The sequence below is a fragment of the Enhydra lutris genome, unplaced genomic scaffold (assembly GCF_002288905.1).
Source record: "Enhydra lutris kenyoni isolate GAN:26980312 unplaced genomic scaffold, ASM228890v2 scaffoldscaffold32, whole genome shotgun sequence".
NCBI lineage: Eukaryota > Metazoa > Chordata > Mammalia > Carnivora > Mustelidae > Enhydra > Enhydra lutris.
The window spans coordinates 281,352-349,677 of NW_019154116.1; the positions used below are offsets into that span (position 1 = coordinate 281,352).

A 68,326-nucleotide genomic window follows, 5' to 3' on the forward strand; every position below is an offset into this window, starting at 1 on the left:
CCTGGAGTGCATTTAGGACTTGTTTTAAAGTCTTCATCCAGTAGAGGGCGCCTGTGGTTCAAGTTGTGATCCCAGGGTCCTCGGATCGAGCCATGTGTCAGGCTCCTTGCTCAGTGAGGAACTCACTTCTCCCTCTGCTGCTCCCCTGCTTGTGCCCACTTATGCGCACGCACTCTCTCTCTCTTTCTGACAAATAAGTAAATAAAATCTTTAAATAAAAGTAAAGTCTTCGGGGCGCCTGGGTGGCTCAGTGGGTTAAGCCGCTGCCTTCGGCTCAGGTCATGATCTCAGGGTCCTGGGATCGAGCCCCGCATCGGGCTCTCTGCTCAGCAGGGAGCCTGCTTCCTCCTCTCTCTCTACCTGCTTCTCTGCCTGCTTGTGATCTCTCTCTGTCAAATAAATAAATAAAATCTTTAAAAAAAAAAAAAAAGTAAAGTCTTCATCCAGTAGATCGACCACCTAGTGTCTCTCAGGAATGGTTATCTTTTCCCCTTGACTCTCCTACCTTTCTGCGTCTTTTTATGTCTTGTGATTTTTGTTGTTGAGTGTTGGACATGTGAATCTGGTAACATAGGAACTGAAAATCAGATTCTCCTCTTCTGCAGGGCGTGCTGATTCTTGTTTGTTGTTCGGTAGGCTGTCTCTGTGCTGAGGGTCAGACTACGATGTAAATGAAGGTCTTCCCAGGTCTTTTCTGAGCCGGACCTTTCCCTGGGCGTGTGCAGGCGCTTTTTAATTCTCCCACATGAGATTGTGCTTGAACGTCATAGTCTTTAATGTCTGGAAGGGGACGGGAGTGAAAATGGAGGGGGAAAGGGGGCACTGGCTCTTTAAATCATCCGGAAGTCACCTGACTCTAGGGCAAGGGGTCTGCACCCGTGGTGGCCTGAGTGCAGTAACTGGGTTCCAGCCACTGTGTGTGCCTGTCCCTGGTTGGAGGCAGCGACCAGCAGCTGGAGCACAGATCCCGGGTTGTGGAGGACGTGGTCCTTTCTGCTCAGCCTGGTTCCCTAAAGCTCTGTGCAGGCTGCTTTGGGAATGCGTGTCAGGCTGGGCTGGGGCTGGGAAGGTGCTCCTGTGCTAAGAGCTGAGGTGGACCAAAATGAACCACAGTTCACTGCCAGGCCATCTGCTGGAAGGTGCCAGCCTTCCTCAGACCCAACACTTCCAAAATAGTTACTCAGGTTCTGCCAGTGCAGTTGCTGTCTGGGTGCGGAGACAGATTCCTGGCGCTCCCTCCTCTGCCATCGTCCCAGGCTCCTCCACAACCTTTTATGTGGTTTTTCACACTTTCATCTTGTGCCTTCTTCCCTAGTGCCCGAAATTGTGCGGGAGACCCAGGACCTCATAGAACAAGGGGCGCTTCTCCAGGCCCACCGGAAGCTGATGGACCTGGAGTGCTCCCGGGACGGGCTGATGTATGAGCAGTACCGCATGGACAGTGGGAATACTCGTGACATGACCCTCATCCACAGCTACTTCGGGAGCACGCAGGGGCTCTCAGACGAGCTGGCCAAGCAGCTGTGGATGGTGCTGCAGAGGTCACTGGTTACTGTTCGCCGTGACCCCACCTTGCTGGTCTCAGTTGTTAGAATTATCGAAAGGGAAGAAAAAATTGACAGGCGCATACTTGACCGAAAGAAACAAACTAGTTTTGTTCCTCCTGGGAGACCCAAGAACTGGAAGGAGAAAATGTTTGAGATCTTGGACAGAACCGTGACTACTAGAATTGAGGGCACACAGGCAGACACCAGGGAGTCCGACAAGATGTGGCTCGTCCGCCACCTGGAAATCATAAGGAAGTACGTCCTGGATGACCTCATTGTTGCCAAAAACCTGATGGTTCAATGCTTCCCTCCGCATTACGAGATCTTCAGGAACCTCCTGAGCATGTACCACCAGGCCCTGAGCACGCGGATGCAGGAGCTCGCGGCCGAAGACCTGGAAGCCAATGAGATCGTGAGCCTGTTGACGTGGGTCCTAAACACCTACACGAGGTAACTCCGAAGTCACTCCTGTATTTTCTTTTACATATAGTTGAGTTGCTTTGCTGCATGTGCTCAGCTCCCTCAGACTTCGTTTTCTGCTGATGAAAGTCTCCCCTCGGGTCCGTCTGCGGGCTTAGCCTTGAGGTCAGGGCCCAGCCTCTGGCTGTGTGAACGCTCTTGTGTTTGGGTGGTGCTTCCGCCCTTGACTTCCCATCCCTAGTGAGCAGTTCAGCCTTGGGCTTTTCTGTGACACTGAGTGCCCACTGTGCACTGGGCCCCTCCCGCCTCGCGGTGGCCTCCTGAGCGTCTGGTTCCACCCAGCAGATATGTGAGGACACGTGAGCACAGGAGGTCCCGGGACCGGCACGGATCACGGGAGGCACCAGCTCCCTCCTCCTGGCTGCCGGTGCCCCCCAGTTTGGTCTCTTCTCACCAGTATCCTGGAAAAATCCGTTCTTTTTGTGTTTCAGCCTTAAGGTTTTGTCATTTCGCAAAAGGTACATGAGCCGTTTGGTGCTTGTACTCGTCTGACGCACAGTTGGGAATTGTGGCCGCGGTGCGGCATGCTGACGTTCTTTAAGATTAGCTAGCTGAGGGGAAGATACATTTTTGGATTTTGCTGGGTTTTGTGAATCGAGAACAGTATAAAATTCTGTGCTGTAATTATTTTTAGTCTTTTTGCTCGTGTGCAGGAATTTGTTAGACCTCTTGCTTATCAGGAAGGGTTCGGGTGTTTTGTGTGTATGTTGGTAACCGCTTGTAGTAGAGAATGCGTACGTCTTCGTGTAAAAACATAGGAGAGACGCTCTCTCACCCACGATGACGATGGCCACTCTGGCGTGTCTGTGGCTTCGTTGTGCCAGGCCTGGGTACTGTCCCCCGGACGCTGCCCTCTCCCAGCCCACAGGTCCGGGCGATCACCATTCTCCCCAGCCTGTGGCCTTCTCTGTTCAGGCCTTGAGTTCTCGTTACCCCACGAGGAAAGCATTGTGAGGATCCTCTTCATTTTGTGCGTGAGGAGACTGAGGCACGGGGCTCCCGTGCCCAGCATGGACGTGGCCAGCCCGCGGAGAGCAGTAGAACCTGGGCCCTGCGCCCTCGTCGCTGCTCCGGCTGCCAGGCTGGGCACTCATTTGCTCACGTGCAGTTGTGTGTCTTGGTTTCGCGCGTTTCTGTGTGTGTGCAGCCGCGTACCGGCCGCCTTCTCAGCATTTGGGCTTCCGGTGGGACAAACGGAGCTGCTTTCACGCTAGAAACGTTTCACACTGCAGAGAGGCTCTTGCGTGAAGGTCTCGGCTGAGCGAACCGTCTCTGGACGCTCGCAGGGTTTCCCGAAGCGCCTTTCGCTGGGGAAGAGCTCGTGTCTCTGACGGAGAGCCGGTGCTTCTGCTCGCGCTCCGCGTTTGCCTGTAAACGTGTATTGCGGGAATTCGGCACAGGGCGTGTGATTTTATTTGAACGTCGAGACCTTGGACTTCTAAGAACCCAACTGCACAAGGATGAGAACTGTCGCCTAACGGGAACTTTTCTGAAATTCCGTCCACGTCCTGCCTCTTTACGCCCGGTCGTCGGAACGCGCTGGTCCGCCCTGCCGACGCGTCTCTCGTCAGGAAGCGCAGGGACCGGCACCGCTGACTTGAGCGCTTAGGCTTCTGCGTCCCTGTGCTTGCTTGTCCTTCCGTGGGTGACAGGACCTGCCCGCCCAGCAGCTCCGCTTCGCCGGGCCCTGGCCTCCCCCGGGGCAGGCGCTGGGCGTCAGCCACACATATCCGCTCCCGGGCTTGCTTTCCTGCGTGACGCGGGGGCCGCGGGCTGAGGCCAGGGACAGAGGGGCCTCGTGTGACCACTCCCGGCCCAGCGCTCGCCCAGGGCCTGCCCCTCGTCCCCGACACGGTCTCGGGGATGCTCGGGCGTTTGCGTGTCAGAAGCAAGAGCGACACTTAGCTGAGCGCCCTGTCTCCCCGCTAACTCTTCTTTCTCACACCCGGCTTTGCCGCAGTGCGGAGATGATGGGGAACGTGGAGCTGGCCCCAGAAGTGGACGTCAGCATCCTGGAGCCTTTGCTCTCTCCAGACGTGGTCTCTGAGCTGCTGGACACGTACATGTCAACCCTCACTGTGAGTAGAGCGGAGCCTCCGAGCCAGGCCGTGTGGCGCGCTCGGTCACGCTCTGAGGCCGCGGGTGGAAGGAGGCGGGGAGCGACCTGTTTGGGTGTCGGCTTCCGAAGGGCTGTGGGCTGGTTCTGGGACGGTGCCTCTTCTAGCGTGTGTTGCCCAGGTAGGTGAGGAGGGCGGCGCGTGTGTCCCACAGGACAGAAACCTCCTCTGGCTGGAGCAGTGAGCCTGTCTGGCCCCGGGAGCGGGATGGGCAGTGGTGACTGCCAGCCTCTTCGAGCTGAGCCTGGGAGGGGAGGGTGGCATTTGGTACCCAGGTGCCCCCCCCACACACACACACTCGCGTGACCCCAGGTGGTCTGCGAGGAGCATGGGAAGGTCAGGGCCTGCTTCCCTGGCCGAGGGGAGCCCGAGCAGCTGACAGCATCCTGACTGAGAGGCTGAGCCCCACCCAGGGAAGCAGGGAGGGCTCTGCGCTCCCAACGTGGTGGCGCTGGTGTGTGGTCTTTTGGGGACAAGCCTGCTGGGGGCACGTCCGCCTCGTGCTTCCGTGTGCAGCTGACCGGCCTGCCCTGGCCTGCAGCGTGGTGCCCGTCCAGACGGTGGCTGGTGGAGGCAGCACCTGGCACAGAGGTGGCTTGTGGAGTGGCTTCTCTGGTGTCCCCTTGTTTGGGCATAGTGACTCCCAGGGCCCTGAGTTTGGTTTTTGCCGCTGCGTGGCTGAGGAAAGGCCATGTGCGTTGCCTTAGAGGGGCACGTTCTGTTCTTCCTTTTCTGTGATGCCAAATTTCTTTAGTCGAACATCATTGCCTGGCTGCGGAAAGCACTGGAAACGGACAAGAAGGACTGGATAAAAGAGACCGAGCCCGAAGCCGACCAGGATGGGTACTACCAGACGACGCTCCCTGCCATCGTCTTCCAGGTACCATCGTGCGCTTCGAGGTTCACTGCTGGACCGCCCCTGGGGTCTGTGGGGTCTACAAATGCACGTAAAGGGCCTCCCTCCCTAAAGACAGAGGGAGCCCTGCCCGGTGCCTCAGGCCCCTCTCTCTCCGGAGCAGAAGGCGCCAAGGGTCACCCGTCCCAACAGTTTTGCCCAGAGTTACTCTAGTTTTCCTGAAGCGTTTGAGTTTGCGCTGGAACCGAACTGCATGTCACTTGCATGTGACGCTCAGATTTGAGTTTGCTGGTTTGATGTTCTCTGATGTTGAAATGGCTGAGATTCGTCTTCTAAAATGCCACCTGACTGAGTACGACCCCGTGGGTTTGGGGAAGTGTCCTTTATGTTATAACCACGATTGCGCCATCTTCTTGTGGTTCCTTTGCTTTTTGATGCCCAGCACCTGCCGGCGTCCCCCAGCTTCCCTACTGTCCTTTTCTTCTGGCCTCTCAGTGTTTCTTCCTGGAGGAAGGTTTCTGGCAGGAGGAGGGCTGAGTCATGTTCTAACCCTTGTGTGGGACCACATCGGTGGCACGTGCTTGGATGCCAGCCGGGCGCAATGGGCACTGCGGGCATCTGTCTCTGGATGGCACCGTGAGCCGCACAGGGGTCTCCCCATCTCCTTTATTTTGGAAACCGGTGTCATGACAGACTGTATGCACCGCAGGCCTGGGGTGAGCTTGGCCTCCCCGCCCTCTCCACCTCTCCACGTGTAGCTCCCCTCAGCTCCAGGGTGTACCCTCCCGGTTCTTCGTAAGGAATTCACATCACAAGTCGCAGCCCAGCCCCTGGCACCCATGTGACCCCGGCTGCCCCCGACCCCCTTAGGCCCCCCATCTCCCCGTCAGCTCACTGAGAACACGTATTTCCCTCCGTGTGGAGATCAGCCTGTCTGCAGATAATTAGGAAGTGATTCACTTGGTGTTTGTTTTTTTCGTCTGATGAGAAAGTTGTTCATTTAACTGACTTACTATTTTTTGAGTGGTTCCCCCCTACCTCTGATTTAGACTAGAACTACCAGTTGGCAGATAGGGGTTTATATAATGGGAAATTGCACCCTTGTGAGTTATATTAGAATTCATAAACTCTCCAATTTTTAGATGTTCGAACAGAATCTTCAAGTTGCTGCTCAGATAAGTGAAGATTTGAAAACAAAGGTACTTGTTTTGTGTCTTCAGCAAATGAACTCTTTCCTGAGTAGGTATGTATTTTGCCAGTGCGCTCATTTAGAAAAAGTGTATGTTTTTAAAACTTAAAAGCAAAATTTTGATCTTAATATGCCTGATATTAAAAAGTACTTTAGGCCTGGATTTGTTGTCGTGACCTTTGTTATTTTGAAACAAGCCTTTGGAATAGATGACACTGTTTTCCCGAGAGCCCAGATGGGCCTGATTCTCCTCCAAATGCTTCCTTTCACTTGTCTGCACTGCCCAGGGCCTGGGAGGGACTCCCGTCAGGTGGGGCTCCAGTTCCGGTCACTGGGAGTCGCCACCCCTCCCCCCTCAACGGGGCTGGGGAATGTGTCTCCAGGACTCCTCTTTTTGACTCCCTCGGGAAGATTTTCAAACCTATTCGGAAGCAGAAAGAATGGTGTAAAAAAAACTTGACCCATCGTCCACCTTCAAAAGCTGCCCCTTTAAAGCCCCTCTCCCCCAAGCATTTTAAAGCAAGTCCCATTTTGGCATTTCGTCCTGTGTACCCTCACTCTGGCTGAGGGCCAGCTCACACCAAGTTTGTATTTGGGTTTCCCCAGTGGTTTCAGACGTGCCTCATTCTAGTTGTGTATGGAGACTGAGCTAGTAGCCGGTCTGGGCTCCCGGGTCTTGGGGAGAGTAGCGTGGCCTTGCCCCTCTGTGAGCCACTGGCCTGTGGACACGTGCAGGTTATGTCCTGGATCCCAGCACCTTCTTATCCGGCCCTGACTGCGGCCTTGGGAGCCACATGTTGGCTCTAAAGGCTTGTGAGATTCCTCTTTATTTTCTTGCTGTTTCGCAAGAACCCGGTGTAGCTGGGGTATGCTCCACTTTGTGGCACACCGCGGTGTGGGGTCTGCCTGTCCTGCCCTACAGACTGAGAGTCCCTGTCAGCCGTACCCATGACCCTCATGGCCCCAGTTGTTTTGTTAGCAGAAAGAGGAAATTTTCCTCATCAGCCTCAGAAGTTTGCTTACCTGAACCACACGTTAGACAGAAAGGTGGATAAATGCATAATTATTTCTCTTTAATTACCAACTTTGCTCCTTTTTTAAGGTCTTTTAAACATATGTACAGTGTGTTGTAGTGTTGTGTTCTGGTGTGTGAGCCTAACAATTTCAGAAATAAAATATGTAGTGATCTCAGTTGCTTGTTTTCTTGACCTCAAATGAGTAAGTTATTTATTTTTGAGTAATTTCTTAATTTGACTTTTTCAGGGAAATTTTCAGAAAGTGACATTTTATCTAATATTTGATAATGCTCCCAACACTATAGTATGAATTTCTAGGCAAATTGTGTGTTAGATAAAATAATTTTCCCCTCACAAATACTTGTATACTCAGAATACTGAATCATATTTCAGAGCCTGACACAAAGTATATTTTTAGTAATCCATTTAAAAGGATCAGCTTCCTTGATTTTTCATTAGTACATAGATCATCCAGAAATTTATTTTGTTTTTCAAGACTTACCTGGTCAGGTGTTAACGAAGCCAGATGTGTTCATCAGGTGCGATTTCCTTGTGAAGTCCGGCACCCCCCCCAAGCCCCCCCTTACCAGTGGTTCTGCTGGGGGCTGTGTGTTCGCAGATACAAAGAGGAGGCCCAGTCGTATAAAGAGGAGCACCTCCGGGACCGGCAGCACCCGCACTGCTACGTGCAGTACGTGATCGCCACCATCAACAACTGTCAGACCTTTAAGTGAGTGACCGTGCGGCACAGGGCGACGCCCACGCGGAAGGGCAGAAGGGAGTGTTCTCAGTTGCCTCACTGAGCCTGTTTCCTTACAGAGAATCCATCGTCAGTTTGAAAAAGAAGTACTTGAGAAGTGGAACGGAAGAGGGCGTGTCTCTGAGCCAGCCCAGCGTGGATGGGATCCTGGACGCCATTGCCCAGGAAGGCTGCGGCAGCCTGCTGGAGGAGGTCTTCCTGGACCTGGAGGTGGGAGCCGGTTCTTTGCTGCTTGTTCCCAGGCTGAAAATCTCGTTTCTGTCCAGTGTGGGTCTGTGACCCACCCTGCGACCGCACCCTGTGACCCGGATGGAGCTGACATTCCGGTTCACCTTTCTCCCTGTGAAAGGGCCTTTGCTTTGCTGTGAGGTGCGCCTCGTATGACGTGGGTGCAGTAGAGGTCCTTCCGGTGTACAGTTGAACAGAATACCATTAGATAATAAAGAGACTGATTTCAGCGGATTATAAAGTGGAACCAAGGACGTAGAAGGAAGACGGACTATGTTCATCAGCAAATTCTTGATACCAGAACCAAATTGAGAATTCGTCCATGTTTGCACACCCACCACGTGGACCAGTCTCAGCTTTGAATAAAAGTACGACACGGAGTTGTTGACCAAATGCACTTAGCATCATGTCAGAGGCATAAATCACCAAGAACAAGTAGGGATTATTTCAAAAACACAGGCGTTACATGGATGTGTAGGCAGAAACCAGAGTATATTTAAAAAATAAAACTCTGATCATCTCGGGTCCTCCTGGGAAAGAAGGAGCTGGCGAGGATCTTCTGGGGCAATTGGTGGGATCATTTTGTGATGTCGTATGCTTTCTCGAAAATGGTTTAGTACATGGATAGATGATTATGGATTATAATCTAAATGGATTAGATGAGATGGATACATTTGAAATTATTTCCAAATAAAAAAACTGACAAAAAATGAGATAAAGGACACAAGTAAACCCTTTTACAGAAAAGGTGTTACGGATGTCCGAAATGTGAAAACAAAATGCCCGGTCTTCCCAGTCTTCAGAGATGCACACACTCAAACCGAGTGTTCTCTGTGGCGTAGCGGGCTGGCAGGTAGCGCCGTAGGCACGGGAGAGGGCGTGCTCTCATGTGTTCTCTGCAGGACCAGTGCTGTAGCTTTTGGAAGGCCCTGTGGAAAGTTTCCGGGGTTTAGTTTGCACACTTGTTGGCCGAACAGTTCTGCTTTTGGGGTTTCACCTGCAGAAAAGCACAGGTTCATTGCACTGTTCTTTGTAACTGCAAAATGTAAGCAGTTTTAAATGTCCATTGGGGACGGGTAAGTGCGGAATAGCCATATGACATGCGTGAACAGTAGAGGCGGCCTGTGTGTGGACAGACCTCCACGTCCCCAAAGTCGTGTAGCCAGTGTCTCACATGGTTACGGGATGTGTCTGCAGATCCCGTGGCAGTAGGGTTTTTACGTGTGTATTTCTGTCACAGAACATCACCGAGGCTCTACAGCACCTTCCTCTGGATACGTGTGACTCGGGGACAGTGTCCAGGTGACATTTTCTCTGCTCTTTTCAGCAACATCTCAGTGAGCTGATGACAAGGAAGTGGCTGTTAGGCTCCAATGCCGTGGACATCATTTGTGTTACTGTGGAAGATTATTTCAGTGATTTTGCCAAAATTAAAAAGCCGTACAAAAAGGTAAGAGTGTGGACACAGTGACATGGTGTGAGCTCACCTACAGGCCGGAGCCAACCTGCCGTCTTGTGTGGAACTCCGTGTCCACTTGGTTCTGTGAATGCACGTTCACGGGTGGTTTCATGAACCTGAGGCAGGAGACGTCCATGTCTGGAGACAGGCCAGGTGGAGGTAATGGTGCTTCTGTTCATTTAACCTTCCTGCCTCCTGACACCCCACCAAACCCTCCTTGACACAACAGCTACAGACGCCGGCCGTGCTCGTGATAGGGACCTCCTCAGCAGCCCCAAAAGCCCTGGAAGGGGGTGGGGGGGCAGCAGCTGTGGATCGGGGCTAAGCGGCAGCTTCCTCTGCAGGAGCCCCGTCCAGGGCACAAGCCGGCTGCCGGCTTTCCCACTCCAGTGGAGGCCCCAGGGCTCGTGTCTGTGTGGCCGGGCTCTGGAGAACCCAGGAGCCCTGCCCCAGACATGGAGAGCCCCCATGTGCCCCAGCCGCGTGCCTGTCCTCTGGGGTGTCCCCGAGCTAGCCCGTTTCCTTCTGCAGGGCCTGGGCTTCTCTTCTCGTGGATTCTCAGGGTCTCAGGCAGTGTTTGCTGCTGTTGCTGTAACGAGCGATAGGATTTCAGAAGTCGGGCTTTCCGTCAGAAGTCGGGCTTTCCGTATGTTTTTTTCCTGGCTCATAGGAGATGGTTTGCATATACCGACCTCATGCTCAGCAGTTTTGGAAAACTTCTGATTGTTCCTGGGTTCCGTGTCAGGTCCCTACCCAGATCTCTGTGGAGATGCTTGTGTTGACTGAGCAGTGACACTGTTTTCATTTCTGGTTCTCACACTTTCATGTCTCTTTGTCCTACTGTGGTGACTGGGACCCAGCGTCATCCTTGTCTAAGTGCTCAGTTTAAAGGAAATTTTTGTGACTCTGCCAGTAAGAGTGATGCTTGTCAGGAGACCCGGTGACCGGAGCCCTGACTGGTTCCCTCACCTGTGCTGTGCAGAAGCCTCTGGCTGGCCAGAAGGCCGGGTGCTGCTCTCTCGTTGCTTGCCTGGCTTTTAGGTCCACCATTTATTTCAGCATTCGGTATGTTGATTTAGTAGTTGGTGCCTCAGGAGCCCAAGTGTGTGTGCTGCCCTCCGGGGGCGGCTTCCCTGGAGGGCTCATCTGCTGGCGCCACTGGGCACGGGCTTCCTTTCACCACGTACTTGAGTGAATGCGTGTATGTGCTCTTTCAGGTCCTGGCATCTGTCGACGGGCGGGAGGGTGGGTGTCCTGCACAGCTGCCTGGCCAGCCTGGGTCTCAGCAGGCACCTGGAGGGGGGGGTCTCAGCAGGGAGCCCGGGGGGTCTCAGTGGGAAGCCTGGGGGGTTAATCTGGGGGCGTGTCTCAGTGGGAGCCTGGGGGATCCTTAGCAAGGGGTGGGGGTCTCTGGGGGGTGCCCGGGGGAGTCTCAGCAGGGTCTGGGGGGTATCTCAACAGGGAGCCTGGGGATCCTTAGGAAGGGGTGTGGGTCTCACTGGGGTGCCTGGGGGTATCTCAGTGGGATGCCTGGAGGGGTCTCTGGGGAGCCTGGGGTTCTCAGTGGGGTGGTGTCTCAGTGGGAGGGGCATGGGCATCTGAGCAGGAGCCCCAGGGCTGCCTGGCTGACCCCGCGTGTGCCGGCAGAGGATGACCGCGGAGGCGCAGCGGCGAGTGGTGCTGGAGTACCTGCGGGCCGTCATGCAGAAGCGCATCTCCTTCCGCAGTGCCGAGGAGCGCAAGGAGGGCGCTGAGAGGATGGTTCGGGAGGCCGCGCAGCTCCGCCTCCTGTTCCGGAAACTGGCTGCCGTGAGTGCCACTCTGGTTCTGTGTCGTCCCCCCCCCCCCCCCCCCCGGGCTGTTGAGGCCCGCTGGTCTGGGCCAGCCCCATCAGGGACCAGATGACCAGTCGGTCCTCCTTGTGAGCATAGGAAGGTCTGTTGGGCCTTGTGGCTGGGATGGCTTCTAGGGCATTACCGCGAGCCCCGTGGGAGTGGTGCTGGCCAGACTGGTCTCACCTCTTGGGCTGCGGGCCCCCCTGCCTGCAACGTCCCTGCTGAGGGCACACAGGACAGTTCCCCTGTGGGCCAATCCTGAGCCTTCGGTGGCCACCTGGGCCACAGAGTTCCACGGACACTCGGCCTGTGTCCCCTCATGGCACTTGGCAGCTGCACACACATTGTCTTCCAGGGCTTTGGTGAGGATGCGGACGGGCACTGTGACACCATCGTGGCCATCGCAGAAGTTATTAAGCTGACAGACCCATCACTGCTCTACCTGGAAGTTTCTACACTGGTCAGCAAATACCCAGACATTAGGTAAGAGCCCATGGGCCTTCTGTTTCAGCTAGAAATTGTGGAACAGAGCAAAGTTCATTCCTAGGGTCACTGACAAGATGGAGAGGCCCGACCGTCAGGTGTGAGCACCATTGGGGGGCCCAATTCCTGGGAGGACAAGCTGTGTGGATGATAGCCAGGAGCAGAGTGGGCACATCTGTGTGCCTCTGCGTCCCCTAGCCCTGCTACTGGACCTGGAGCCCATGGGTTCCCAGCCTTGGGTCACACACCTCCTAGGTGTCAGAGCACAGGTGGCCTGAGTGCAGTTGGGACATCACCACACTCTGCACTGGGGGAAGGTGGCAGAGCAGAGTGGTTTCTAGAAGCTCGTCTTGTGCTCGTGGGTTCAGGGAAGGGAGCATAGGTGCCTGTCACATGTGACCAAGACCCCCCCCCCCCAGCCTTCCTGTCTCAGCCAGCGTCTTTCCGTCAGCGCTGTGGGTTTGCTTGAAGCAGGGCGAAGTGGTGTTCCTGGGCTCACCAGCGTCTCTCACTCTAGTTAGGTGGTCTGTTAGAGGGTTAAGAGAGCAGTTTAAGAGACTTTGTGATTGTGGGTTAAAGGGAAGGGGCACGGTGAGGGGAGAACTCTGGTTTCTCTCCCGTCCTGACGCGGGGCATGTGCCGCTATCGACCCTGCTCTGGGGCCTCCGTGTTGGCCGAGCCAGGCGGGGGGAGTGCTGGGGGCAGATGGAGTTGGATGTGGGGGGCGAGCGGCGGGAAGCACACCCCCGACGTGCCTGTGTTCCCCGCACCTGCAGGGACGAGCACATCGGCGCACTCCTGGCCATGCGAGGGGATACGAGCCGGGACCTGAAGCAGACCATCATCGAGACGCTGGAGCAGGGCCCGACACAGGCCAACCCGAACTACGTGCCCATCTTCAAGGAGATCATGGTTCCCAGTCTGAACGTGGCAAAGCTCCTCAAGTAGCCTACCAGGCCCCAGCCCTGGAGATGTGTGGCCGCCAGAAAACCCTGAGATGCCCGGGACCCGCGGGCCTGCATCTCCCGCTGCCGCACTCACGGCGCCTTAAAGAACAAGTACTCTGGTGGCCCTGGTACTTCTGGCTTTCTCGTGCTTTGTAACGTCCTTTGTGAGGCAGGCTCCAGTGTGAGGGGCCTCGTGGTGCCTGTCCCTCTTGACCCCTGGGTCTTCATTTCTACACAGTGTAAACACAAACTCTGCTGCTCAGTAAAGTCTGACCTCCTGCAGGGTCTGAGGGTGTCCTGGATGTGAAGATGTTCTTGCTCGGGGGTGTGGTGAGCGGCCAGGGCCTACAGGCAGTGGAGCCCAGAGATGCACCCAGCAGGGTGTTGGCTTGGGATTCTCTCCCTCCCTCCACCCCTTCCCCACCCCGTGGGCTTGTGCCCTCTCTAAAAAGAAAATGTGCCTGTGACACAAGAACTCAAGGATCTTGGGGGGCAGGATCCATCCTGGGTGGACGAGATTCACCTAGGGGGGGGGATCTGCCTTAGGGGGGACAGATTCACCTGGGGGTGGGATCTACCTCAGGGGGATGAGATTCTGCTGGGAGTGGGATCTACCTCGGAGGGGACGGGATTCACCTGGGAGTGGGATCCACCTCAGGGGGACAGGATTCACCTGGACATTTGGGGGCAGATGCAGTTCTGCCTCCTCTGTCAGTCTCATCTTGGCCTTCAGACTGTCCTTGCGCATCTCTTTTCAGCGCTGCGCCCCACCCCCTTAGGTGTCTGGCCTCTTCCTCCTCCCGCTTTGGCCGGGTGGGTGCTGCTCTGCCCTTTCTGGGCACCTGTTTGCTGTGTGCAGTGATGAGTCTGAGTAAGTGAGGGAGCACAGGTGCCCACCTGTCTGTGCCTGGGAAGATCCAGGTCTCAGGCCCCAGGATGCACCAGCAGTCGTGTCCCCACAATCTCCCTGCACCACCCGAAGGGGCTGCCTCGGACACATGTGTGCGCACACAGATGTCAATGTTAAGTTTAGAGCCAGAGCACGGTTCACCTACAGCAGACTGCGTCTTACATTCTCCTGATGTGATTGCTCACAGTTACCACCCAAAGTGCCCTGAAACACTTTTTTTTTTAAGATTTTTTTATTTGTTTATTTGACAGAGATCACAAGTAGGCAGAGAGGCAGGCAGAGTGGGGGTGGGGGGAAGCAGGCTCCCCGCTGAGCAGAGAGCCTGTTGTGGGCTCAATCCCAGGACCCTGAGACCAGGACCCAAGCTGAAGGCAGAGGCTTTAACCCACTGACCCACCCAGGCGCTCCGCCTTAAAATATCTTTAATAGACCAGATCATGCGGGTGTGACAGGGTGTGACAGGGTCTGCGGCGGGGCCCCTGCCCAGCATGCCCAAGCTGTAAGGCACATTGTTCTGTGATCACAATTACACAAAATTTGACGAAGATTACATTCACAGAATTAACATATGCAATTTACACCACTCCTAACTTAACATTTCAAGTTCCAATGAAATTCTTTAAATCTCCTTTCACGACAGAAGATGACTCACTAGTACACAGTATATAAGCACTGTAACAAAATCATTCTCAAGAAAACACAGAAGTGAAAGAGCAACTCCTATCTTTGTGTTCTTTACAGTCTACCAGAAAGTAGGCCAAAATTCAGCATTAAATAAATAGGAATTCTTTTATAATAAAAAGTTTTACAACAGTTTTCCTAAGGAAATACATTCATGAGACTTTGTTTACATTCTGTTTTACAATGACAAGAATAGCTAGGATTCTCGTTTATGAAGTGTATCCACAGCACAAGCCTGTGTAAGACTGTCCACGGAGGAAACACCACAGCTCTCTCAAGAGCACTGGCATGTGGGGCTCTGCTGGGAGCTTTCCCACCTGGAACTGCAGCTCCTTTAGGGCTGCACTCGGCCCTGGGCCCATCCAGGACCGAAAACACCGGCTGAGAGCTGAGCCTCAAGACTCCCGGTTTACTCTTTCTGGGGTTGAAGGACGTGCCTGTGAGCCGCTCTCCCTGGCTCAGCCTCTAGCTCTGCGGTGGGGCGTGGGGTCCAGGTCCAGCGATCCAGGTGAGTGGTTAAGGCAGCGAGATGCCGCACCGGCTGGGCTGCGGACTCTTCTTGGGCGCCCTAGGCGGCGGGCCGTAGCCCAACCTGGCTGCAGTGGACGCCTTCCTGGAGGTGTGCTTGGATGCTGTGGCTTGGTGACCAGGCTGGCCTGGGGGCAGTCTGTCGGGTCACTAACCGGCAGGTTTTGTGGCCCCGATAATGGCTGGATTCTGTGCTCACGGAGTGGGTCAGAATGGTTGCACAGTGTGGGGAAGAACTACGAAACCCGCCCCCTCCCCACCTGTGTGTGTGACTTAGGCGATGGGCAGATCTGCTCTCAGGGTCAAGAGCTTTGTGCTGCTGAGCGGATGCCCCAGTGACTGTCCCTTGTATTTCTCAACAGCAAAGGTATGAACAGCAGATCGCACACTTTCTCGCCAGGGTCTCAGTGTGCACTATGAAAACACTGGAGTGCTATCAGGCCTCGCCCGTGATGGCTGTGACAATTTGCATCAACAGAACTCGGTCACAGCGCAGCACTCTCTCTCCTGAGCAGGGCTGAGCTGGGCTTCTTTAGAAGAGCTTCTAGGAGTGTCCGTCTGAAGGCCCTCATCCCTCTGATCTTTACTACCTCTTCCTCCCACAAAACCCTGTCTGAGCAACAGGCGAGGACGGATGAGGGCCTCTCCTGGATCACTGTGGCAGCCACCTCACCGCACCCTCTCATCTGCTTCCCCCACAGGACAGCCAGACAGTGGTCTCCCTCCAGAGGATCGGGGGTCGGGGGGAGGGTGCAGCTCTGCCCAAGGCCATGTCCCTGAGACCCTGGAGGGGTTGAGAAGGGGTCTGTGTTACAGCATTCTCAGGGTAGGCCCAGAGGTCCTATGAAGGTCTGAGCCCTGCTCCAAGTCCCTTGGCTCTCCATGAAACAGCAGGTCCCCGCCCCACCTGCCCCTGGCCCCAGTAAGCTGCTTGCTATGTGAAGGCCCCCTGCATTCAGCTGGAGCTGTGTAGACCTGCCCACGTGGCCAGTGCAACCTTCGGACGGCCGGGCCATCTCCTAGCAGCAGGTGGGACAACTAAGGCCAGAGACCAGGTGTTTGGGCGTGGGGTAACACCTGGAACCCAGGGGCTGCCACACTGATGCCTGGGCCAGAGTCAGGCCCGTGCTGAGCTCTGGAAGTTACAACACAAAAAGGACAAACGTGTCTGCAGTTGTACCTAAGGTGTCCCTAAGGTGACAGGTAGTTCAGAGAACCGGAAAGTGTACGCTAGGACAGCACACAGGGCCGGCCCCTCGGCCGCACATTGCTCCTGGAACCTGGGCTCCTGCCTCCCTGGGGGTGAGAGCCAGGAATCCTGGGCGGGCACCCGGTCTCCGTGTCCCTGGCAGTGCAGATGAGAGCGTGGACACGAAACGGCAAGACCTCGAACACGGAGCCCACTTCTGGGGACCCAGGGCCCTTCCTGAGGCTAAATCAGGGCTGACAGTAACACACAAGGGCCGGCTGGGTTCAAAACCGGGGCAGGCGCCCAGTGCGACCCACGGCCGAGTGTCCGGGCAAAGGCACAGGCCCAGACCGCGCGGCAGCCGGAAGAGGCTCTGCCACGGTCCCCTCCGTCGCCCACAGGGGCCTCTCTGCAGGTGGCTCCTGGGAATTCCGAGGGTCAGGCCCGGTGGCACACGCGGTCCCCCGGGACGGATTCTAAACCCGCACCTAGACCCCGGCCGGGGGAGACCCCGGGGCCAGGGCGTCACAGCGGCGTCTCCTCCTGCTCCAGCGCGTGCGGTGGCGCGTGGCACGAGGGCTGCAGGGACGCGAGCTTCAGTAGCGCGGGGCGGCGGCGCGCGCGGGGCCGCTGGAAGGAGCGACGGCTGTGCACGCGGCGCGCCGCCGCCGACCGCGCATGCGCGCCCGGGAGCCCGCGGCGCTCCGGCCCGGCGCCGGGCTCGCGGTCGGGCGGGGGGTGGGCAGGGCGCCGGTGGGCGGGGCCTCGGCGGGCGGGGCCGGGCTCAGGGCGGGCGGGGCCGGGCTCAGGGCGCGCGGGCGCGGGGACCGCGCGGGGAGCGGGGGCTTCTCGGCGGCGGGAGGGGACGAGCGTCCGGTCAGCGGCACGTCGGAGCCCGTGTCACCTGCGGGAGAGGACGGCGTGAGCGCAGAGGGCACCTGGCGGGGGGCCCGGGGTGCAGGGGAGACCCAGGCGGCGGCGCTGGTGAGGCTCCCGGGCCGAGCCGGACTGTCAGGCCTTCCGCACAAACCGCACGGAGGTCATGACTTCCTGGGTTGGCCAAAAGCCGGAGCAGGCCTGCGGGCCGGGGGCATCACCGGCCTTCCCAGGTGACTGCTGGCGGCCCCGCCTCTGGAGACCACCACCGCCCCTGCGCAGGTACAGGACTCACAGGGACAGTCCAGGCCCTGGAACCTTCCCGCTAATCTTCCAGGGCGGTCGCGCAGCCTGGAGGGGGCCCAACACACCCAGCCTGCGCCCCGCCCCCACTACCTGGAATGCTGCGAGACACTCAGAGGCCATGCCCTGGCCGTGTGGCCAGCAAGGTCCACAGTGACAGGGTCGGCTGAAGACCTGCCTCTGCAGCCCCCCCACCCCCCGCGACGGGCTCCCCTACCACAGGCTGCTGCTCCGTGTCAGGCCCGCGGGATACAGCCCCCCTGCGCAGGAATGGTCATGGCCACAGGGCCTCTCCAGACTCACAGTGCCCCGCTCTAGGACAAGCAGGGTTCAAAGAAGAGAGCGGTTCGAGGTTCAAGGAGGTTCAAGGAAGAGTAGGTTAGGGGGTTCAGAGGCAGAAGCCAGGAAGAGGCAGAGGAGCAGCGGAAGCACCAGACAGAAGCCCCGCCCACAGGTGTTTCCCACAAACTCTCTTTTAGTCCCTGGAACATCCCGAGAAAGTCGGCTTCATGCATAAAGAGAATGCCGCCCCAGGCAGCCCACCCTGCAGGCCTGGACCGCCTCTCCTGAGCCGGACTGGTGGACACCCTCTCCAAGCAACCACAGGAGAGAAGAACAAGGAGGTCCTGCTCCGGTTGAAATGCATGGGAAAGTGCTTTTGTGAGAGCCCCTTCTGGGCTGGGGGGGAAGGTCTGCTTCCTGTTTCCTCCCAAGTGCACACAAACACCCAAAGGAAATGTGAAATGAACCCAAAACCTTGCACAAAGGTGTGAACCCTCTTCCCTACGGAAGGTAAAGTGGGGACAGCAGCTTCTAGGGACCCAGCAAGAAGGCCTGGAAGCCCCTGCTGAACAGGTGCCTCCCCCGTACCTCCTAACCCTGCCTTGCCCCTCACTACCCCCTGCCTCTACCCCTGCCTTACCCCCTCACCCCCATCCCCAACCCCTGACTTCTCTCCTGAGAGAGGTGCTGGCCTGCTGGGCTGGCTACTGGCCTGCCCTCCACTTCCCTGTACCCTTGCTCTGAGCTCCTCTCTGTATGAGGTTGAAAGGAACCTGTTGCTCTTCTGGACTCACTTCTGTCACATGGACTTTTCACAAAGCCCCAGGGCTTTTAGGGACAGAAACAGTTGTTCCCCTTCCCATGCAGCCCCCACCCAGCCCTGTGCTCAGTTCCCTCTGAGCTCAAGACTTAGATTCACGGGCTTAGCACAGGGGCTAAAGAGATCCTCAAACAGCTCTGGGTCCCAACATCTCAGGGACAGGCTGCAACTCAGACCGACGTCCTAGGGAATGTGCAGCTGGAAAAGAGGCTGAGAAGGAGTAAGAGTTGCTGGAGAGAGTCTGCAGAAGTTCAGGTCCAGAGCCAGAGAGGCAGCTGGCTAGGGGAGGAGCTGAGGAGAGAGCAGGTGTCAGGTGGGTGGGCGGGGTCAGGAGTTACATGTGCGTGGACTCAGGGAGGGTCGTGTGGGGCTGCTCCTCGGGGCCATCAGCCTGCAGAAAGGAGTCCACGGACTTGCTGCTGAGGCGGAAGGGCGCCAGGCGGCGGAAGTTGCCTGGAGAGCAGGGGATCTGCACACGCGCCCTCTGGGAGGGCACCACCGTCTCCCCAGGGGACAGCCAGGGTGGCACCCTGGAGAGGATGCTCAGGTCCTCATCCGGGGAGAACACGGGGTTGTCAATTCCTAGGAGAAAGGGCAGCGGCTGATCAGATTCCCAGCTGAACCTGGGACGGCAGGGAGGGAGGGCGCTGCCCTCGGTGTCCGACGTCAGCTGGTCCTGCCCCCGACACCCGGAAGGTCACCTGGAAGGTCTCTGGGGTTCCAGGCCTTGCACCCCATTCTGTCTCTCTCTGCGCAGCAGGCAGGACACTCAACTGCTCCCTTCTCTGGAGCAGAGACCCTGCGCCCCGCCCCCCCAGAACTCACACCCACATGGACCCAGCGCTAGGCCTCCCAGGTCCCGTGGTGCCCGTCAGCGACCAATGACCATGCTCACATCTGCGGCCCAGGGAGGGCTGACCCCACCCCTCACCTGATGGGGAGTCTGTGGCCGTGGTGTCTTGTGTGATGTTTGCCAGGAACTCGATCCCCCCACCCATTTCAGCACCATAGTCCGGGGCCTCCTCGGGGTCTGAAAGTTCCAAATCTGGTGGCAAGGGAGGGCAGCATGAGGGAAGGGGACTGGGCACACAGCCACCAGTGTCGTGCCCCTGACTACCTCGCAGAGCACCCCGAGGGCTGTCACCAGGCCACAATGTCATCACACACACAGTGCTCCCTATGCTCTTCTGGGCCGCTTGCTGGTGGCAGTGCCCGGACGGCCATGTCAGCACAGGGCGGGCAGAGTGAAGCTGCCGCGGCTGGTCTTCCCCCCCGACACGGGAGCCAGGGTGCGTGTCCAGCCCTGCAGTCCCCGCTCCTCCTGCAGCAGCCCCCAGCCCAGGGTGGGACCGGAGGACCCCGTGGAGGGTCCTGGCTGCCAGGGGGAAGGGTCTCTGGCAGGACAGCACTCTGGGCCCCTCCTGCCCCATCGCCTGTGTCTCTGGGCCCTGCTGGTGAGCACTCCACTGTGCTCCCCCCAGTACCTTTCTCCTTAATGGTGAAATTGTTCATGGGGCTCTCCAGGGGCAGTTTCCCATTGGGAATGCTGCTGTTTCTCTGAGAAACAAAAGGAAACTGTTAAAGGGGCACAGCGACACCCAGACCCCGACCGCCCCAGCCGGTCCCAGACGAGCCCCTGCTGCGCTGCCTGGAGCCCTCCGGGGCCCGTCCTGCCCTGTGAGTGGTTCCAGTGCAGAGCGCCCACCGGGCCTGTCCCTGGGGGTGCCCTGGGGTGACCCCAAGCCCCAGGGCACCCCAAGTCCCTCTGCCAACAGCCACGTGCCCCCTGCCCTCACCCGTTTCTGGGCGCGCTCCCTCTTGTAGAGCTTTGCCGCCTTCTTGTTCGGGTTGATGCCCAGCTTGGCGGACTTGAAGGACTCCAGGCGCTTCCGCATGGTCCTATGGAAGATCTCCTTGTCCTGCTTCTCATCTTCGTTTGGGGTCAGCTCGTGCCGACTGTAGAGATGCTTGTACTGGGGGAGAGGCCGCCGGACGGTCACAGTAGGGGCACCTCGCACAGGCCGCTCCCAGCCTCATGGCCCCACTAGCGTCCCCAGCCAGATGGACGCAGGGGCGAGAGCACCCAGGCACCCGGTGGCGAGGCTGAGCCCCCGCCTCCTGCCAGCCCTTGAGGCCGTCCCGGAGGAGGAGGGCCCAGACTCTGTACCCCCCCCCCCACCCCGTGCACCCACCTCCTGCCGAGGCTTGTACAGGTACTGCTGCAGGGTGTGGTGTGCGACCATGTCCTCCGTGTCACGGATGCTCCTCCTCCTCTGTTCCAGCGACTGCATGTCCAGGCACACCGCACTCACGTTCTCCCTCCTGCATGGGGGCCGCCGTGATCGCCCACCGGCCCTGCCCTTGACCCCTGAGCCTGGGCGCCACCAACCCTAGGAGGCTGGTCCTGGGACTGACCCCGCGGGAGCCTGCCCCACACATACCCAGTGCCCCCTGCCCTCCGCACGCTTCCCCCAGCTGGCCCAGCCCCCACTGTGCAGCATGACAGAGCAGGAGGCCCATGGCCTGGGCCCCGCAGAGGGAGGCGTGGCCGGGTTGAGGCCTCGGCCCCAGATCTCTGTCTGGTCCTGCCAGCACCCTCTCCTCTCTGTCTCCCATCAGGCTGATGCTGACATTTCCTACAGGTGTGTTTGTAGCAGGAAACACCTAGATCCTGGGGTCCAGTCCGGGGCCTCGACTCCACCCACTTATGACTCTCAGGGGCCCCCAGAGGCCCACAGGCTACTGACTGTCCACAGGGGCCCTGCTGCCTATGACCGGGAGGGCCTGGGATGTGCGGGTCAGGTGAGACCCCTGCCCAGAGCAGCCTCCCGGGTCATGGCGGAAGCGGCCAGGCCGGTGTGGGGGGGGGGCTCTTCTGGCAGAACCCCAGGGGAACGGCAGCACGTACAGGAGGTAGGAGACAGAGGCCTCCACGGTTGAGGGCCGCGGTGTGCTGAAGTCCACGTTGACCATGTTGTCGGTGCTGGGGGAACGGATGAAGGCCAGGGACCCACGGCGCTCTCCCTGTGGGGAGGATAGAGCTGATCAGCCCGCACCGTGGAGTGCCTTGATGCTGGGCGACCGCCGGCCCTTGGAGAGCTGGTAAGGCCATGCTGAGTTGGCAGCTGGTGGGTGGAAGGGGAAAATGAAGACAGGACCATGGGTCATTCATCCCAGACCCTCAGTAGGCATAGGGCATCGGGAAACATTGCCGCTCCCCCCAGACTGGGGAGGTATCCCCTGTCCCCAATGGGGACTCCCACCCGGCTGCCCTGAGAGGGGAACCCCCAGGCCTCTGTCCAGAACTGAATGAGACTAAGGTTACATAGAGCCAAGCCCAACGTGAACGAAAGTTGAAAACAGCCACTCTCCTTGGGTGGGAGTATGGGGCCAAAGGGGCCACTGGAAGAGAGCAGGGAATCCTCAGGGGTGGGCGTGGGGCTGGGAGGGCACCAGGGTCAGGGCCTGATGTGGCAGGGCAGGAGGCCCAGAGGTCCAGCCCAGGAGCACATGCCATCCTGGCTGTAGGCAGAGCCAGTCCTGAGTAGGAAGGAGCCCGTGTCGTTGGAGGGGGGCAGTCAGTGTGCTGCGCGATGGGAACACTGCCCGCAGCCTGCATCTCTCACGTGGGGGAGGGGCATCTGGGCGCCCACAAGAGACAGGGCTCGCCAGCAGAAGGGGACGTCACTGTGCGCACTGGCAGGACAGCCCCCCTGCCTGTCCATCCAGGCTCAGAGGACACAGAAGCCTCTGCAGAGCCAAAGGGCAGAGATCTGAGCACAGCACCGCCCAGCCCAGGGCCAGAGGTGCAGACAGCAGAGGACCTCGTCCCTCCCAGTGCCTGGGGCTTGTGGGCTGGGGCTCCAGGGGGAGCACGCTGACATTAGCTTGGCCGATGGTACAGAGGCCCCTTCCCCTGCGTCCGTCTGTCTTGGAGGGACCTCTGGTTGTGTTGGGGCATCAGGCTGTACGTTTGGTGTGGACAAGCCCACTGGAGACAGGACTCACGCTCCCCTTTGAAGGAACAGATGCTTCCAGGGCCCTGGCTGTGCCCCTGGATGAGGTCCGTGAGGTTTGCTGGGATGGCCGTGCAAATCCCTAGCTCCCCAGGCTGAGTAGGCCCAGGCTGGTGAGGCGCCAGGTGACCTCGGGGCCCAGGGCATACATATGGGGCAAAGGCACCCGGCTGATCAAGGCAAAGGGCAGGTCACTGTCACACGTGTGCACTGCCTGGAGGCGTGTGGCCCCTGGGGAGGGGCCAGCTGGACTGAGTGTCCCAGGAGGAGTCCTGACACCTGCTAGGACACCTCCCCAGTCCGGACTGAGTGGCTGTGGGCTGGTGCAGCCTCCGAGAGAGTGAGGTCCGGAGCGTCACCGTGCGGCCCGCGGGGCAGGCTGGTCCTCATCGGCCGCAGGCTCCCCGAGCCCCTCCCTGACCCCATGCTGCAGGCGCCGGCTGCTGCTTAGTGGGGAGACCCCTCTGGCCCCTCAGCCCCGAACACGTGAGGTGGATTCGTTTACCTACAGGAGGCAGGTGTTCTGTCCGTGCTCACCTGCAGGGGCCTTAGAACCACAGCCTGTTCGCAGGTGCGGCCCCTGTGACCCCACAGGATGCACGACCTCCTTCCTGCTTTCTCTGTGTCCGTGGCTGTGCGTGCGTGGACGTGCGTGAACGCGTGCGCCTACACGAGGGGCTCGACTCCGCACGCCCTGCTTGCTCTCCGTCTCAGACCCACTAGACCACGAGCGTCCCGAGGGCCGCGGGGAGGCCTCCTGTGCCTCAGCTCCCACGGCCGTCCTCGGGTGCTGGAGGACCCAGGAGCTTCACGTGGTGAACTTTGGCAGTCCCAGCGCGCTCCTGCCTGGGCCTCGGGGTGCAGGGCCTTCCCTCCCTGGCCCGCTGCCCCAGACCCCAGCGGCTGTCCACACCCCACGGCGGGGTGTTGCCTCAGCCAGCGACTCCGACAGGAGAGCAGACGGAATGTTCCGGTACCTCAGCCACGTAGCTGATAGCGTCTTTCAAGTTGAGCTCGTGGAAAACATTCAGGATCCGATCTCGAGACTTCTGTGCCGACCGTCTCATGAGGATTTTGCTGAGGAATTTCCTATCAAAGTTGGACCACCTGGGGGGGCAAACCAACACGATGTCAGCACGTGGACTGGCTGTGGGCAAGGCCCCAGGAAGGACGAGGACCCTGGCGGCATGTGGAGGGCGTGCCCCTCCCACTGTCTAGACTCGCAGGGACATGGTCTCCCAGGGACTGAGACACAGGAGACAACCCCCCCCAACCCTGATTTTCACTTACTGTAACAAGTAAACTCACAAAGGTGACTTTTAAAATAAAAGGAATAACCCTCAGGGGTGTTATTTCTCCATCTGTGCTCTGGTCCTCCCTTCCTGTCTGAAGGCATGTGCCACGAGAATGTACGTCCAATTCTGGATTCTGTTTTCTCATTTAATACAACGTTGCTAAGCTTTCCAACTGATTACCTGGCCTTCTGGAAAGGCCGAGGCTGGGTGAGGGCAGGGCCCTGGGGGCCTGGCTACAGAGAAGGGGGCACACGTTTTGCCTGCAGAGGCATGGGCTGGGGGAGGAGGAAGCCCTGAGCCCCCACACTAGGAGAGACCCAGGCTGGTGGGAAGGAGGCTTTACATCCAACCCAGTTATGATACGGCCGGTCCTGTGGGTCAGAAGAGGGGGTGGGGAAGGGGGAAGAGAGGGATCCACTGGGAGGAGGAGCCTGGGGGAGTCCTGAGGGGAGGGGCGCCCCAGGGAAAGGAGGGGCTCCAGGATGACCGGCTCTTGAGGGAGAGGGGTCCCAGAGGCAGAGGGTCCCCAGGGGGGTCCTGGGAGAGGAGGGGTCCCAGAGGAAGGACGGGGTCCAGAGGGAGGGGGTCTCATAGAGGAGAGTGTCCAGGAAGAGAGATTCCAGGGGCAGTAGGGGGACCAGGGGAGGGGCAGTCCCAGGGAAGGAGGGAGTTCAGGGGGAACAGGAATCCCGAGGGGTGGGAGTCTCGGGCAGTTAGGCAAGCGACTTCCTGGCTCCTGCTGAAGGCAGAGTTCTTCAGTTAGCGAGCGCTCTGCGAGGCTGCTTTACGGGGAAGATCAGCGGCTCTTTCTACCCTGTGGTCCTCCCATGAAAGGCAGAGGGAGGGAAGCTGACAGTGGCGAGACACGCCTCCAAATGTCCCCATTTCAGCCCAGCCAGGGGCACCTGCGGCCACGTACTTATCACGGAGGTAGTTGTGTCCGATTTGCCCCGATATGTCCTCGATGGCTGAGAGGATGTGGTCGAAAGCCTTCCGCAGGAGAGAGAAGCGGGTGAGCATCCCTGGGAGGGACACAGGTGCCCCGCCCCCACCCACCCCTGGCCCACTACCCGGCCGTGCAGCTTCTCGTTGAGTTTGGGCTCCCGATGTTCGCTCCTCTTCACCTTCAGCCACTGCACCAGGGGCTTGATGGTCAGGCCCTGGAAGATGGGGGTCGGCCCTGTAGGCAGGCAGGCTCCAACCCGGGGGCCCACCCAGCCCACAGAGGGAAGTCCAGAATGTGAGTCCACAGACACCTGCCGGTGCTCACGGACCTGACTCTGCTCAGAGGGCCCCCAGTCGGCTCCCTTAGATTGTCCAAGAGCAAGGGGGGAAGTGGGACACACCCCTGTGCGCGTCTGGTCCACGAAATATTAACTGGGGCTTCGTCAGCCAGGGCAGCACAGGAAGGACATTTTTAGACCAAATCGTGCTGCATCCCCTGTGGGGCCACATGAAAACCTACAAAACTGCTCCTCGTTACTAAAATAGTAAAAAGCAATTAGGGCCTGGAGGCTGGAGAGGCTGGTCCCCGCATAGGGCCGGCCTGGCGCGGTTGGGGGATGGGCGGGGCGGGCGCCCAGGTACCTGGAAGATAACCGTGAAGAAGACCACAATGAGGGTCGTGCTGACAAACAGGTTCCTCTCCTTCACCTTCTTCTCATCCAGGAGGACGACCAGAGCGAAGGCCACGGCCCCGCGCAAGCCGCCGTAGGACATGACCACCTGGTCTATGATCTCCAGCTGCACCATCCGGTACCGGTTCAGGACCCAGGTCTGCAGGACGACACCTGCCGGCAGGGATGCACTGAGCGCCCTCCCCCCACGCCCCCACTCTCCGGGAGCCGCCTCGCCCCCTCTGCGAATGCCCTGCTCGGGCAGTGGCAGTGAGGGTGCCGGCTCCTGCTCAGCATGTCAGGAGAACGTGCCCCACGGCCCTGCTCTCCACACAACCCCCTCCCTGCATACCTGCTCTCTCCCGGCCGCGGGTCCGACCTGCCCTGTGACCCAGGTGGCAAAGGAGGCCTCGTGTCCTAGGACCACTGACCCTGTCTCACTCTGGTGGCCCCCACTGAGGACAGGCCGAGAGCGGGTGGTGGTCCCACCCCAGCCCGTACCCCAATAGTGGGCCACAAGGGTCACAGCTGGCAGTAGGCCCCCTACCTGACGGGAGCCTCCATCGGCTTCCTCAACGATGACATCCAGAGTGAGTCAAGGGGAAACCAAATGGGTTCCCCTAGGTTCTAGAACCTTCCACCCTGCCCTCCACCTATGCTATCACCATCTCAAGGTGACAAGGCCAGGAAGCAAGCCTGAAACTTCACTGCAGATACCCATGACCTGGCCATGCTGCGTCTCCCCAGGGACCTCCAAACCCTCCACAGCCTCCCCACAGCTGGTCCCCACTGTCCACCTTCCACTGTCCTCTCCATCCCCACTGCCCCTCCATCGACCCTCACCCTCCAACACGCGGATCCCCCTAGCATCCCTGTCATGGTGCCTCCTCCCACTCCTCCCCATCCCCCATTGTGTCCCCTCCTCCCCCTCCTCCCCCCCCCCCCCTACTCCCCATCTCCCCGGCATCCCTGTCATTGTCCCCCACGTCCCCTCGTCCCCACCATCCCCCAGCACCCTCACCAACAGCCCGGTACACAGAGATGAAGACCAGGGTCAGGAGCACAAAGGCCGTGTTCCACTTCCAGATGAGGGGGTTCACGGCCGAGATGCCCAGGAACATGAAGATGATGGTCTCGGCCCCACTGGCCAGCATCTTCATGGTGTAGCGCACGGTGGTGGCCGACTGCTCTGAGATGTTGGCCTTCACGTACTTCTGGCAGCAGATGCCGCAGAAGGTGATGCTGGGGATGGGATGAGCGCGCTGTGAGCCTGGGGGCCGAGACTCCGTCTGCATGGGGCCGTGGCCTGGGTCTTGGGCGTGTTTGGCCCCCCGCACTGACCGACCCTTGGCTCGGAGCTGGGCCTCCCCGCACCCCAAGACCTGAGCCCTGAGCCACCCAGTGGGCTGCCCCAGTGTCTTCCACACTCCCGCGGCCGCTGGCTCTTGAGTGGGAGGGGCTGCTGGGGCAGATTTGGGTCACAGGGTGTTGGCCAGCCTCCTGCCTGGGGCACCCAGAAGAGGCTGTGTGTAGGCAGAACTCAAGGACAGCTCTGTGAAAACGCCAACTCCTGGTTTAAAACCTGAATAGACCAGATTCTTCACCCCCAGAGTGAGTGCTCGCCCCTCACAGGGAAGTGGGCCGGGCGGATGGGGCCGGAGAGGACCGGGAGGGCAGTGCCCTGGGAAGGGAGGGGCCGTCCCCCTCCTCCCTCCCCTCGCTCCCCACCCCCCATACCAGCAAGTGGCAGGGTGGACAGGGACAGCCCCTCCCTCCCCCCTTTGCCCCTCCCCCCCCCTCCCCCCCCCCCCCCCCCCGCCCCCGCACGCCAGCACTGCAGCGCCGGACACCCGGCAGCTGTGGTGGCCTGGGCCGTGGGCGTGTGGAGAACTCACGCCAGGATGGCGGACAGCGACAGCATCTCGGATGTGAGGTAGGACAGGTAGGAGATGACGAACACGAAGCCCGGCTCGATGATGCGCACGTGCTTGGTGAAGCGCGTCACCAGCGAGAGCAGGAAGGCGAAGACGACCCCCACCAGCGTGCCGCCCAGGCTCACCACGAAGAAGGACACTGCGGGCAAGGGCGCCGGCTGAACGGCCTGAAAGGCCCTTTGTGGCCGGGCGCGGCTGGCCCGCGTGGGCGCGGCCGGCCCGCGGTCCTTCCAGACCATTCCTCACCGTGGGTTGCCTGGTAACCGCACAGAGGTGCCAACAACTCGGCAAACAAGAGGCCAGTCCTCCCCTGAGAGGCCGGCAGGCACATGGAGAGCAGGGAGGCCAGGCCCCCTCACCCATCTTGGAGAAAGCCCGAGAAGGCAGCCGCGGGCGGGCTTGTCCCTGGGCCCCCAGGACAGCCAGACTACCATTGTCCCTGCCCAGAGAAATGTTCACTCAGGGCCACAGAGGACACCAGGTCCGCATCCTCCAACCAGACATGCTGGTCTCATGGGACAGCAGCCCTTGCCTCCCCAGGACCCAATGAAATTGTGTGCCTGAATCACACTGGGGACAGGAGGGAACTCTCACTGAAGCTTCCAAGTGGAAATGCCTTTTCCTACACAGGCTGTGGGTCCCAGAGGCAGGCCTGGTGCCAAAGCCTGGAGGTGTCCCCATGTTGGAGAGGAGACATGGCCCCCACAGTCCCCAGATGCGTGGACCCACCAGCCACACACCTATGCCTTTCACGCAATCCACGCCAGTCACCTTGTCACCACCCAGCGTCACAAAAGATTCAAACACGTTGTAGAGGACCTGGGGGTGACAGAGAGACAAGCATGACATCAGGTCAGCCCTCCCTGACTCGGGCCCCAGGCCTTGAGGACTTGGGCTGGATGGAGCAGCCTGGGGCAGCCACCAAAATTCAGTGAGAGGAAACCGTCATGGGGCAACATGGTCAATAAGACGAAGGCCAGAGATGAGCCAACAGGTGGGATGGGAGAGGCAGAAGAACCTTCCAGAAGGAACTAGAACCTTCAGGAGCAAACTTGGCCTTTTCTGGCCCTCAGCAAAGCACAAAGCCCCCCACCAAAAACTCTGTTTTGTTTTCCTAGATGAAGCCAGAATTTCGTTTTTCGTGACTTCACGACTGCGCTGACTCCTGGTCGTGGGACAGGACGTGCATGTCCTCATTTAAACTGTAACCCATCAAGATATTTGAGATGAAAAGCTCAACAACCATATGCCAGGCTCAGCCTGGCACTGCTGTTGCCTGGGCCTCCTGACGACACGCCGCTCCACACGCCGGGCCGAGGGGCTGCTGTGGGCCACAAGCCCGCCTCGCCAGGTCTGCTTCAGGGGGCCAAGGACCCCAAAAGGCAGGGTGTGCAGCAGGAGGGATGGCGGGCTTGAGGATGTACTGGTCGGGGGGCAGGGCCTGGGCCTCCAGGGCCCTTGAGGGCTGGACCCCGGCTCTGGTGTCTCCACGGAAATGCAGCAGGGGGAGAGGGAGCCTCCAGTAGGGCTGTGTGGGGAGCTCCGGGGCTCGGCCGGGGTTTGTGCTTCCACAGAGAAGCGAGGCCAGGGCACAGAGCAGCACAACGTCTGAGGGGCTGTGGGTTACGTTTCTGATTAAGCTCCAAATTAATCCCCCATTCCCCCGAGAACCTCTTCTCTGCTGCATTAGAAATCAGGTGCAGCACAGCCTTAGGACTTCCCAGTCTCCTGAACACTGATGGGACCGGAGAGGGGGTTCCTTGGAGACGCCACTGCTACAGACAGATCTTCGTAGCCTGCTGTGCGTGCAAAGCCCCAGCACGAGGCGAGGGGCTGGTGGGGCCACGCCCCTGGGCCCAGAGCAGCTGCGGGAGACACAGCGCGGCTGGCCTGTGTGGGGAGGGCACTCCGTCACCCAGAGCTCGCTCGCACGGAGGAGCGCGTGGCCCAGATCAGGGCTGGATTTCGAGAATTCCAAGCCTTGGGCTGCTGAGATGCACCCCCACGTTCTGTGACGCCTCTGCTCCAACTGCGGCGCCTGCGGCCTCGCACCCAAGCCGAGCGAGGGTCCTCCAGCCCCTGCCCGCCCGCAGGGGACCTGCCACGCTCCCTCCTGAAGAGAGAGCGGCCTTCGCGCGCACACGACCCATGCTCGCCCGTCTTCCTTCCTTCGTTCTGAGGAGATCTTGCCGTTCGCCTCTTCGTCGGCTCCCTCTGGGGACTTGGGAACGGGCGGCATCGAGTCTGGACCCAGAGAGGCATCCTGCTCTGGGACCCGGGCGGTGGGGCTGACAGATGGCTGCCGTGAAGGTGGGAGAATGGACGAGGCGGGAGAGGGACGAGTCCCTCTCTGTGAGGCAAGGGAGGTCATGGGCCAGGGCCTGGCATGGGAGAACCTGCGGTGGGAGCTGCGTGCAGATCCAGGCCCTCACACAGGCCCGGCCTCTGTGTGTCCTCCAGGCCGCTTCCTCGGCCCTCTCCACCGAGGGCCACTGCGGTCACAGAGTGACCGCTGTCCTCCCTACTGGCAGCTCTGAGAGGCTCTGTGCCAAGCCCCAGAGCCCGCCCGGCACCCGCTCACCACAGTGACGGCGTCGTTCAGCAGCGACTCCCCGAAGACGATGATGAACAGGACCTCGTTGACGTGCACCTCCTCGAACACGGCCAGGACAGCCACTGGGTCCACGGCGGCGATCAGGCTGCCGAACAGGAGGAAGTCCAGCAGTCCGACGTTCAGGTCCCCTGTGAGACAGCGGCGCCGTCAGCGAGAGCCCTTCGGGGCCTGGAAAGAATGAGGACCTCGGAGCCATGGACACTTCCTCCCCTCAGCCTTGGGGCCTGCCTCGGACCGCTGCCCTGCTGACGGCTCGGCTGGAGGCCTCTCAGGACGGGGACTTGGATTCTCTTAGCTCTGGGGTCGGCCGGCTCTGATAACCTGGGTCACGCTGCCTGCTGCCTCCCATGGGCTCCCACAGCCTTCCGGAACAGTGGGTCTCACCCCAGTGGGGACCGGCCGCCCTGCTTCTTCCCTCCCTCCCCTGGGCCGTCTGCCGTCCGGGGCCGCAGGGGTGTAAGTGCTGGGGAGGCGGTTGGGGCTTGATGGGGGGCGGGGGACGGCCTCCCTGTGAAGTGGCTTCTCAGCCCGGATCAGAGCCACCAGGACACGCCTGAAGGGAGGAGAAGGATGGAGGCCAGGGAGGGTCAGGCCCCACAGGGTCTGGGGAAACCCTGGGGCCTCCAACAGGAGGGGTTTCCAGGTGTGTCTGAGGAAGAAGAAGGGAGAGGAGGGAGGGAGAGGAAGGGACCCGCGAGGGCAGGTCCTCAGAGCTCAGCCTGACTCACTTCTCACAGTGGTCCCAGGGTCATGCCGAGAGGCACTTTCCAACTTCTCTGTCCTTCCAGGTCCAACTCAGTCTCCAGAGCTGCTCTGGGTGACAGGCACACCCCAGCAGCTGTCCTCTCTGGACAAAAGCTCAGGGACCCGCCTATGGTTGCCTGTACCAGCTCTGTTCGAGACACATACCTGTGCTCAGGGGGCTGGTTGGAGGAAGACCTCCTCTCCGGGCTGAGTGGGCTTAAACAGACCCCAGGGGGCAGTCAGGCCTAGGCCGTGGCAGAGGCCCACCGGGGTGGGGAAGGTGGAAACCGTGTGGGCGGGACGCCTGCCTGTTCCGGGCCAAGGGCTGCCTCCAGGTCCAGGACGGCGGGCTTCGCAGGAACCTGGCTCCACCCCAGGGCCAGGCAGGGCCCCTGAGAGTCTATGGAGAGGGAGGACCCTGGAGCGGGGGTTCCTGTGAGCTCTGAAAACCCCACAGCCTAGTGCCACAGTCTGGGTGTTGAAGTGGTGACAGAGGTTAGAACCAGCTTCCAGTGACTTTAAAATGTCCCTTTTGGAATGGGACTCTCAGGTTTCACTCTCCCACCTCCAGATGCTGTGGGTGAGGTGGAGGCGGGAACAGTCCTTTCTGCCTTCAGATGCCAGGGGCTCCCAGAGGCACATCCCCCTTTGAGGTGTTCCTTCCTTAAACGCCTCCCGGCTTGATGGCCTCTCAGCGTCCACAGGCCCTGACAGACCGGTGGTCCATTCTAGAAGCCAGCCGTCCAGGCAACAACTGCCCCAGCTCTAGGAGCAGCCTGCTCTCCTCCCGGGTGGGACAGTCCATCACCCACAGACTCTTCCGGGGCCGGATTGGACTGTGGGCTCCTGACGACCAGCTGTGGCCTCCAGGACCCTCTCTCTACCACAGCCAAGAAGGCCTCAGCTCACACCCCTCTGACGGGGCCTCTCTGACTGACGGCCTGGAGCCTCTGCAGGACCAACTCCCTGCGGGCCCGTCCAGAGGTCCACCCAAGATCCCCACTGCCGGGCCTACCCGTAGCCTGGGCTAGGCTGACCTTTCCTCGGCGGGTGCTCCCTGGCCTTGAGCTGCACCTCAGAGCCCGCCTGCTGGTCTACAGAAACAGCCCAAGCTCCCCAGCCCCAGCAGGCTCCGGCTCCGGGAGTCTGGCGGCAGGACAGACTTGCTGGCCCCTGCATGCTGTTCTGCTCCAAGATGTTGCCGGATGCCCTCCCTCAGCCAGCTGCGTCCCGAGAGCTGAGCACAGGCCCCCTTGGGGCCTCCTGGTCCAAACCCTGGGACTTTCCCCTGGGTCCAGGGGCCGGAGGGGTCCTGTCGTCTTAGTTATGGCCCAGCTATCTAAAGGTGTCGCTGATAGACGCAACTGAAAGCACCGGAGGTTCCTCGCCCACGAGGTCTGGCCGGGCGCGTTCGGCCCCACGTCACCTGGGGGGTTCTCCGGGTCAGGCCTAGGGAAGGTGCCAAACAGCCTCAGAGACTCAAAGGGGCGTGCAAGTTCCCATGGGCTGAGGACAAAGTCCTGCGATGGCACGTGGGCCAGGCAAGGCGACAATTCCCACCGGGGCCCTTTGGCCTCTTTTTCTCTGTGCGTGTCCTTTGTCACCAAGGCCCCAAGGCCCTGACCCCCATGGGGATCGATGTACAGACTTCCTTCAGTCACATGGAAACCACTGTCCGGGCCCACCCCTAGGAGTCTGGTCCACGCAGGTAGGATGTTTGGGGCCAAGGCTGAGTGCACAGACGGGCGTCCAGGTGCCGACACCCACTTCTCCATGGTCGCCACCAGTGCCAGGAGCTCGCGCTGCAGACCCACGTCGTGGATGGGCAGCAGCCCCAGCATGGGCTGTGCTCTCCCGTGCAGGCCTTGGGGGAGCCCCGGCCTTGCCTGCTCTAGTTTCCCAGGTGGATAATGGCTCACGCCCTGGTGGGTGGGGTGCCGCTCGGCTCTTGGCCAGGGCTAAGAACATGGATGGCAGGAGATAGGGGCTGGGGAAGCTGCCGTGGACGCATAGACCCCGTGACCCAGCGGCCACCGGCGAGGCTTCTCCTGCAGGCTTGGGGGGAACGACCCAATCTTTGTGCTCAGGTGTGTGTCTACCAGGGACTCTCAACCTGGCCTCTGCCAGAGGGCCGTCCCCACCCCGGGTGCTGGTGCAGGGAAGTGAGCCCCAACCCCACCTGCGGGGAGGGGCAGCTGCTCGGCCGTCCCACCCACCCTGCCCACCTGCTAACCTGGTCGGACAGGATTTCATTCCCAAGCAGGACACGAGCCTCGGCCCAGAGATGCCCAGACACCTTGTTGTTTACTAATTAAACCTTCTTTTTAACATACCAAGGCGGTAAGTGAACCCACCAGTGAGGTTCGTCACCCCAAACACTCACCCTCTCCGGGTCTGGACTGTGTGTATCTGAGCTTCCTTCAGCAGGGCTGGCCACACCCTGCTCCTGCAGAGCCCACCCCGAGAACACCCCCCAGGACCCCGCCCCGAGGACCCCACCCCGAGGATGACCCTGTCCCAAGCATTCACCACCCCAGAACACCCCCGTGGACACCGTGGCCACTCACCCATCAGGCCGCTGAGGAAGACGCCGTAGAGGGACAGTCCCGTGGTGGCCGCGTTCCACACGGTGCCGACGACAGCGTACAGCAGGATGGTGCCCAGGTTCCCAAAGAAGAGCCGATTGGGCATGAAGTAGCCGGCGTCCAGCACGATGGGGGGCAGCAGGTAGAAGAAGAAGACGGTGGGCGTCAGCGTGAAGGAGGCGATGTGGTCAGCGGCCCAGACGATGCCGCCCAGCACCAGGCCCAAGACGATGAGCAGCGCGCTCTCGGGGACGACGCTGGTGACCTTGTGCGACAGATGGAAACCTGTGGGGGAGGGGGCGGTCAGGGCACGGGGACCCCTCCACGTGGCACGGGGCAGGTCCAGGGCCCCTGCAGGCCCCTCCCCCACAGGCGGGTTTCCTTCTGGAAACGCAGCAGCTACAGGCCCTCAGGGCTGGAAGGCTCTGCTGGGGACGGACCCACCTCCTGGGCCTCCCTGCTCACACCTGGGAGGGGTCGAGCCAGCCACCTCTCCGGGGTCTGCTGGGGGGCTCTGTGGACGCACAGGCCAGCAGCCTGGCAGGAGCTCTGCCAGCTCACAGCACAGACATCTGGGTCTGTGGATACTTCCCTCTGGCCCCAGTCAGCGGTGCCCTCGGGGCCAGGGCCCAGGGACACCTGCCCTGGGGTCTCACCACTCCCCTGGGCAGCCCAGGAGACTGGTGAGGAGGTGGGCTCAGGGGGAAGGGACGGCCTCCTGTGACACAGTCAGTCCAGAGGGGCAGCTCCAGGTCCTGAGAACAGGAGGCCTGAGCTGGGGGGCAGAGCCCAGGGCACCCACAGCCCCCAGGCCCCACATGACCCCTTCTGGCCCTCTGAACAGGGCTGCCCGCTGCAACCATCGTCCCTCCGACCTCATCCAGTTCGTCTAGAGGTGCTGGAGCCCGTGCCTGGCCTGAGGCCTGGCGGCATTTTGGGGGGGGGGGGACCAGCCCCTTCCTGGCTCTCCGGGGGGACCAGCCCCTTCCTGGCTCTCCGGAGGACACAGGCCCCTGGGAACAGAGCTTCGGGGTCAGGGTCTCGCAGGTCCCCCACAGACACTAGCTCCATGGCCGCTGTGTGAGCTTGCAGGGGTGGAGGAGACAGCGGGTCCCCAGGGTGGAGCAAGCCAGCCCCACAGGCCTACGGGGGGCCATTTCTTCTGTTTGGAGACTCAGGGGAGCAGTGAGAAGAACCCTGATGTTGACCCTGACATCACCACGGCCGGGATGCAGACCAGAAAGCCTGGCTCCAGCGGCCTCTGGGAGACTTGGGGTAATTCCCTTCCCATTCGCCAAGGTTCTGTGCATGGAGAAGCCTTCTTGGAAAGTCAAAGGAGAGCTGTCCTCTGAGGGGTCCCAGCTGCCCGCTGACCCGGCCTATCTTGGGGGGCTGGCCCACTGGGCCCGGGGGATTCTGGTCTCACCCGCCCTTCCCCCAGGCTGCCTGCCTGAGCGCTGCTCTCCCTCCCTGACCTGTTGAACGATGGGGTCATCATGGGGGTCGGATGCTGGCTCTGGAGGAGACTCCCTGAGGGCTCGTTCTGTCCCTCCTGCATGGTCCCCCAAATCTGCTGAAGCAGAGTGCCAGCGGCCCACACAGACCCTTCTCGGTGTGCCCCAGTGTAACCGACACGCTTGGTCACTGTGCTCTGGGAAGGACCAGGCCTCTGCGTGTGGAGGCAGAAGGGGTTAATGCTTCTGGGATCTGAGAATCTGCTGGGCATTCCTGCCCCCCATGTCCTGAAGGCTCTTGGCTCTCCTGGATCCCCGCCATGGCCGCACTCCCTGTATTCCCGTCAACCTCTGTTCTTCCTTCTGAAAATTTTCACACTGCTCAGGTGAAGACAGCGTCCCCAAGACAGAGCCTCCCCGGAGGCCGGCGGGGGAGGCCCCAGGAAGCCAGCACCTTGACACTGCCACGTGACTGACGATGACCAAACCACACCGGGGCAAGTGTGACAAATGGCATGAGGCAGTGGCTGCCCAGAGTGATGGATGGCAGGTTCCTTAGAAGCCCTCAGGGCCGCCAGCCGGTCGCAGGAAAACATCCTGAGGCTTTGGCCTCACTGGGGCGTCCTGGCTCTGCCTGCCTGAAGGCAGAGTGGGCTCTGAGCCTGGAAGGGGCACGGGGTGGGCTGGGGAGGACAGGTGTCCAGCACTGGGCTCCCCGGGCCTGGCTCTCCTCACACACAGCCGGCACAAGACCCCGTTCCTTGACGGCACATGGCGCCCCAGGGGTGGGCTCAAGGGGCTGACAGCCAGCAAGCCTGTTGGGGGGGACTCTTCGATGCTTTGGGAGGAGAGGGAGCAGCACCGGAAGCCCTTGCCAGTCTGGGCCCTGCTGCAGACCCCAGGCCGCAAGGGCTCTGCTTTCTAACAGACCCCAGCACGGGGCTGTGACAGCAAGGTCTGGGGTACGGGTCCCCTCTGTTGGGAGCCTCTGTTCATTTGATCATGTCCAGAGACAGCCGGCTTCATAACTTCCCCTGTCCCAGTGGGCTTGGTGTCCAGAAGCTGTGTTAAGAAGCCCCTGGTCCCTGTCCAGAGCCGGTGGTCCTGCAGGGGGGCCTCCTGGGGTCGCGCTCAGCTTCGGCCTGCGTCTCTGTCCTCGGCATGGCGGCTGGCAGGGTGCCTTTCTCCGGGGTGGATGCCACGCTTCTGCTTTCTAGAAGTTGTGCCCCTGGCTGGGCTGCGCAAGGGGTCACACTCGTGACAAGCTCCTGAATGCCCCTCTCGCCCCTCCAGGGTCAGGACGTTGCCTCTCCGGGCTGGCTACCGAGCAGCACTGGTGTGTGGGCCTCTCTGAGGATGGAGTCCACAGCGTGTCCTCACGAGCTCAGAGCACCATGGGTGGCATCAGGCTGGGGGCACCAAATGCGCTCGGACTGCTGGAAAGCCCCGGAGCCGGCTCGGGTCATGCTGCTGAGGATTCGGGCTTTAGTCACAGTCTCTCCCCAAGGTAGAGATTCACGCGGGACCCTGATTTGGTCAGTTCGCCGCTGGTGCCCGGGACCCGGCTTGTCTAACAGGAGGACACGGCGTGGACAGAGCAGGGCCCAGCCCTTAGGCGTGTCCCTGTGTGGCAGCCATCACCAGACAATCTCGTTAACTCGGGAAACGGGTGGATGAGAGACAAGCTGACTTCAGACCCGGCGCTCCCGCTCCAAAGTCAGCCCTGGAAGTGGACGGAGAGAGAGCCGGAGCTTTGTACTCGCCGAGAGCCCTAAGCACGCACACGGTACGGCAGACAGGCGTGGAGGTCCAACCCCCGGCGCCCCGCCCGATGCTGGACACACCGCGTGAGCGTGGGCTGCTGGGTGGCTGGCAGGCCTGCGCGTTTCAGTCCAGAGCATGTCTGAGACAGAGACATACACCTGTGACAGCTGCCCACGTGGGGGACACAGCTGCCCGTGTGCCGGGCAGGCGAGCAGAGGCGTCTGCTGGCGGCTTTGGTGTAACTGTCCCGTTCTGAGGGAGCTGTGAGCATCTCCCCACACCTGGGGGACAGTCCGTCCCTTCTCTGCGAGCTGCTTGTTCCCAGCACGCGCTGCTCCTTCGCCTGGGGGCGAGGCCTGTCGTGCCCGGGGCTGGTCCCCTCACTGTCGAGGTCGAGGTGCTGTTGCTCACGTCTTCCCTTCCTGCGCGGTTTCGGTGGCGCAGACGTCCGTGTAGGGAAACCTGCCGGCCTTGCTTTCATGGCTTCTGAGTTCAGCGCTCTAGAATAAGCCATTTGTACGTCCGGGTTTCCTAACCCACTTGTAACGTTCCACTTGGCTTTAGCAAAGAAAATCTTTAAAAATCGTTGTGAAACGGAAGGACTCGCCTAACCGCAGAGTCTCCCGCACTGACGTCAGCTCCCGAATTCCCTCGCTTCTCTGCGATCACACCGCCCTTCCAGCTCCTTCTCTGCCCCCGCCGGCTCGCGTCTTCCTGCGGCGCCCCGTGTCAGGACCAGCCCGCCAGGTGGGGTCCTGGGGTCGCACACGCTGGGGCTCTGAGCGAGCACAGAGCAGGGAACGGGGTGGCCTGGTTTTCCTGTAGCTCACCCCGACCTGGTCCGTCTGTCGGGAGGAGCTTTCCATCCGGGAGGACATCCCCGCAGCAAGGACAGGTCTTCACGCTGACTCCCGTCTCCCTTAGTGCTGGGGTGTCCCTTTGGTCCCTCCGTGTGGGGCAGCTTCTGCGGGCTCCCACCGCCCGCCGTGGCGGCCCGTCTCAGGTGTGCGTCCACAGCCCACACCCAGTGCAGTCCTTGACCCCGGGGCAGAAGGCGGCGCGCGCCTGGCCGACGAGGGAAGCTTCCCTCTGGTGTCGGTGGCCCCCAGACCGTACCACTCATTCTCCAGACCGCCCACCCCGGCCCCACCTGTTGTCTGGTCCCTGTGGCCCCCGCACTCGTGGCAATCTCTCAGACCTTCCCGTGGGCAGCTGCTCACGCTAAGTGCTCCTGCTCCCGCGCTTGCGCAGTCACGCCTCTGATCTCACACCACGTGTTTCCCCACGAAAACACTCCTGAACCATTTCCCTGTTCCATCCCCCCTGGAACGTCTGCGTTTGCGCTGACACTTTCCTAGGATGTAAGCTCTGTGGGGACTTTCCTTCTGTTTCTTGGGTCACATTTTCAGCTCGGTGGGGTCCCTTCCCCTTCCTGCACCATCGGCACAGCCGCCAGGCGCTTCTCTGTCCTGTCGGGACCCGGCCTCACTTGCCCTGCATTCGCTGATGCGGAGTCAGCCTTCTGCCTCGGATGGGCCCACAAGAGCTACTGATCGGGGTGGGATGATGCTGTCCTTGTCCTGTGGGCCGAGAGCGTGGCAGGGGGCAGTGGGGGGAGCCCCGGGACCCTTGTTCGGGGCTCCCAGCCGGCAGGTGTGCAGCTTGGCCCCCCGTGGAAGCTGTTCCTTCCAGGCTTGGCACACGGCTGCCACCCAGCCCTGTCAGGAGGGAGGGGGACAGTGTCGAGTGGCTGGGGTCTCTGGTTGGGAATTCTTCAAGAGCGAGTCTGGCTGGCCAGAGACTGGCCGGGCCTGTGGGCGGCTCTCCCCGTCACCTGTGACCCCTTCCGATGGCAGCTGCATTGTAATGAGCTAATTAAGTGGAAGACTTGATTGATTCTAAGTGGCAATTTGCTGGTGGTTCAGCCATTAAGCACATAACAGGCATTTTAGGAGCTGGTAAGCCGAGTTCTGCTGGAGGTGCCCTGTGGCTCCTGTTGCGGGCTGGGAACCTGGATGGACCCAGCAGGGACGTGGCTCCCAGCTGGGGCGAATCCTTCCCACAATGCTGTACATCACTGGGTCACCACGGAAATCCCTGACGCAGGGTGGGGGCTGTGGATCTCTGTCTACAGCCCGGCCCCCTGACTCTGCAGCCCTGCTGGCTGGTCTGGGCCTCTGGGGAGCAGGGAGGGCAAGGGTTCGGAGAGCAGGAATGGGGTGCCAGGCACTTCACCACGGTCCCTGTCAGCAGAACACCAGTACCTCGGTCCACGTTGCAGGAGCCACAGGCTCCGGTGCGCTTGGCCATCAAGACTACAACGGTGGCTGGAAAGATCCTAATTCCCTCCCAAACCTTGTTGGCTCCACCTCCAAAGACAGAAGGACCCAGCAAAGGCAACCCTGAGAGGAAACTTGGAGCTCTGGGGCCTCCGCATCTGGCCTGCCCCAGAACCTAAGCTGCACACGCAGAGAGAGGCCACGCGCCCTCAGGGTGACCATGACCTTGGGAAGCAATCAGGTGGTGCAACCTTCCAGGTCAAGACCCCACTGCCTTTCTGGGGAGAAGCCAACCCTGGCGGCTGGAAGGGCAGAGGAAGCGCGAGGCTTCGAGGAGCCACGACCTCGAGGAGCCGCTGACCTCTCCCTCCGTGTTTCTCACCAAGGGGGAGGGGAGCCAGTGGTCCCGCACACGCACCCGCTGTGCTGTGAGATGCGCTGGGCCCGGTGGCGGCAGGGCAAGAACGAGGACGGAGATCCGCAGAACAGTGGCGGTTCCCCACACGCTCGAGGGGCAGCAGCTGACCGGTGTCCACGCCCGCTCAGCAAATATTTGAGGTGCTAATGCAGGAAAGCACGTGTGCACAGGCCCAGGACGGACACGACAGAGTGACAAGGACAGGAGAGGACAACGCCAAAGTGGGCCAAGGGAGCGCAGACCACGGCAGGGACAGGGAGTGGGGGGGTCCCCCCCCGCCCCACCACCGTGGCTGGTGCCTTCTAGCAAGGGCACATTAACCCGCAGCTAACTGATGGCTGAGGCCGGGAGAGTTACAGCTAATTAAGCACAGATGCCAGGCTGAGGAAGGCAGCGACGCGGGAACACTCAGGTTTAGCTGTAATTACGGAGCGCCGGACGGGTGTGGAAGGTCAGGAGGTGCCCACCGGCCAGTCGGCCGCTGCTGGAGCGCGCCCAGACCAAGTGGGTGCTGGGGGCTCCGCAAGGTCATTGCCGACGGCATCCTACCCCCTCGGGACGCAGCTGGGCCCCCAGGGTCAAGCCCTACCGTGGCCACCGCCTCCAGGGATCTTAACAAACTTCAGCTGAGTCCGCACAAGTGCGAGAGCACAGCAGACCCTCTGGCTTTACTGCAACGGGTCCGAGCCGAGCCGGATGAACGCGGCCTGACGGGGTGACCAGACCAAGAGGAGTGCAGAGTGCTTAGGCACACCCGGGGGACCCCTTCACTCAGTAACACAAGCAGGTCAGGGCTGGACCTGAAATGTCACACACCGAGGTCCACAGACACACGCGCACACACAGACGCACACGCACAGATGCGCGCACAGAGACATAGAGACACACGCAGAGACAGACACAGACACAGACACGCACCCCCGCAGGTGGGTCCCAGGACCCGCTCTACAGGCCAGTGTGGGGTTCCTCCAGCACTTTCCCAGGATGGGGCTGCCTCTAGGCCCCCTCCCCGCTCCACGAGGAGAGGCGCAGACCCCCTCGCTCTGACCCCCATGCCCCTCACGAGGCAGCAGGAGGGGGTTACAGTAAGTATGTCGGCTGCCTAGCCTGGGCAGGAGGTGAAGACATCGACAGTGTCCTCAAGTACTACCTCGCCGACCCACAGGCCGTGGCCGCAAGGGTGTCGCGGATGAGTGCTCCAAGATGTCGTCCGACGAGCCAGCCCGGCCACTCCCCGGGAGGGGCCTGCTTCCGGGACCCTGAGCCGAGCTCTGAGAGCAATGGGGTCCTTTCAGGACTGGCCTTGCTGCTCAGAAACCAAAAAACACTTTAAATGTTGCAGACTCACAAAACTCAAGCAGACTTTGTCCATTTTTTTAATTAAAAAATGGAAATTGGGGGCACCTGCGTGGCTCAGTGGGTTAAAGCCTCTGCCTTCAGCTCAGGTCATGATCCCAAGGGTCCTGGGATTGAGCCCCGCATCGGGCTCCCTGCTCAGCGGGGAGCCTGCTTCTCTCTCTCTCTGTCTACCTGTCTGCCTACTTGTGATCTCTCTCTCTGTCAAATAAATAAAATCTTAAAAACAAGTGGAAATTGTTAATAGCTCTCTGGAAAGAAGCAGTTTCTTCCATTCTGAGCTACCGTGAACAACAGAAGTGAAGACAGGAGGAAGGCTGGGCCCCAGCCAGCTTCAAGCACTAAGGAGAGACCCAGAGCAGCACTTTGATTTACAGAAAAGCCTCCTCCTGTGTTCAGAGGTGTCCACCCCACAGGCCATCCCTCGTAGGGTGGGCAAGACAGGCCACAGAGCAGATGTTATCGATAACCTCACATGTAACTGCAGACGCGCACAGCAACGAACAGTAAGTGCCATCAAGTGGGCCACGAACGTCCAGGCCGACAGCTTGTCAGGCCGTCCACCCTGGTGTCATTCTCCCTGACCGCCCTCCCCTCCTTCTCAACCCTTCTGGGTCAGGCTGCTTCTAGAGTGTTCCGAGTATAAAGGATCACGTGCTTTAGGCTTTGCTTTCTTATGATTTCATGGTGGCTCTAACTTAAATAAAGATTTGAGAGCAGGATCTCTGACGATTATAACTTTGGGGCCAGACACCGGTAGGGTGGACCCACTATACCATCCATCCCTGGAGAACAGCCAGCTAAACACAGTGGAGAGATGGAAAGAGACACCGGAGGGCTCCAGACCTCGAAGGAAGGGGCGGCCTGTTTTCTTTTTTGTGTTTGTTTTTCTAACTTCCCTGTTCTCTACGGCTTTTTCCCAAGGACAAACCCCAGCCAGGGTCTTGCGGAGCAGTTAAAACTCAAACAGAATCCTGTAGTCTCATTGGATCAACAGAGTGAGGACAGGGATGGGCACGGCTGCGGCAGCTGGGCAGCGTGAGGCCAAATCCCACATTCTCTGCAGGAACTCTGGCTGAGCCCTGAATTGCACACGAGAGGGACAAGCCCCCACCTCCCGTCACTAGTTTTGGTCCATACCTCGTCAAATGGCATTGCGACAAACAGCTCTGCACAAATTAGAACTCTCCAGAGGAACATAGCCAAACACAGAGTCACCACAATGTCTGAGCCGTGGTGTCCTGGGAACACCCCCAAATTACCACATGATCTGAAGAAGCAGGAAAATGGGACCCACACATCCACGGAGATCTCGAGATGATCAAGACGTTGGATTTAGCAGACACGGGTTTCGAAGGAGCTACTGTAACCATGCTCAAGGACGTAAAGGAAAATATACTTCTATGGAATTAAAAAATGGTAAAGCTTGGTAGCAAAACAGAACAGGAGTTGGCAGATTTCTTCTGTAAGAGCCAGCCAGCAAATTGCATAGGCTTCAGGCTGCCCCGTGTGCCTGCGGCAGCTCAGCCATCGCGAGAACCGTCCCGATACAGGGAGCGGTGGGCACAGCTCTGCCCCAGAAACTTCCTCTACAGAAACATGTGGCCGGCCCACGTGCTGCAGTGTGCTGCGCCCCAAAACAGAAGAAATTCAAAAGAAGCAAATGAAAATTCTAGCGTTGAAGAGTTCAATCTCTGAAATAAGAGATCCAACAGAGAAGCTGAACAGCCGAGATGGGAGCAGAGATCGGGCTCTCCGAGTCAGATGGCTGGAGGTGGTCCCACCTCAGGAACAAGGACAAAGAAGGTACAGAGTGAGGAGAGCCTCAGGGCCCAGTGGGACAGTGTTGAAAGGTCCAATGTGTGTGTCAATGGAGTCCCAGAGGTGAGGCGAGGGGGGACGGGGTGGAGAAAAATCTGAGAAAGTCATGGTCCCAAATGTCCCCAGTTTGGCGAAAGACATAAACTCATAGATTTGAGAAATCCTTCAGGCTGGATTTCTGTTGGATCAGTTTCTACGGATCAGTCTTCCGGGGAACCTGGAGCAGGTCTGAACAGAACTGAGGGTCCAGGGCAAGAAGTGGGGTTGGGGGAAGGGCCGGGGCTGGGCCGGGACCATGGGGGACGGCCGGCAGAGGACCAAGCCAAGCCCCTCGGGTCAAGCTGACTGTACTGAGGGCAGTGCCCACTGGGCAGGGCTGCTGAGCAAAGCCGGGGCTCGGCTCGTGGAGACCCCATGGGACAAAACCATTCCCTGGACTCCAGCCACGATAGGCACAGGAGCCAGCAGGGAGAAGGTGGCAGGAAAGCTGTCCCCGCCGGAGTCACACGGCCCGTCCTCCACTCGGGATGTGGGGAAGGCCGCAGAACCACAGGGACCCTGTGACTCTGCTTCCCAGGAGGAGGGCCCCGTGTCCTGGAGGCTGGACGGACCGGAAACGGCGTTCTTCTCCGGGGTTTAAGCTAATCTTGGCCTGGCGGTTGGCTGGGGCTCGGGACACCCAGCCTGAGCAGCGGGTCCTCCAGAAAAGCCGCAGACGCTAGGATCCGAAGCCGCTTAACTCTGGGGCGGGGCCGCAGACAGGCAACAGGGCTCTTGTGAACAGATTCTCCATGGGTGGGGGGGGCAAGTTCAGGTCTTAGCAACCTTTGCACCTTCCGGTGAGAATTCCAGTAAGGCCGTTTTCTCCGAGGACACCTTCTGCGCAGATACCGGGTGGGTAAGGTCCCAGGGTGCCGTGAAGGGAGCCCGTGGGCACTCGTGCGGGCTGCCGTGGCCCTGCGGTCTCCGCTGTCAGGGTGTTCCTAGCACCCGCCCCCGAAGCCGGGACTTTGTCATAGGCCGCTGCCCCGGCGCAGAGCAGCAGGAAATGCTGGGGACTGTTGACTCGGTACAGATGCGGCCTTGCAGGAGGACAAAGGACTCCCTGAGCTGGGAAGACCACAGGCCAACCGCCAGCCCCGGAGCCCGGCACAGGCGCCACGTCCTGAGAGAAGCTGGACTGACGGATGTGGGCAGACAGCGCCGCTGGGACACTCCTCACGGCCATGGCTCTTGTGTCCCCCGCCTCCCGCCATCCGCACCAGATGCAGGAGCGTCAGCGGCGAGGGCATAGCCTGCAGGGCGGGCTGGCTGGGAGCTGCCCCCGAGGCCTCGCCCTCAGGCCCGAGAGCTGGGGGCCCCCCTGGGAGCGGCTCCTTCCTGGTTTCTGCTCCCAGGGACCTCAGCAAGCTATCATCATTTTATGCCTCCGGACTTGGCTTCCCTGTAATAAGAGGATCATCAAGTCCTTTCTGGGATGTTGTAAAATGAAAGTCAGGATCTCGCAAGGGACGTGGATCACGAGCCTTTGCCCCAAGCCCGATGAGAACAAAAGGCGGAGATGTCACTTACGTTCTGTATTTTCAGTTTTCGGGTCAGGCCAACAGGAAGGAGGGATATGAGGGTAGTGGACATGGGTGCCCTGGGGTCTGCATACCTCAGGCATCCTGCTCCCATGCACATGGGCCCGGGCACGAAATTTGGGTGGAAAATGTGAGGACATAGACAGCGTGCATGCGGGGGTAGGGCAGGCTTTCTGTGTCATCTCCTCTGGCCAGAGCCCCCCCCAGCTGGCAAGTGCACGTCGCAACTCCTTCCCGCCTTGGGTATCCATGTGCACGGTCCCAGACAAGGTAGCTCAACCTGGGCCAGCAAAGCCAGGGGCACAGGGCACGCATTCTGGCCTTGCTGGGCCCGGGTGGGGGGGCGGTCCTGGATGTAGCTCTCTGCGCAGAGAATCCAGTGAGCGAGCGTAGCAAGGCTGCGGGATGTGCGAAATTGATCCGTTTCCTATAAACCAGCAATGAAGGCACAGAATTTGAAATTTAAAACACAATGCCATTTATATCAGCACCCAAAAACAAAAAAAAATTTTTTAAAAACACCTTAGCTATGAATCTAACAGAGTATGTCCAAGACCCACAAGAGGAAAATTTCTAGACTTGGATGAAGACTTCCAGTAAAGCCTGCATTTATGTGCACCGAACAGAGTCCGGTCCACGCGCACAGATAGAAGACTCAACAGGGTCAAGCTGTGAGCTCCTCCCGCAGGACCCATGAACACAGTGAAGAGCTCCAGCGGGAGATTACATCACACGGACACGCGAGAGACCCAGAACGGCCAGCACAGCGCCGGGGCAGGACAAGTCCAGGACGACACTCGCCGCCTTCGAGACGCGCATACACCGCAGTCATGGCGTCGGCGCGGTGCTGGCGGAAGGACTGAGCTGCCGGGACAGACCCGCAGGAGCACGGTCCCCACCTCCGACCGGGGAGCGAAGACCGTCTCCGCGGCAAGCTGTGCGGGAACGGCGGCGCGCGCGGCAGGAGCAGCGGGACACAGACCTTACGGCCCTCACGGCGCCGGCCTCCACATGCGGCGCGGGCCTCGGTGGCAAATGCGGGGTCGTAAACCTCCTAGAAGACGGAGCAAGGGGAGACGCGGCTGGCCCCGGTTTGGCGGTGACGTTTTAGACGCACCACCAGCGGCGCGACCCGTGAGAGGAGGAGCAGAGAAAGTGCGGCTCGCGGGCCGTCAGACCGCCTGGTCCCTGGAAGACAGAGACGAGAGAACGAGGAGACCGGCGCGGGCTGGGAGAAGACACCTGCCGAAGACACGTCTGACGAAGGGTCTGTGTCCTGAACACATGAAGAGCTCGAACCTCAGTGAGAAGAGAGACGCCCGACTGAAAAGTGGGCGACACATCGGCACACACGTCAGCCAAGAAGGTGCGCGGCTGGAACGTGGGCATCTGAGAGGACGCTCTGGGTCGTCCGTCATTCGGGACTTGCAGGTCAAAACAAGGCACTACTCCACGTCTCCCGACATGATTAAAGCCCCGAACACTGCCAGTGCCGGATGCCGGGGGCGGGCGGGCACGCAGATCGGGCGGCTACTTTGGAGGACAGCTCAGTGGCTTGCTACAAAAGTAAACCTACCCTTACCGTGTGACCCAACAACCGCGCTCCTTGGTATTCACACAAAGGCACTGAAACCTTATGTCCGCACAAGAACCTGCAAACGGACATCTGAGCAGCTCTGTTCACAAGGGCCAGAATTCGGGAGCAATCAAGACCTCGTTCAGTTCCTGAAGGACGAACAAGTCCGCGACCCACAGACAGTATCATTCGGGCCCGAAGGAGTGAGCTATCGGGACAGGAAAATCCACGGATGAATGTTCAACGTGTTACTACGTCAAAGAAGCCAGTCTGCGTTCTGGACGCCCGTACAGCAGGATCCCAGGTCTGTGGCGTTCTGGAAAAGGCAGCACTACAGAGGCAGCAGAAAGACCAGTGGGTGCCGGGGGATGGGGGGAGGGAGCGACGGGTAGAGCCGAGGGGACTTCTAGGCACCGAAAATACTCAGTAAGATACTATCTCGTCAAACGTCCGTGTTCTGCCCTCGTCCGGCCCCGATGGCTACACAACCACGCCGAGAGCAGACCCACAGGCAAAGTACGGGAAACAACGAAGGATCGATACTGGTTCCTCAGCTGCGACACACGCGTCACAGCAACACAAACAAGAGACAGACTCCCGGGGGGGCCGAGGGCGGGCTCGGGAACCCCCTGCGCCATCTGGTCACTGACTGTGTAAGTTCACACCTTCACTGAAAACATCGAGTCTCGTAATACTTGAAAGTCAGCATTGCTGACGCTGTGGTGGGTGCTCCTGGGGGGGTGGCCGACGCCGTGATGTGGCCTTAGGAGGCCAGGCCCCGGACCGCGGTGACAGCATGTTAAGGATGAGGAGTGGGAGGTGGGGAGGCCAGGAAACAGGAACCAGGTGGGAACCGCCGCGGTTTTCTGCCAGCTGCTCCGCCGTCTGTCCTGGTTCTTCTGTACTCACACACTGCAAGGTATCGTGAGCATGCGTGACCGCGAGCGGCGTGGGCAGGTGCGTGTGTGGACGTGAGCGCAGCTGAGCCGGGAAGCCCCACCTCGGGGACCAGCGGCATGGGGGGCGGGGCCCCAGCCACCACCCCCCACCCCGCCCCTTGTGTGGGAGTCAGAGGCGCCCGCCTCGGTGGAGAGCTGCTGCTCCCTCGTGAGGGGTCCAGTGAGTCCTTCTCTGCAGGAGAAGTCGGCCCCCTGCACCGCAGCCATGCGCCCCTGACCCAATGTGCATGTTGGACGCTGTACACGCAGAGTCCCCTGGACATGCCACCTGTACCCCCACCACCCCCCGCCGGGATGGAGGCCCAGCACCCCCCCCCAAACAGCCTGACATGTGTCCCTCCCAGGACAGGAGCTCTGTGGGAGGTGACAAGGCCTCCGTGGAGGCCGTGACCCGCAAGTCCTCACCAGGGCACAGCATGCCTCCCGCATGGCAGCCGCACGCATCCTCCATGGGCCTTGGCGTGGCCAGTGCCCGTGGCTCTGAGCAGCTGAGCGCCCGCCCCAGCTCAGGCTGCTGAGGCGCGCAGACCCTGCCCTGCTCCCTTTGATGCAGGCACAGGGCACTTACAAGGAAGGACGGCCTTGTTTCTGGAAAAGCAGACAATTCATCTGAACTCCCCACAGTTAGGCCTCGGTGGCTCCGTGGATTTAGGCAGAATATAGCTAAACGTGGCCCCATGGGCTGGTGCGGTGGCAGGCCGGAGGACGACGGCCCCAGCTCCAGGCAGGGACGGGCGGCTCTCGGGTGCCTCTCCCTCCGCTGGCAGCCGCCCAGGGTCAGCCGGCTTCCCTCCTGCCCCTCTCCAGGGAGCAGACACGACCATGCCAGTCGTTGTGCTTGGCTCCGGGTCGGCCCCAGGCTGGGAGGGTTGGAAGGCGCAGGGTGGGCTCACCAGCGAGCCAGCGCCCCGCTCGGGAAGGCCATCTGCTCTGCGGGGAGATTCCCAGACACACTCAGCTCACTGATGCTGCAAATGAGCCTTCAGGGATTCAGAAAACCAGGATTCTAAGCAGAAAGCCAGCAGGAGGTTCCGTGGGGTCAGCTGCCCCTGAGGGCAAGGTGGGGGCCTCAGGGGAGAGGCAAGTGCAGAGACATAGCCCCTTGGTCTCCACCCTCTGTGCCCCCGGAGGGTGTCCGGGCCGGGTGTGGGGGTAGGAACAGGGTCCCGGGCACTGGGCCTGGGATCAGCATTCCCCACCCTGACCTGTGCTCAAGGCTCAGAGCAGCGACTCTGGTTGGCGGGAGAACCTGTCCTCGTCCCTGGGCGCCAGCCACGTGTGACCGTCCTGCCTCTGCTGACGCACTGCAGGGGCCCCTCCAGTGAGCAGGCATTGGGCCTCAACATTCTCCTCTCAGGCCTCAGGGACCCAAGATACAGGGTGCCGGGCAAGGCTCGTGGTGGCCCAGGGCTGAGGGCACCTCAAGCCATCAGAACGTTCTCGTTCTCGGCATTGTTGAGTTAATGAGGAAAGGGTTTTGACAACAGAGGCTTATTCTCCACACCAGGGGCCTTCTCGGAAACTTAAAACTGTCTTCCTTCTCTAGTTTATCCCCAGCAAGGTAAGCTCTGGGTGGGGGAGGTGCTTGGGGAAGGGCTAAGCTCAAACCCACCGCGCGCCAGCAGAGGGTGACAGCGCCTGGGCCACACCTGCACCCCCAAGCGCCTGCCTGAGCTCCCCTCTGCTCGCTGACCATATTTCTCAAGTGGTGGTTGGACGACCCCCACTGAACCCTAGCAACGCTGTGCCAGAGGCGCCAGAAACACCAGCCCTGGGGCAGGAAGGAACAAGGTATCAGGAAGGAAAGGGAAACCAGGGGCCAAGGTTTGAGGCACACCTGTGCAGGGCCCACAGCCAGTCACAGGCTGGTCCCCCCGGGCCTGGCCGAGTCCACAGGACGCCCCTCCAGCTGAAGACCCAGTGGGTCAAAGCCAGCCCCCACCAGGACAAGGCTGCAAGACCACTCCACCAAGGAGCGGGGCTGCAGGGAGCCACCGTGTGTGCCGAGGGCCACTGTCTCTGGCCACGGAGGGACACGGGCCCCCAGAGCCACGTGGGGGTCCTCACTCCCCACCCTCAGCCTTTGACCCACGGGCCTGGAGCTGCTGTCAGGCTGTCTGGTCTCAGTGGTTTTCACCCAGCTGTTGTTACCTGACTCTCTGTTGCGACCGGGCACCGTGCAGCGTGAGCGCCATGTCCACAGGACGTCTCCCGGCACCTTTGAAGCAACCCGCGTGCATCCGTGCACCTGCTTACGTCCACCCTCGTCCCTCCCTCGGAGCTGAGGTCGCAGGCCACGTGCCTGCTGAGGGGACCGGGGCACTGCAGGGAGAGTGGCCGGCCCGCTGCAAGGTCGCCTCGGGTCCCTCGGAGGCAGCACCAGACCAGACAGGTGCCCCAGGGCAGGAGGCCTGGAATGGCTTGTGCGTGTGAGGCGCGGCCGGCCTCCAGAAGCCTGGCCACGGCAGCTCAGCATCGCTTCCCTTCAGCCTCCCACCCCGGTGGCCTTGTGTGTGGCTCCCAGCCCCAGCCTCACCCCCGGAAGCTCTGAGTCAGGGGTGTGGCGCCGGCCCAGGGGGGCTGAGATGCACTGAGCTGCGCTGGTCTCACCTGGCCCCTCAGCTGCCCGAGAGAGGCTGAGGCCAGGGACTCGCCCGCTCCCCACTCCCAGGGACACAGGGGGCCGATCTCCATCCTCATCCTCAGCTGAAAGAGCAGAAGGACGGTTCTGCGGCCACGGGACATGGAGCAGGGTGGCGGTCCCCCACGCACACTTCCAGCGCTCTGGGGGTACCTCGGGACCCCGGGAAGCTGTAGGCCTTGTAGCCCACAGCCGCGTGGGGAAGAGATTTCAGACCTTCAGCCACAGGCTGCACAGCCTCACAGCTCAGAGGAGCCAGGGCGGCGCACACACACGCCACCGCTCGCGGGCACAGGGCACAGTGCTCGTGTGGGGTCCTCCTCTGGCGGACGGCCCTGTTCCGGCCCATGTCAGGCCAGTGGGCTGGAGGTGACCTGCACCGAGCCCCCAGCGCGTGAGGGCTGCCTTCTGAGGGGGACCCAGGTGCCCTGCTCCCCAGCAGCCGGGCTTGTTAAGTCCCAGAAGGGACAGAAGGGACAGAAACCCCGGGAGCTGGTGGTGTACCCCCGCGTTGTTCCACAGGCTATCAGCAACAGGCGTTTCTAACTCCCCGTTCTGCCGCGCAGAGGAAGCCTGCCCTGCCGAGACCTCAGGGCCAGTGTGGACTTTAGCATCAGCGCTCGGCAGGTGGTGAGTTCACGGAGGCTTCCTGATTCACCCAGGAAAGGGAGGAACGGGACCAGCCCTCCCCCACGCAGCCCTGCACCCTTCCTCCTGAGCACGGGGCTGTCCCTGCCCCGAGGCTGGCAGTCCCGGAGGCGACCTCCCAGCATGCCTCCCAGAGCCAGGATCCCACCCCGGCACCAAAACAGAGGGATCTACTGGGTGAGGGGACGTGGTTCAACCCCCACCCGGAAAGTCCACAGCTGCCAGCAGGCCCCCAGCCCCCACCGCCATCTGCCATCGCAGACCGGTGGCCCAACCCCCGATGGAGGCCCCCTTGGGCTGGAGCCCCCACCTGGACCACCTCCCCCCAACCCGTCTTGCTTGGGCTGGCCCCCTCCCTTCCCATGTGGCTCATCTCAACTGTGCCCCAGATGGGGAGCCTACACCCAGGCTGGTCTGACTCCTCGGCCTGGACTCTGACCCCTGTGTCCAGCAAACCGTGGGGCTCTCAATTCCTTCTAGAACTGATGAATGAACACTTGGGTTGTAGATGTGGACTTGAGACACAGCCAGCTCCACAGAGAGGCTGGGGTGAGGCCGAGGCCACAGCCAGACCCCTGACCCGCCTGGGGCCTCTTGGCTGACCTGGAGCGAGCCCAGCACGGACAGCCGTCGTCACCCAGTGGGTGGCGCGTGGCAGGCAGGGTGGGCCCGGCAAGTGGCCGAGCGCACTCTGTCTCTTTGCCCCTCACCTGCCTAGCGGTCCCGTGCCCCCTGGGACGCCGGGGGCACGGGAGCTAGACCACAGCGGCCTGGCAAGACCCTTCAGTGCACAGCTGTCTCGTCTCACGGACACTCGGAGGGGAAAGCCCTTAATCCTTGAGGTGATCTTCACCTCCGATCAGCCCCTAGAGCCCTAGAGCACACACAGACTGGTGTCTGACTCGTTTGTTCCAAACGGGTTTAAGGGAAGACCCTTATACAATGAGAGGGACTGTGCTGGCATTACGATGCCCCCGGGGAAGGCTCAGCTCGTGGGGTCACAGGGCCGAGCTGCCCTCATCCTCCCTGGAATCTGGTCCCTCTCAGGGCAGCCATGCACACCTCCGCCCAGAAGCCTCCGTGGCCCCTCTTCCCTGTGAGGCACGTGACTGGTCGCCTTGCTGGCCCCTGTGACCGCACCTCCCCCACCCCCGCTGGCTGACATCCCCCAGGCTGCTCCTAAGACAAACGCACACATGCCCACCTCAGAGCCTTTCCACTGGCTGTTCCACTCCTGAAATGCTTTGCCCTCACCCACCGGGCTCACTCCCCTCTGCCTACCTCTCTGCCCGCACTATCCTCCATCCCTCATTTGTTGTTCCCTGTAGCACAGAGCACCACGGATCCTGTAGTGTAACCTCGCCGGCCTGCCCCACCCAGGAACCTGCACACGTCTTGTGGCACCTGTGTCCCGTGGCACCTGCACTCGTCCCATGGCACCTGTACTTGCCCCATGGCATCCGTACGTGTCCGGTGGCACCTGTGTCCCACAGCATCTGCATTTGTCCCATGGCACCTGCGCTTGTCCCGTGGCATCTGCACTTGTCCCATGGCACCTGCGTCCTGTGGCACCTGCGCTTGTCCCGTGGCATCTGCACTTGTCCCGTGGCACCTGCGTCCCGTGGCACCTGCACTTGTCCCGTGGCATCTGCATCCTGTGGCACCTGCATCCCGTCACCCCATTTGCCCCTTAGCACCTGCGTCCCGTGACCCAGAGCAGCACTGGCAGTGACAATTGTGAAGTGAGCTCTGAACTGGGGAGCACTCCCCAGCAACCAGAGAGGCAGCCGCTACAGGCCAGGCACTTGGAGATTGTGTTAATCAGTACAGCAGACCAGTCACGCCCCAGCCATGGTCCCTGCGCTGATGGCATTGACCTTCCTGGGACCCAAGTTCCAGGCTCGGCACAGGAGCATGGGAGCTGGCAGCCACGCGGAGAGGTGCCCGGGTCCCCAGAGCTGGCGTGCTGTGACTTGGAGGATTTGTGGTGCGCTGTTCCGGGAGGCATGACTGGGGGGAATGAATCGGTAGCAGGTTTCACCAGCGGTGGGGCGTGCTTGAGGCCAGGGCTGGCAGGGATGAGCGCAGCTTCTCCTGGGGACACAGCCCGCCCGGGTGAGCGCCGTGTGGGGTGAGCTGCTCCCCACCCTTAGCCCCGACGATGGACCCTGGGTGCTCTAGGCGGGCGCTGGCCTTGCTTGGCCACGGGCCGCCCCCTGCCGCGTGTGGTATCTGGGTGCGGCACTCCCAGGAGGCTCTGCGGCAGCTTGGGGGAAGAATTCAGGTGACGAGCGTCTTCCCAGACCCAGAGCTTGGAAGGTGTGGATGAAGCTTAGGAGAAGCAGGCCTTCAGGGCGCACTCATCTCCAACCCATCCGTCCATGCCGCTTGGCACAGGGCAGGCTGGGGGCCAGGTAGGGAGGGCACAGCATGAACCAGACATGGTCCCTACCTTCACGGGGCTGAACTCAGGTCCTCGGGAGCAGGGGGCGGGGGCTTACCTGACGGGTGGAGTCTAGGGGGCCACACAGGGTGGGGCCATGCCAGTGCGGGTGGGAGGCCACCATGTACCCCCAGGGCTGTCCTGCTCCCCTGTCCCGACTGCCCTTGGGACTCTGCTGTCCCCACAAGCCCCTCTGCCATCTCCCCCTTCACTTTTGGTCTCCTGCCCCAAAGCCCAGAGGCCCGTGGAGCTCAGCATCTCCTGGTCCCAACAGGCTCTGCAGGCAGGGCTGGGGTGGGGAGGGGCTGCTGCAGCTCCTGGGCTCACGCAGCACGCCTGCTCTGCTGGCCTGAGCAGAGAGAGGAGACACAAGACAAATGCATGGAGGAGAGATAGGGAAGGGGGTGGGAGGTAAGTAGGGTCAGGCAGGGGGGCTCTGGGGTGCAGGAAGGTTGGGCAAGAGGACCCAAGACCAGGAGCTCAGACCCAGCGCCTGAGAGTGGCCCACAGCCGGGAGCCAAGGAGCCCTCCCGGAGGGAAGAGGGGGTACATGCTGAGGCAGGGCGGGTGGTGGAGAGACCTTGGTCAGTGCCGTCCCTCGTTAGCGAGTGCCTCCCTCCCGTGGACAGCTCTGGGGTAAACCGGCTGCTGGACAGACTCCAGCCTCTAGGGAAGTGCGTGGACGGGAGCCCTAACTGCAGGCCCCCCTAGCTTTGACCCCAGCTGGGGCCTGGTGGGTGTGGCAGGGACATTTCCCTCCAACCCACAGGGACACAGAGGAACCCGCAGCCCCTTCCTCGAGGGGCAAGTACTGGCCGGGGTGGGGGGTGTCCTGACGCGTCCACCAAGAGACAAAATGTGGGGCTGAACGCAGGCCAGGCCAGGAAGGCACCGAGACGGGCCTCAGGTGACTGCGGCCCCAGAGCTCCGTGTGTACCCCCAGAGGCTGACCTGGGTCCAGACCCCGCGCGGTGGCTTGGAGCCTTGGGAGTAACGCCAGGGCTCTCTCGCTTACAGGAAGTTAGCCCATGCAAAGCCTCCGGGAGTCCCTTCCCTGAGCAGGCTGGACTGGAGGCCATCGGCACTCCCAACCTTTGCCCCTCTTTCCTGGGGGTATCTCAGTGTGATAGGTTAGCTCCAAAGGCCTACAGAGCGTTGCTCGGCCTGTGGCTCATTCCCCCGCAGGCTTTCCCGTACACTCAGCACAGTAGAGCTCTGGGAAGGACCCTTGGTTCTAGGCTCTGGATGTTGGGTCCTAACTCCAGGCCCACTGACTGCCTCTGTCCTGCCAGGACTGGGGTCCATGAGGGCCCACTGACTCATCCACCCCTGGGAGGGTGGGGCCCACTGGGGACTCCCGCTGCTCACGCTGTCCTTCTAGGTCATCTTCTTCCAGATCCCCCGCTGCCTTCCTTCGAGGGGAGTGAGGGAAATTCAGGGCAAGAACGCAGGGGAGCGTGACGGATGGCGCCCAGGAAGCCACCGGAAAGAGCAGACAGGGTGAGGCTAAGCGCCTGGTCCTAGGACCAGAGCCCACAAAGTCAAAACCAGAAGCTTCCGGTTTTAACCCCAGGAGGTAAATACCACCCCCATGGCTTCCCCCACAGCCTGGGAACACCCCAGGGCAGATGCCCAGTCCCCACGGCTGAACCTCAGAGAAATACACGGATTAAGTGAGGGAACCCTGGGGAACATGGAGGGTGTGGGTGGGGTGCTCAGGCGTGTCCCAGGCGACCGGTCCATGCACCCCCCCATCACTGGCAAAAGCGCAGTGATGGGGAGGGTTTGGGAAGCAATAAGACCTGGGGCCCAGGATCCCAGGGCCGGCAGGCTCAAGGGCCTGGACTGAAAAGCCAGCAGCTGGCATGGCAAAGGCAGGCTCCCAGGGCTGCACTCCGCCTGGAGAGTGACAGGGGGAGGCCCTTCCCTTGGAGGCACAGCGGGGGCCAGAGGGGGCCACCTGCTCCTCCCACCGGGCACTCTTCCCCCAAGACCAGGGGTGACGGCGGCCTGCAAAGCCCCAAGGGCACCGTGGAAGGGGCCAAGAGAGACCACCGGCCACCACCCCTGAGCTTCCGGCCTTCCAAACCAGACCGGCCCACCAGGCACTGGGGTCCTCCCGGGGTGTTTCCTCCCAGTTTGAGCGGCTGGGGGGTGAGCCTGGGCTGCCTCCTTTCCCAAGAGAGACCATGGTGGACACAGCAGAGACTCTGAGGCTCAGAGAGTGAAGCTGCCGCCAGCCAGCGGGCCCACGTCGGGGGTGCCCTTGCCTCCAGCCCGTCAGCGCCGCGAGCTCCACTTCCGAGGCACGTCCCTAGACCGGGGGTCTTGCCGGCCCGCCCACAGTGACACGGCCCCACACCCTGGCCTTCATAGCTGCAGCCCGTCCTGTCTAGGCTTCTCCCTATGGCTCAGGTTTCCTCCCTGGCAGGACCTCGACCCCCTCACCGCTCCCCTCTCAGAAGTCTCCTCCCGATCCGACCCAGTGTCCACCTCTCACCCTGGACCCACTGGGGTGTCAGCGGGACACCTGTGCCCCAAAGTCCCCTGCGTAGTGCCTGGGAGTAAAGGGAGCCGCCCACCTAGAACGGCCCCTCCTGCCCCTTCTCTGCCCTGCCACCAAGACAACGGTCCAAGAGCCCACGCCCGTTCAAGCCGCTCCCCTTCGTGATCCCTGGGGAGAGACCAAAGGCCTGGTTTGGCCTCCTCAGGCCTCCAACAGTCTAACCTCCCTCTTCCCCCAGAAGCGCCGTCCGGGTAATCCTGCCACTGCTGAGCTCTGTCTCCAGAAGCTGCCCCAGCTTCAGGCCCCAGCCCCAGGGGGGCCTCCAGCCAGTGCTCCACAGCCTCACGACCTCTGCACGGCCAGTGTGGGCCGCTGAGCCTGCTGCTGGCCCAGCCCTTGGTCCCCGAGGAAGGTCCACGGAGAGAGAACACAATGAAGAGGAGATAGCCCAGCCTGGCCCAAGGCCCCTAGGGGCCCTGGGGCGGGCAGCTGCGGGCTCAGGGGCCCCCAGGGTCTGGAGGAAGGAAGTACACCCCCCTCAGGGGCAGGTGCTATCCCACTGCAGAAGACCCCCGCCCCCCCGGCCCAGGAGGAGGGCTCCCTGGCCTTCGGAATTTCCTAAAGATTCAGTAGCAGGCAGTGGGCCTCTGGAGGCCCAGATGCTCATGATTCGTCCTTTGCTGAGCCCCACGGGGTCTTAGGGGCTGGGGGCCCACGGGTTCAGCAGCCACACCTCTCTCTCGCCTGTGCAAAGGTGCGGCTAGCAGCGGTGAGCCCGACTCCTGGGCCAACCTGCTGGTGGCCATGACCCTGCCCTCTGGCCTTTCTCCGTCCTGCCTGTTTGCGGCAAGAAGCTGCCTCATCACATCAGTGGGACTCAGGGCTTTGTCCCAGGGTCCCCGGCAGGCCACACGTGGCTGGAAGAAACCTGATGTCTGCAGCGCGAGCTGGGATGTGGGCTAAAAGGAACCCTTGACGCCGCTGCTCAGACATTTGGCAAGTGCTGGGAAATGGGCAGAACCCCACTGTCGCTCTGCTCCTGCGCCTTGAGAACAAAACAGCCTGAAAGGGACCGTAGAGCTTCAGGAGCACGAACCCTGGACACGGGTCCAGAAGGGAGGGCGCCAGGGTCCACGCCCTCCGTCATGCCTGCGCAGACCGCAGGGCCCTGGGGCCTCCGGGCTCCCCCAGATGCAGGAGAAGGTGGGAGAGTGCTCTATGGGCTCAGGAGAAGGGGCGCTAGGCTTGGCTGCACAGGGAGGGGGCTGGGGACCAGGTCGGCAGGGCAGGGAAGGGGGAGGAGCCCAGGCAGTGGGGAAGCCCCAGAGATAACCACTGACCAGGTTAGATCTCCACTGGTCACTTTAGGGAACAGAGGGTCCTGGGGGTGGGGAGGGGGCGGAGCTCCAGCCTCCAGGATCTGGGCAGGACTGCGGGCAGCCGCTGAGGTGAGGTGAGTGCTTAGTTGTTGGAGATCTTGGTCTGTGGGGCTGAGCAGGAGCAGGGGGTCTGGCTGGTCGGGTAAGGTTTGGTGTGGTTTTGGGGCTCCAGAAGGCTGAGAGATGGCAGCGCGTCCCCTCGGGACAGCCGAGGGGCAGTGGGGAAGGGGCCAGACCAGAAGGGGGTGGGGAGCTGCAAAGGAAAGGGCAGAGGCGTGTGGCCTGAGGCCCATGCACAGAGCCACCAGGAGGACCTGTGCAGGGTGGGCACAGCGGATTCTGGGTTCCGGGGAATGGCAGGCAGGGGGCGAGCCTGAGGGGAGGCTGGGAGTGGGCTGGGCCTGGGATGAGTCCTGGCCTACTTTTTCAGATGGGGAGACTGAGTCTATCTGAGGTGTTGCCTGTCCCCACATGAGACCACAATGCCTCCACAGCAGGAACCTCCACATATAGGACAGTGAGGGCAGAGCTCAGCTCAGGGCAGGGGGGCTCTGCAGGGGGAGCTGGGTCAGCTCTGGGGGTCTGCCCTCAGGGTCTTCTTCATGTTGTCCTGAGAACCCCCCCCCCCAGAGTCTCCACCAAGGCTTGATTCTTGTCCCTTCCAGGGGGGTCAGCAATCCCAGACGACAGTAGGGGAACGAGGACATGGTGCTCATGCCGCGAGCCTTCTTCAATGTGTCCGGGTGAGAAAATGGTTCTGGGCTTGCCCCTGAGCAGGACACAGAGCTGGCTGGAGCACATGGCCACCCCACCCCGGAGAGGGGACCCTCAGGACAGGTCCAGGCACCAGAGACTTGCAAGGACGTGGCTCCTCTGGGTGAGTAACAAACTCGGGGACAGGCAAGAACTTGGGTCAGTGCGCCTGCCTTCCCGCAGACTCTCCCCTCAGGGCCTGCTGGCTGGGGGGAGTGCTGGTGACTGTCACTGGAATTTCAGGTGCCAGTCTCCATGTCTGGATGCCGGGGCAGGAATAGGAGAAGCCCCAGCTCACAAAGAAAGCACATGTCTGCTTTACAAAGCCAGGGTACTCCACGTCCCAGGTGTGGATCCCCAGAGCAACCCAGGTCTACCCTGCAAATGTCCTCCTCGTAGCAGTTTTACAGGAGAAAGAAGGCAGAGGAGGACAAAAGCCCCGCCCCCCACCCCAGAAACGGGTCAGTTCCAAAAACAGGTCACTCCAGTGTGAGTGTGCGGACAGAGCTCTCAGAGCCCCCACGGTGGGGCTGGACCTGTCCCGTAGGTGACCAGCGGAAAGTGGCCAGTGTCAGTCACCTCCCAAGGCAGATGTGTTTGGAAGAGACACAACGTGAGACCTCACGTGGGTGCTGGAGTTTTACTCTTATCGCAAGATCCCAGAAAGCCCAGTGAGGACAGAGTGCGGAAGCCAGGCAGCGGGGCGGGAAAGAGGAAGGGGCAGAGGGATGGCGAGTGCCTTCAAGAACCAGAAAGCAGAAATGAGAGGGACCTCCAGGGAGGGAGGACACAGAGCAGGCGGTGCTGAACGGGACACAAGCTAACCAGGCACCCGAAGCCCCAGGCCCCCAAATCTCTGGTAGGTTCCCTCCCCAGAGCCTGACCCTCCTGTCCTGCTGAACACAAGGTGCTCCCGCCTCCCCGTTCCCGACACCCTGCCTCCTGCCCTTCCCTGGGTGGGGGGGGGGTCCCTCACACCCCTCCCGCCCTTCCCCCCAAGCTCCACCTAGTAAGTCCCACAGGCCAGCATCGTTTCACAGCCTCCAGGAAGACCCTCCCTGGTGGGGGGACACGTCACAACTCCGGTCCTCCTAAGCTCTCAAGAAGGCTGACCTTCCCATCACCTTGCCCCGGAGTCACCTGTGGTTCCCACTTGCTGGCTCACTGGAGCAGGTTAAGAGAAATCCCACAGACCAGGATTTTTAAAAGAGAAACACTGTCAACGGAAAAATTGCTCCTATATATGGGGTTTTACTGGGTTTAATCTTGAGTCCAAAGGCTTTCTTTCTGCCCTGGGAGCCGACTCTCACTGCAGTTCTGGACGGCAAGAACCGCCCTTTCTCCCCATATCAAACAGCCCCACAAGCCACAGACAGCACATGGGGCTGGGGGCGCCCCCGGCAGGAGCAGCTCTGAGGTCTGCAGGCCTGGAAGCCGCGGAAGGGAGTCCCGACACGAAACCCAGGAGCCTGGCGGGCGCGGGGCTCCGGAGGCTGCGCCCGGGCGGCGGGGACCGTGTCACCCTCGGCGACCGCCACAGCGGCTCCGGGCCCGGCCAGGCTCGCAGTCCGCGCCTCGCCCTGCCTGACCCGAAGGCCTGGCTCCCGGGGGCTGGCCGCGGGGCGGGGAAGACGGCAGACCCGGCGGAGACCCCGACCTGGGCGAACGCCGGCGTCGCTCTCCCTACCAGGAGGCAGGCGGGTCCCGCAGTCCCCATGAGCCGGGCGGGCGCAAGCCGCAGGGGAAGTCGCGGCGGGGCAACGACCTCGAGACCCATCGAGCCCCGGGCGTCTTACCGATCTTGGCCAAGCTGGCCACGAGGATCCACAGCGCGATGATGTACGGGTCCTGGACATGGAGCCACTCGAAGGTGACCACCTGGAAACCCTGGCTGTGTCCGTGCGCGCTGCCAGGCCCCTCCTCGACGCCCCGCACCCGCGGCAGCGCGCCGAGCGCCGGCAGCAGCGCCAGCAGCAGCCCCCGAGCGGAGCCCGCAGCCCCGCGCCCCGACATCGCCGCCCGCGCTCAGCAGCCTGTTGGGACGCGCATGGCGTGTGGGTCCTGCTGCGCTCCGCGGGACGCGCTGCGCCGGAGCTGTCCGACGTGCGGGGCCGTGGGCGCTGGCGTCGGGCGGCGCGCGGCCGGGCGCGCTCCGGGTGCGGGCTGCTGTCCCGGTCCCCGCCCGCCCGGTGGCCTTTAATCCGGCGGCCCCCTCCCGCCCCGGGGCGGGGCCTTCCCGCCCCCGCTGCGCGCACCCGAGCGCGGACTCCGCCGCACGCCCTCGGCACGCCCGCCCGGCCTGCACACGCCCACCCCGGGCCGCCGGTCGCCCTGACCTCGCCTCCCGGCGTCCGCGCTCGGTGCCGTCCACCTCCCTCCCCCACCGCCCGCCGGGTGCTGGAGGCCGGGGCTGGAGGGCGCAGGCCCGGAGAGCTGCGAAGCCGCGCGGCGAAGCGACGATGCGCAACCGCCTCGCTAGGGGCGGGCTGCAGCGCCCGGGGCCCCGCCGGCATGGGGGGCGGAGGGTGGGCTCCCGGGGCCTCGGGCGCCCCTCAGTGGCCTTCGCTCAGCTCCCGAGTTGCCTGGGACAGCTTGCCCCAAGCTGAGGCTTAGCGGTAGACACTGGATGGGGCTGGCCGCCCCTGCTGGGGCCCAAGGGTCCAGGAGGGGGCCAGCCCGGAAGCCTGCAGCCACGTCTTCAACACACACCTGCATTTCCTAACAGGATGAAACAACTTGTCTGAAAACAGGTTCTTTCCCTCCAGACCAGGGGTGGTGCGGATCCAAGGCGTTCTTCCCTTCCCCATGCATGGTGGCCCCTGTTCCTCCTGCAAGGGACCCGCCACTCTGCCCTTGGAGCCGGCTGTGAGCGAGGGAGTGGGTTACTCCTTCCACCCCAGGGCTTGGCCGCCAGCAAAGTCCGAGCAGGATGTCCGCTGTAACCCTTCCTGCCCCCACCGTACCCCACGATGGCTCACCTGGGCACCACAGACGTCAGGAGGCAAGTGCCCCTGTTGTTCCCTTCCCCAGCCCAGGCAGCTCCCTCTCCCGCTCAGCAGGTCCAGCGACCATGGGGCTGCCGCAAAGCCCTCTCGCCTTTGCCTTCACCTTCGTCCCCTCCACTTGCCCTGCCCAGCTCGGCTCTCAGGAAGGCCCAGTCCCCCCAGGATTCAGGTCCCTCTCCGACCTCCAAGCTGCCCTCCTGGGGACCTGTGCAGCTGCACCCCCTGTCCTTCCCACGGTCCTTGTCCCACAGCTGATCTCGTGGCTCGCAGATGTGATGTGGAGCCCCCCTCCCTCCCTCCCGGCTCTTCCCCTCCATATCTTCTGACCTGCCCCCCACTCAGTTCGACGATTGTGCTGTCCGTGGGAACGTCTGTTCCATGAGTGAGGGGCTCATGGCTGCATCCCCCTTCCTGAAATGGCACCTGGCACACAGGGACACTCAGGGGAAGTTGGTCGGGTGGATGGACAGAGGCCAGGCGGGCAGGTGGGGGGGCAGGTGGGTGGCTGGACAGATGGAGGCATCCCCAGGTATCAGAAAGCACTTCAGGGTGCCAGGAGCTGAGCAGCGCAGAGCTGAGCCGGACGGCTTCCTTGCTTGTGTTCTCTCCCCAGTTTCTTGCTGGTGGAGGTGGTCCTCGGTAGTGGAGTCGGCAGTCCGTTGAGATCCTGCCCAGCAGGGTGACCTGGCTGGGTGGCTGGCACTGAATGTCCGGGTGACCTTTCGGGAGGGTGTTCTAGAGGGCTTCAGTCCTCTCTGGGTGTCCTTGATGGAAGGGGCTCTGCGGGGTCCCAGGATCCTTGGTTGAGGGAAGAGGGCTCAATAGGAGGAGAGCTGGCGTGAGCCGAAAGCAGCGTCCGACAGTAGGGGTTGGGACTGGCTGCCGGGGTGGCTTTGTGTGGACCATGAAGGGCTGGGGACTGGCTTCCCACTCCGCTGTGTCTCCGTTTCTCTCCCAGCACTGTTCTCAGCCTCCTGTCCTGGACGTGCTGTCAGCTGGACAAGACTGGGCTCCCCCAGCCCAGACACATGTCTCCATTCTTCCCTCACTGTTGTTGAGTGACGCCTTTAGGAAGAGCGTCCTCTTGGGTGACGGTGGCCTTGCATTGCACGGGAAGGCCCAGTTCCCACCGGAGCGGCGTGTGCCATGACGCCCGAAGACCCTCCGGTCACTCTGCCCTCTTGGACCTTCACCAAGAGCTTGGCCCAAGAGCTCGTGCCCTTTCTCCCTGGAGGGGCTGCTTCCGAGGCCCAGGAAGTCGTTCAAGGGGCGGGAGAGCTGAGCATTGCCACGCGCAGGAGTTGGGTCTAGAGGCTGGGCCTGGCGATCGGCCCCGGGCGGTGTGCGGCAGAGGCCGCAGGAAGGTCCCAGGGACCGAGGAAAGGGATGCCCACTGCAGAGTCAGGAGCGAGGCTCTGAAATGGTGCCAGCTTGTGGGGCTACCTGGCAGGGTTCGTGGGCGTGTGACGGATGAGCGCACCTGGGCTCCTGAGAAGCTTGGGGCCCGACGTTGCCTCTACCGAGGCCGCACTTACCCACAGAAGTCGGCTCAGGGGTGTGGGGCACTGCATCCCCCAACACCCACACCTGGCTGACCCCCTTCTCCGAAGCGCCCCCACGTGGGCAGGGGCCGCAGGCTGGGTGGGCAGCCCCACGCCTCCCTGAGTCCTGGCTTCAGATGGAGCTGCCGCAGCCCTGCCCCAGGCCTGCCATCCACAGCCACAGCCACATCCGGCAGAACTCTGCTCGACACTTCTCAGAGGTGTGCTGGGCGCCGCTCACGCCACCGCGCAGCCATGTGTACCTGGGGGCCTGGGAGCGTGTGTGGTGGCGGGTGTCTGGGGACCTGTCCTCAGGACCCCGCGGGTGTAGGACGGTCTGATAACACCTTCCCCAGCCCTGCCATCAGGTGCTGCCTGCCCCTCCCCTCTTCACCCCTCCAGGGGGGGCTGGGTCACCTGCAGGTTTTCCGGTAGGAGCAGTGTCTCAGTCTGCCTGGGCCGCCAGAGCCGGTGCCACCAGTGGGGGCTTACACCGCAGAAGCCTGTCTCCTCACAGTTGGGGCTGGAAGTCCAGGAGCAGGGTTCTGACGGAATCCAGTTCTGGTGGCTTGTGGGGGGCCGCTGTGTTCTCGGGGGTCTGTCCTCTGAGCAGGGACGTGGGGAGATGGAGGGAGAGCTCCCTCAGCCTCTTCTTATAGGGCCTCACCCTTACGACCTCACGAACCTTAATCACCTCCGAGAGATCCTGCCCAGATACTGTCCCAGCCTGGGTTAAGACTGACTTATGAATCGGGGGGGGGGGGACACAATTCAGTGCCTAGCACCCAAGAAAGGGGCCGTGACCATGGGACATACTGAAAACAGGTAAAATAATGCAAGTAACCAGTTCCAACCCCCTGCTCTCCTAAGCTTCTGTGAGCAACTGAACTTCAAAAGTATTAAATCAGAAAAATGTCACCTCTCCTCTGTCACAGTGACTTCTGGTTATGAATTCTACCCCTGTGGTTTAGGAAAACCTCTTTTGCTCAAACAGACAAAAGTTTTGAGCCTGTTTGGGCTTTAGGTGATAGCACAGGAAGTCTGCTAAGTATTTACTGTAACTTTAAATCTGCCCACACGCCGTCACCCCCACGAACTTACCCTTATACTCAAGGAATCACACCAGCTCTTTGTGAAGAGGGAAGGAAACCTGTGCTATTACCCTCCAAGCCAGTAATTCTGCACGGGCCCTTCTCCCTGTGTTTGCTGAGCACGTACTGCGTGCCCAGTGCTGTTTGCACAGACAGAGCCCCTCTGGGAGCCGGTCACAGCCACCACAATGGCGGATTCCCAGATTCCTGTCTCCCCTGGGATGCTAACACCCTGCCAGGGACCCCCTCTGAGCCCGGCACTCCTGTTCCACAACCTGCACCACACCACTCTGCTTGGCTGGGTCGGAGGTCTAGACCTGTCCTCCCTGGCTCTTAGGGACACCAGGGATCTTCCGTGACCGTGGTTCCTGGGACTACTGTGCTCCTGCAGGATCCCTCCCCCCAACCACACCTGACCATTCCCTGGCCTCCCACCCAGCCCTCTGTCCACTGACCTCACACAGACCCAGGCACATCCTGGTGGTCTTGGACACAGGTGACCCCCTTCGTGGGAGCCCCATCTCCAGGCCCTGCCTCTTCCTCTGCAGGATCTCAGGCTTCTGCTTCTTTCTGGAAGAGGGAGCCCTACTGTGGACCACACCTCCCCAATATCCTCACACCATCCATCAGTTGTGACTTAGTGCATCCCCACAAACAGCCCTGGAACCCCATGCCATCTGCAGCAGAGGTCCAGGGCAGACCACTGACCCCAAGCTCCTGCAAAAAACCATCCAATGGGTCACAGGCTCAGACCTCCCAGAGCCCTGCTCCCGAGCGCCTCCAGCTGCACCGAGAAACCCACCCTGTTCGGGAACACCCCAAACACGAGGCTTCACAGTTGAACCCAGAACTATGTAGGGAGGGTAACGGGGGCCCAGCAAGCTGGGGATATCCGGGAAGAAAGGTGGAGTAAATATTGGAAAAGCCACGCCTGCGGCCCCTCGGTGACCAGACCGCAGAGCCCTCGGTGATGTGCCCGCAGAGGCAGGAGGCCTCTGGTGAGATCAAGAATCCGCTCAAGGCAAAGCCGGCAAGTCGGAGAGCGCGGACTGGAAGGACGTGTGTGTCCCGCAGCCACTCCGTGGCGTCTATAGACGTCAATGGGGACGCAGGTAAGGACAGGGGCCTGCACGGGGGAGGGGCAGCAGAGCCGCCCTTCTGGGCATGTGGGATTGTGGCCTGCGAGGGGACCTGCCGACAGATGATTGGAACTAGGGAGCGTTGGGTGAGCAGGGCCGCTGGCTTCAAAACCAGCCTTCTGCGATCTGTTCTAGTTCTCCGCACTGCCACAGACTCGTCCGGATACGAAAGTGCATTTAGACACACTGTTCATGTAGCATCAAAAACACAGAAAACATAGGGAAAAAAATCTAACAAAAGATATGCAAGTCACAGAAGAATTCTCCAGTGAACACTGGAAATACTAAATTATGAATTTAACTTTTCTAGTAGATAAATGACCATTCCAACTTTCTGTTTCTTTTTGTATCCATTTTGGTAAATTTTATTTTCAAGGGATTGGCCCATTTCACCCAAAATTTCATGTTTATCAATGTAAAGCTCATTATGCCCTTCTCGTGTCTGTAAGACTGTGCTGTTATGTTTCTCTCTCTTTTTTAAGATTTTATTATTTATTTATTTGAGAGCGAGATAGTGAGAGAGAGCACGAGCGTGGAGGAGAGGGAGAAGCAGGCGGGACTCGATCTCAGGACCCGGGCCGAAGGCAGACGCTTAACTCAGCCACCCAGGCGCCCCCGTGTTTCTCTTTCTGTTCTCATGTTGGCTCACTCTTGTTTTGTCTCACTAGTGATCCGTGTTTCTGGAGGTCTACCAGTTTCCTTCGTTTTTTCACAAAACCAGACTCTGGTTTTGTTGACTTTCTGTCTCTGATTCACACATTTCTTTATTCTTTCTTTCCTTCCTTGTTCGTATGTTGATGTTCTTTTCCTGGCTTCTTGAACTGGAAGCTCTGGTCATTGATTTTCAGTGTTTCTTTTTTTAAAATTCATGATTTTCCCAAGAAGCTGTAAAGTCCCTTCTACAACTACAGCGGTGCCTCTACTGGTTTTCCTTCTTCATGTCCAAATACTCTCTGATTTCTGCTGTGATTTCTTCTTTGACGTGAGTCACTCGGGAGCTGCTTCATTTCCAGACACTTGTGGGTCGCTCCTGTCCCCTGTCGCCAAGATCATGGAATTCCACACGGATGATGTCATTCCTCCTAGATCTGTTAAAACCTGCTTCGTGATTTAGCATCTGGGCTTTTGTGGAAAATACCCCACGTGCTCTGGGTGAGAAGGTGTGTTCTGGCCTTGTCAGAACTGGGGTCCCATGTTTGTCCATTCGGTTACACTGGTTCGTCTTGTTCTCAGATCTTCTACGTCTGTGCTCATTTCAGTAGTAAAGGGACCGTGACGTTGTCATCTCAGCTGGTGGCTTGGTCATTCTAGGCTTGCCAGCTTTCGCTCTCTGTGACTTAAACAGGGATGGTCTGTCTTCAGGGTGGACGGGCTCATTGTCGTGCGGAAGGCCCCTCTGCCCGAAGACTCTTGCTCAGCATCCGCTCTCACGTTCACCCGGCCACCCCGGTTTTCCTGTGGTTCACACGGACAAGGTGCGGCCTCTCCCCTTCTCACCCTCAATCGATCCGTCTTTCCGGGTAAGGTGCCGGTTTGTGTGCTGGTCGTTACTTCATGTTCCTTTTAGACTCACTTCACGACTTCCTGGGACTGAGGGGGCTTGCCCTCCACCTGCTCAGCCCGCACGTGTGGAGGGACCCCCGTCCACAAGTGTCAGAGACGAGCCGTGCACCTGCAGACACAGACGAGGGGAGCACCGTCACCCTGTGTCTCTCGCCCTCCTTCCCGCGCTCTGGGCCTGCCCACCTCCCGGCACTGCTTCGCTCCAAGTCATTGTTCATCCAGAATTCAGCCGATGCTCCCTGGAGCTTCTCACACTCGAGTGATCTCGCCACTCTACTCCTTGGGCTCCCCCCGAGGCCCTGTGGCCCCCTGGGGCTCTGTCCCCGCAGGACTCGGAGCCTTTGGATCTGCCTCATGTGTGGGTTTGCCCATCTTCTAGGATACTTGCTCATGGCTCCCCTTCCTCCGCAAGCCCACCCTCTGGGAGGGAGACCTCACCCCTAAAGGCAATGCAGCCGTCCTTCCAGCTAGAGCCCAGGGTGGAGAGCTGCTGGTGACCTGGGAGCCTGTCTGGGGAGAGCAGCTGGGAGCGGACCTGGGAGCAGACCCGGGAGCAGGCGGCTGGCTGAGGGAGCAGCCCACCCTCTCCGTACATGGAGGCCCTCTGCTAGGGTATGGAAAACGCACCCAGGGCTGTGGATGGTGCAGGCCGGGAGGGAACCCGGGCTCTGAAGGCTAGCCTGTGCTCAGAGCGGCCTAGAGACTGCAGATCTTATTCTCGGGGCCATTTGCGCCTGTGAATTCTCGCCCTTCGCCGTGGGAAGCAGGACCTGGGCCCTGTCACCTAGGGGGCCACCCTCTGAGACCTCTGCACCCGGGCTCTGGGGACATTGCTGAAGAAGGAAGGAGCGGCTTAGCCAGGCGGGTGTGCCCCCCACCCCAGCTCAGATGCTCCCACACTCTGCTTGCCACACGGGACCAGCTATCTCTGCTCAGAAGGCTGATGTGGGATGCGCATGCTCCGGCCCTCCCCTGGCCCGACCCCCACCTGCCTCGGGCGAGGTCTTATCTTGCAGACAAGCCTCAGTTTCCCCTACGTAGCTGGGCCCGTCTGCACCCCGTGCTATGCACCGCTATGGGTCCCTGTCCCTGAGACGGGCTAACCAGGGGCAAGTAGGCCAACCTGCTCCCCACTCCTCGGGACAGGGCAGCGCACGGCCAATGTGTCAGCAGGAGGAGTCCACAGGGCTCCCCCGAGGCTGCTGGAGCTGGGCCAGGTCCCTGGGGGCCCGACGGCCACTGCCCTCCCTGCCCAACCCAGAGCCCCACCTCACCTGGCGATCGATAGCATCAGGCCGGGCCCAGAGCAAACACACAGCCTGAGAGGCTGGAGACAATAGCTGGACGGGGCTGCGTGGGGCCGCTGGGCTTTGTCTGGGGCCGATACGGTGTGTGCCGAGGGTTTAGGAGGCCCGCGGGCCCCGAGCCCCATGCTGGCCGCCCGGGGGAAGCACAATGCACATTGTGTTCCTGCAGAGGCTGCTCTGTGCAGCCGGGCCCAGGGCTTTGGGGGCTCCCGAACGAGCCCCATTCACGGGGCTGGACAGAGTTTTGTTAACGCGCTCACTCCTGATAGCGCTTCTTCTAAGAGGAATCCAGGGAGATTTCTGCAAAGAACGGCAGCTCTGTTGCTGGGGCCATCTGCAGGACTCCTGCGAGCGCACGCGGAAAACAGGCCGTTTTCATGAGCTTGTCCTCTGGCCTGCACCCAAGCTTCAAGTCTGGTTGGCAAGGTCCGGACTTAGAAAGAACTGGAGGTCTCAGAGTGAGCCCTGGGTTCAAACACCCCCAGAGGGTGCCGGGGAGACCTGGGGAGCCTGGAGACTTGTCCTTGCGGGGGGTGGGGGCCATGAGCCTGCCCCTTCCTGCTGCTGGAGAAGGTGCTGGGAAAGCCGGGAGGGCTGGGCACCTGCGGGGAGGCGGGCCCTGGGCAGCGGGACTGGAGCCCGGGCTGCCTCTGCCTACGGCACAAGCCGGGGCTGGGGCGTCATTGCATCCCGTGGCCCCACTCATGTCTCATTTCCACACGTTGTGCCTCCTGAGTGGACGTCCCAGAACAAGGATGGCAGATGCGGGTCTGGTCCACCAGGAGCACAGCCCAGAGAGCTGTCCTCAGCAAGTACGTGGGTAGGATGGCTGGTGTGTCGCTGCTGCCCCTGGAGGCCTGTCACTAGCCCCAGTGGGACCCTCACGTGGGAAGCATGGCACCAGTGTTCTGTGCCTCCTGCCGTGGGGCCCTGTCCGTGGGCGGCTTGCAGTAAACCCAAGTCAGGACCCCACGGGGACTCGAGTGGGTACCGAGGCTCGCTGACCATCGTCTAAGCTCAGAAGTGCTGACTGTGAGCCCGCAGCTGCCCCCCCCCCCAACTGCTGCTTTGCCAGGCCGCAGAGCACTGGCCGAGAGCCCTCTGGCTGTGTGACCCTGGCCCTGTGGTCAGGCCAGCTCTGTCCCTGACCGCCCCACCAAGGGTTCCAACGACCTCAGGTGTTACCTCAACCCAAAGTCAGCAGAAGTGTGGGAGCAGGGCTCCCCCAGAGAACGACCAGGAGCGTTCTTCGTCCGGGGCCCAGCAGCATTCACCTGCCAGTGGAAAGTTTTCACAGAGAGGAATGTGTGGTGGGGAAGGCGCATTCCTAGGAGAGCATTTACACAAATTAGCCTTTCAGATGGGAATGCTGCTCATGCAAGACCTGGCTGGCGCGGAACCGCTTCTGGGGGGACTCCGTGTCCTGGGGCACAGCGTCAAGGTCCCAGCACACGCACTGGCCCCCTCCTGCCCCCAGAGAGCTGGCTTTTGCCTCCCTCGGGAGGGCAGAGGAGGAGGAGCTTGCTCCCACCCCGCCAGTCTGTGCTCCCGGTGCTCCTGCTGGGGCTGCCAGGGGAAAGGGACTCGCTGTCCTGCTCAGCTCCCCTGGGCTCAGCGGCAAGTGTGTGAGCCTGTGCCCACTGCCATGTCTCTGGGACAGGGCTCAACCCGGCCCCCAGGAGGGGGCTGACCCTGCCTGGGGGACTCGCTGATGCCCAGGCAGGAGGGGCCCCCAGCCCTGGGAGTGCCTCTGTCCCACCTAGTCTGTCCCCCGCACCCCACTACTCACT

The 68,326-nt window shown here is 61.0% G+C and overlaps 2 protein-coding genes across 3 annotated transcripts in view; one reads left to right on the forward strand and one right to left on the reverse strand.

Moving 5' to 3' along the window:
* The window catches only part of LOC111153432 (exocyst complex component 3), a 21,435-nt gene extending 8,216 nt beyond the window's left edge, over nucleotides 1-13,219 (forward strand). The window contains exons 4-13 of the mRNA XM_022512445.1: nucleotides 1,316-1,997; nucleotides 3,988-4,105; nucleotides 4,899-5,024; nucleotides 6,143-6,243; nucleotides 7,825-7,935; nucleotides 8,025-8,175; nucleotides 9,521-9,643; nucleotides 11,300-11,461; nucleotides 11,843-11,970; nucleotides 12,747-13,219. Of these exons, the coding sequence (XP_022368153.1) occupies nucleotides 1,316-1,997; nucleotides 3,988-4,105; nucleotides 4,899-5,024; nucleotides 6,143-6,243; nucleotides 7,825-7,935; nucleotides 8,025-8,175; nucleotides 9,521-9,643; nucleotides 11,300-11,461; nucleotides 11,843-11,970; nucleotides 12,747-12,918 (1,874 nt within the window). The 3' untranslated portion in view covers nucleotides 12,919-13,219. The remainder of the gene's footprint in view (nucleotides 1-1,315; nucleotides 1,998-3,987; nucleotides 4,106-4,898; nucleotides 5,025-6,142; nucleotides 6,244-7,824; nucleotides 7,936-8,024; nucleotides 8,176-9,520; nucleotides 9,644-11,299; nucleotides 11,462-11,842; nucleotides 11,971-12,746) is intronic.
* Nucleotides 13,220-18,840: 5,621 nt separating this feature from the next.
* LOC111153445 (solute carrier family 9 member A3) lies at nucleotides 18,841-58,903 on the reverse strand. Of its 2 annotated transcripts, none has more exons than XM_022512465.1 (16): nucleotides 58,687-58,903; nucleotides 33,293-33,595; nucleotides 29,949-30,109; nucleotides 28,108-28,186; nucleotides 27,329-27,506; nucleotides 26,455-26,675; nucleotides 25,405-25,607; nucleotides 24,888-24,950; nucleotides 24,737-24,807; nucleotides 23,500-23,629; nucleotides 21,415-21,530; nucleotides 20,699-20,828; nucleotides 20,303-20,479; nucleotides 19,991-20,063; nucleotides 19,438-19,551; nucleotides 18,841-19,088 (listed from the first exon to the last, which is right to left on the reverse strand). In XM_022512465.1, exons 1-16 carry the CDS (start codon nucleotides 58,901-58,903, stop codon nucleotides 18,841-18,843), a joined length of 2,484 nt encoding a protein of 827 aa, XP_022368173.1. The 2 variants fall into 2 exon arrangements, with proteins under 2 accessions (XP_022368173.1, XP_022368172.1); XM_022512464.1 differs by having other exon boundaries at nucleotides 24,888-24,977.
* Nucleotides 58,904-68,326: the final 9,423 nt, after the last annotated feature.

Coding starts and splice junctions, on each gene's coding strand:
- LOC111153445 (XM_022512464.1), bottom strand. CDS start 58,903: ATGTCGGGGCGCGGGGCTGCGGGCTCCGCTCGGGGGCTGCTGCTGGCG. Junction 24,808..24,887: donor ACGAGAAGCTGCACGGCCGG/GTAGTGGGCCAG, acceptor CTCCTGCGGAAG/GCTTTCGACCACATCCTCTC. Junction 19,089..19,437: donor GGCCACAGACTCCCCATCAG/GTGAGGGGTGGG, acceptor CCTTTCTCCTAG/GAATTGACAACCCCGTGTTC.